Source organism: Amblyomma mixtum, chromosome 8 (genome assembly GCF_055824585.1).
Source record: "Amblyomma mixtum isolate Tamu chromosome 8, ASM5582458v1, whole genome shotgun sequence".
NCBI classification, from domain to species: Eukaryota; Metazoa; Arthropoda; class Arachnida; order Ixodida; family Ixodidae; genus Amblyomma; species Amblyomma mixtum.
In genome coordinates, this window is record NC_143019.1 from 111,392,726 (window position 1) to 111,464,814 (window position 72,089).

Below are 72,089 nucleotides of genomic sequence, written 5' to 3' on the forward strand. Positions count from 1 at the left end.
ATTATTTTTTTTTATTTTCTCTCTCCCTTTTTATCCAAACTCATATCCTTCTCATCCCATGCCCTCCTTGAGCTAGAAAGGTATTATGCGCCGGTGTTGATCTCCCACGTGCTTTTTTGCCTTTATTATGTACACGTGAATAGCAACCTCTGCCTCTATAGATTCTTGGCTCGTCCTCCGCTGTGTGTATGTGGGTGTACGTGCCCTCTTTTGAAAGGGTAATGATGTGATCGGTGATCGGGACCAGGGTCTTCATCGCATTGGGACGAAGCAGCCAGACTACGGAGGGAAGCCTTCGGGAGGAATAGCAAGCTTGAAGGTTTATTTTACATTTTGTACGGTAGCAAGGAGACCAAAGTCAGAAAATGGGGAAGATCCTCTGGCACCCCACAGATTGCTGCTTATATGCAGATCACATTCCCCAGGAAACCAGCTAGGGAATCTGCTCTCTGGTTGAGCGTCCAATGGGCTGCTAGCGTCTTCTTAGGCTCCGCCCTCCCCACGTGGCCGCGCACACCGCACAGACACACACACACACGGGCAAGGAGGAACTTGGCGTCTCTCAGTCGCGAACTGTTTGACCAGGCCCAAAAGGTCGTTCGCTGCTGAGTGACGATCCTGATCGATGGGAACGCGAGCGCTGACCGCTCACACCGGTGACCTCTTCAGTTCGGTGGAAGGGACAAATCAGCCGTGTCGCCCCTCCGCCTTGTCTGCTGCCCAGTGCGCACGCGGGTAATGAGTTAGCGGCGCCATGCCCCGCCGTCGTCGCCACTGGGTCTCGTCCGTCGGTTCATGGGCAGTCCGGGAGAAACACCGCGCTCAGCCTTCCCGGCGAAGGGGATTAGACGCCTTTGTGTACGCCGACGCCGTCGCCAGTAGCTGCCCCACGCAGTGTCTCTTTTGTCTCCCCCGAACAGCAGCGCTTTCCGTCGCAGTAGCCTGATGACGCCGGACTGGCTCGCCTGTTTCCGCTGCCAGTCCCCAGGAGCGCAGTTCGGCACCAGAGCTGCAGTCAGCATCGCCGGCGAAGGGGATTACAGCCTCTGTCCGCCGACGCCGTCGCCAGAAGCCGCCCCCAGGCACCCTTTTCCTTGCGTCTTCTCCGAAAAACAGCAGCGCTTTTGGCCGCATACCTGATGGCGCCTGACTGTCTCGCCGTTCTCCGCTGGCTGGGCCTCCGATCATTACAGTCCGTCCGCCGCTAAGAAGACGTCACGAAGTGGTTGCAGCTGATCGGTGCACCACGAATGTACGTCAGCGTCCGAGTCCTTCTGCTCGACAGGTCGGCCAGGAAGCCCTGCACATCTTGCAGTGGTCCTCGAAGCGGAGCATTAGTGATCAGGCCTACGCTAAGCCCATACCTCCAGCAGGGCAGCACACGGCCAACCTCAGAGAACTGCCAGGTTTTCGGATAAGGTTAAACAAAGGCTGTAAATTTGGATACACACCACAGCCCTCGCTCGAAAGCGCATGCCTGGAAAGCTGGCCTACCAGACCTAGTTGAGCAAATTTTGTTTTCTTTTGTAATGGAAGCCACTCGCTTCCGAATTTTGATCAAAGAAAACCGCCCCAACTAGACGACAAAAGGAACAAAACGGTGACGCTTCCGAGATGCAAATGCGGAGAAAACAATCCAAACTGTTTTTCTCGGGAACTTTAAGCACTTCCAATAGGGCCACGGAGAAAACAGGTGCTGAGGCCTTCGCGTTTCAGTTTTCTCGCCCTCTTTGTAATGGAGTTCAACTCGTAATTACCACTGGAATTACGAACGTGCTTACTTCCCCTCATTTGCATGACCGCATAGTGCCGTCACCTTTGCTCAGCCTGGCAAAGCTTTCCTCAATATTGGAGCCCAAGTCATTAATCTCTTTAATGCCTTAAAACAAAGTTGCTCCCGGCGCTTATGCCAGTGTCCTACAATGGCCCGTCTTTCCAGCATTTCCGCGTGACAGCGGACGCTGCTATACATAAGCACTACATGTGCATTGTCAAGCAATTAGCATTAAAAGAAATGCAAGACCACTGCTGCAAAAGTTAACGACGAGCATCCAAAAACTACATGTGCTCAAAACTTTTTCGGCAGCAGCAAAAAAAAAAGAAAAAGCAAACAGCAGAGACTCTTGGAATCTGCCAACTACCCCCATTGCGACACGAAGGGTCCTATTCTTCAGCCGCGCTCGGCGCGGTCGCAGACTAGCAGTAGCTTTGGCCGCCGAGACCCGACAAAAGCCGAAGGGCTTAAGTGCGCGTTCGCTTCTTCAGGCTCCAGACGCCACGCGACATTGATTTGTTCCGCACCGCTATCGCGCGTCTCCACCACCTGAGCAGGACTTGAAAAGAATGCGGGAGGGGGACGATCTAAGAAAGCAATGCCTACGAGCATTCCCCCCTCGATTCAAGAATGGCCTTAGACTGAAACGCATTCTGCTGCGCTCTTTCGGGTGGTAGCTATGCTTGCTTCTCTGTGGCCTGCTACAAGCTTCATTCGTCCCGCAAGAACTACCGCAGCGTCGCCACAATGGGTCAGGTGGCTTTCGCTGTGTCTGAACTCGCCGCGTCATTCTGGCCCTCGTGCGGTGCCTGTCGCATCTGGCGTGCCGCGGTGAACGTCTCGGCTGGTTGCACTGTTCGCTGGCCTTTAGCTTTCCAGTGTCTTCGGCCCGTACTGTGTCTGTTCTCAGGAGAGCACGCTTTCGCTTGGTTGTCCCTGCGCGCGGCCGCCTTCTGAAAACTGCCTTAGCAGATCGGCCCTGCGCGCCTCCCTTTCTCGCGGTGTACTCGCTCTACGCATCTTCTCTCTGATGCAACACTGAGCCGCATTTCCCACTTGATTTTGAACAATGGCCTCGTGCTTTTGGCGAGTCACTGCATGTCGTAGTATCTGACTGACTCATCGGCACTTTACTCTCTCCTGAGCATAGCTTGCTCTCCCGAGGTTTGCTGTTCGAGCCTACGACACTAACGCTCTGGCCTGCAACTTGACCTGAACCACGCTGTTCGCCTAAAGTAGCGTTTTTGTTCTGTGTGCTACCCTCTCGATCGCAGCAATCAACCTCACTTCTCAACAGAGCATCTGCCTCAGGGTTAGAGACGGCCACCTTCTTCCCGGAAAGTGCACGCTCCTCTGGGCTCAAAACCGCCGCGCTGCACCTTTCCTTACTGCTAGCATTAGTGCCCACATTATCCCCTGAGCCCTCACGGCTTGCGGATATGCACTTTTCGCCAGCCTTAGTGCTTACACAATCCCCCGAGCCCTCACGGCTTGCGGATCTGCACTGTTCTCTAGTTTCTTGACCGAAATCATCGGTCACTGCTACTGAAGTAGCCTTTCTTTCTAGGACAAAACATGCCCTATCCCGACCCTTCTGAGCAGCTGTCGTGTCTTCTGGCGACTGAGCGGAGCTCCTAAGTCGCTTTCTGACACTCTCGTGGTGTAGCTTACCACAGTCACTCTCGCTTTTGAGATCGGCCTCTGCGGGAATTCGAAAGTATCGGATGAGCGCACTTTTAGCTTTAGCGTAGCTTTTCGCATCCTCGTCCGACAGGCGCGCTAATATGTTGGCGACTTCACACGGGAGGAAAGCCAGCAGCATTATTGACCAATAACCCTGGTCCAGCTGCTCCTCCGTACAAATTCCTTCAAACTTTTCAAGGAAAGTCCCGATATTACCGCCTGTTCTGAAAACTCTTAACCTAGGTCGAATTCTTTTCATTCTTACGAGGTTAAGTTGACGTGTGATTTCCCGCAGCTCTCTTTCCCGCTCCTGTCGAGCTACTTCATCCCACTCTCGCATCTTTTGATTGAGCCGTTTTTTCTCGATCTCCATTTGCTCTTCGCGCTTCCTTTGTTCTTCATCCTCTCGCTTCTTTTGTTCCCGTGCCTTCTCTAATTCCTCCCGAATGTACTCCCAACATCCGACTATCTCCTCCGCGTCTGCACCGCTTGCCTCAATTGCCTCAATTAAGAGCGGTTTCCTACGGATAGACCCACAATCGATGCCCAATTTCCCGCATATCAAAACCAGGTCCGGGTTGCGCAGCTTTTTCCAGTCCATGTCTGCTCCCCAAGCGACGGCTAGTCTCTACTAGTGGTCAGAGAAGATTCCCAGGCAATCTCTGGAGCCACATTACGTTACCTAGGTTTACAAATTCCAAAGATGTACAACCTGGCAAAACTCAAAAAGAGACAAGACCGTGCACTTACCCATACCGGAGCCAGGACGCCGCGCAGACCATCTCACAGCTGCCATCCAGTTGATGTGCTCGGGGATCGGGACCAGGGTCTTCACCGCATTAGGGCGAAGCAGGCGCACTACGGAGGGAAGCCTTCGGGAGGAATAGCAAGCTTGAAGGTTTATTTTACATTTTGTACAGTAGCAAGGAGACCAAAGTCAGAAAATGGGGGAAGATCCTCTGGCACCCCACAGATTGCTGCTTATATGCAGATCACATTCCCCAGGAAACCAGCTAGGGAATCTGCTCTCTGGTTGAGCGTCCAATGGGCTGCTAGCGTCTTCTTAGGCTCCGCCCTCCCCACGTGGCCGCGCACACCGCACAGACACACACACACACGGGCAAGGAGGAACTTGGCGTCTCTCAGTCGCGAACTGTTTGACCAGGCCCAAAAGGTCGTTCGCTGCTGAGTGACGATCCTGATCGATGGGAACGCGAGCGCTGACCGCTCACACCGGTGACCTCTTCAGTTCGGTGGAAGGGACAAATCAGCCGTGTCGCCCCTCCGCCTTGTCTGCTGCCCAGTGCGCACGCGGGTAATGAGTTAGCGGCGCCATGCCCCGCCGTCGTCGCCACTGGGTCTCGTCCGTCGGTCCACGGGCAGTCCGGGAGAAACACCGCGCTCAGCCTTCCCGGCGAAGGGGATTAGACGCCTTTGTGTACGCCGACGCCGTCGCCAGTAGCTGCCCCACGCAGTGTCTCTTTTGTCTCCCCCGAACAGCAGCGCTTTCCGTCGCAGTAGCCTGATGACGCCGGACTGGCTCGCCTGTTTCCGCTGCCAGTCCCCAGGAGCGCAGTTCGGCACCAGAGCTGCAGTCAGCATCGCCGGCGAAGGGGATTACAGCCTCTGTCCGCCGACGCCGTCGCCAGAAGCCGCCCCCAGGCACCCTTTTCCTTGCGTCTTCTCCGAAAAACAGCAGCGCTTTTGGCCGCATACCTGATGGCGCCTGACTGTCTCGCCGTTCTCCGCTGGCTGGGCCTCCGATCATTACAGTCCGTCCGCCGCTAAGAAGACGTCACGAAGTGGTTGCAGCTGATCGGTGCACCACGAATGTACGTCAGCGTCCGAGTCCTTCTGCTCGACAGGTCGGCCAGGAAGCCCTGCACATCTTGCAGTGGTCCTCGAAGCGGAGCATTAGTGATCAGGCCTACGCTAAGCCCATACCTCCAGCAGGGCAGCACACGGCCAACCTCAGAGAACTGCCAGGTTTTCGGATAAGGTTAAACAAAGGCTGTAAATTTGGATACACACCACAGCCCTCGCTCGAAAGCGCATGCCTGGAAAGCTGGCCTACCAGACCTAGTTGAGCAAATTTTGTTTTCTTTTGTAATGGAAGCCACTCGCTTCCGAATTTTGATCAAAGAAAACCGCCCCAACTAGACGACAAAAGGAACAAAACGGTGACGCTTCCGAGATGCAAATGCGGAGAAAACAATCCAAACTGTTTTTCTCGGGAACTTTAAGCACTTCCAATAGGGCCACGGAGAAAACAGGTGCTGAGGCCTTCGCGTTTCAGTTTTCTCGCCCTCTTTGTAATGGAGTTCAACTCGTAATTACCACTGGAATTACGAACGTGCTTACTTCCCCTCATTTGCATGACCGCATAGTGCCGTCACCTTTGCTCAGCCTGGCAAAGCTTTCCTCAATATTGGAGCCCAAGTCATTAATCTCTTTAATGCCTTAAAACAAAGTTGCTCCCGGCGCTTATGCCAGTGTCCTACAATGGCCCGTCTTTCCAGCATTTCCGCGTGACAGCGGACGCTGCTATACATAAGCACTACATGTGCATTGTCAAACAATTAGCATTAAAAGAAATGCAAGACCACTGCTGCAAAAGTTAACGACGAGCATCCAAAAACTACATGTGCTCAAAACTTTTTCGGCAGCAGCAAAAAAAAAAGAAAAAGCAAACAGCAGAGACTCTTGGAATCTGCCAACTACCCCCATTGCGACACGAAGGGTCCTATTCTTCAGCCGCGCTCGGCGCGGTCGCAGACTAGCAGTAGCTTTGGCCGCCGAGACCCGACAAAAGCCGAAGGGCTTAAGTGCGCGTTCGCTTCTTCAGGCTCCAGACGCCACGCGACATTGATTTGTTCCGCACCGCTGTCGCGCGTCTCCACCACCTGAGCAGGACTTGAAAAGAATGCGGGAGGGGGACGATCTAAGAAAGCAATGCCTACGAGCATTCCCCCCTCGATTCAAGAATGGCCTTAGACTGAAACGCATTCTGCTGCGCTCTTTCGGGTGGTAGCTATGCTTGCTTCTCTGTGGCCTGCTACAAGCTTCATTCGTCCCGCAAGAACTACCGCAGCGTCGCCACAATGGGTCAGGTGGCTTTCGCTGTGTCTGAACTCGCCGCGTCATTCTGGCCCTCGTGCGGTGCCTGTCGCATCTGGCGTGCCGCGGTGAACGTCTCGGCTGGTTGCACTGTTCGCTGGCCTTTAGCTTTCCAGTGTCTTCGGCCCGTACTGTGTCTGTTCTCAGGAGAGCACGCTTTCGCTTGGTTGTCCCTGCGCGCGGCCGCCTTCTGAAAACTGCCTTAGCAGATCGGCCCTGCGCGCCTCCCTTTCTCGCGGTGTACTCGCTCTACGCATCTTCTCTCTGATGCAACACTGAGCCGCATTTCCCACTTGATTTTGAACAATGGCCTCGTGCTTTTGGCGAGTCACTGCATGTCGTAGTATCTGACTGACTCATCGGCACTTTACTCTCTCCTGAGCATAGCTTGCTCTCCCGAGGTTTGCTGTTCGAACCTACGACACTAACGCTCTGGCCTGCAACTTGACCTGAACCACGCTGTTCGCCTAAAGTAGCGTTTTTGTTCTGTGTGCTACCCTCTCGATCGCAGCAATCAACCTCACTTCTCAACAGAGCATCTGCCTCAGGGTTAGAGACGGCCACCTTCTTCCCGGAAAGTGCACGCTCCTCTGGGCTCAAAACCGCCGCGCTGCACCTTTCCTTACTGCTAGCATTAGTGCCCACATTATCCCCTGAGCCCTCACGGCTTGCGGATATGCACTTTTCGCCAGCCTTAGTGCTTACACAATCCCCCGAGCCCTCACGGCTTGCGGATCTGCACTGTTCTCTAGTTTCTTGACCGAAATCATCGGTCACTGCTACTGAAGTAGCCTTTCTTTCTAGGACAAAACATGCCCTATCCCGACCCTTCTGAGCAGCTGTCGTGTCTTCTGGCGACTGAGCGGAGCTCCTAAGTCGCTTTCTGACACTCTCGTGGTGTAGCTTACCACAGTCACTCTCGCTTTTGAGATCGGCCTCTGCGGGAATTCGAAAGTATCGGATGAGCGCACTTTTAGCTTTAGCGTAGCTTTTCGCATCCTCGTCCGACAGGCGCGCTAATATGTTGGCGACTTCACACGGGAGGAAAGCCAGCAGCATTATTGACCAATAACCCTGGTCCAGCTGCTCCTCCGTACAAATTCCTTCAAACTTTTCAAGGAAAGTCCCGATATTACCGCCTGTTCTGAAAACTCTTAACCTAGGTCGAATTCTTTTCATTCTTACGAGGTTAAGTTGACGTGTGATTTCCCGCAGCTCTCTTTCCCGCTCCTGTCGAGCTACTTCATCCCACTCTCGCATCTTTTGATTGAGCCGTTTTTTCTCGATCTCCATTTGCTCTTCGCGCTTCCTTTGTTCTTCATCCTCTCGCTTCTTTTGTTCCCGTGCCTTCTCTAATTCCTCCCGAATGTACTCCCAACATCCGACTATCTCCTCCGCGTCTGCACCGCTTGCCTCAATTGCCTCAATTAAGAGCGGTTTCCTACGGATAGACCCACAATCGATGCCCAATTTCCCGCATATCAAAACCAGGTCCGGGTTGCGCAGCTTTTTCCAGTCTATGTCTGCTCCCCAAGCGACGGCTAGTCTCTACTAGTGGTCAGAGAAGATTCCCAGGCAATCTCTGGAGCCACATTACGTTACCTAGGTTTACAAATTCCAAAGATGTACAACCTGGCAAAACTCAAAAAGAGACAAGACCGTGCACTTACCCATACCGGAGCCAGGACGCCGCGCAGACCATCTCACAGCTGCCATCCAGTTGATGTGCTCGGGGATCGGGACCAGGGTCTTCACCGCATTAGGGCGAAGCAGGCGCACTACGGAGGGAAGCCTTCGGGAGGAATAGCAAGCTTGAAGGTTTATTTTACATTTTGTACAGTAGCAAGGAGACCAAAGTCAGAAAATGGGGGAAGATCCTCTGGCACCCCACAGATTGCTGCTTATATGCAGATCACATTCCCCAGGAAACCAGCTAGGGAATCTGCTCTCTGGTTGAGCGTCCAATGGGCTGCTAGCGTCTTCTTAGGCTCCGCCCTCCCCACGTGGCCGCGCACACCGCACAGACACACACACACACGGGCAAGGAGGAACTTGGCGTCTCTCAGTCGCGAACTGTTTGACCAGGCCCAAAAGGTCGTTCGCTGCTGAGTGACGATCCTGATCGATGGGAACGCGAGCGCTGACCGCTCACACCGGTGACCTCTTCAGTTCGGTGGAAGGGACAAATCAGCCGTGTCGCCCCTCCGCCTTGTCTGCTGCCCAGTGCGCACGCGGGTAATGAGTTAGCGGCGCCATGCCCCGCCGTCGTCGCCACTGGGTCTCGTCCGTCGGTCCACGGGCAGTCCGGGAGAAACACCGCGCTCAGCCTTCCCGGCGAAGGGGATTAGACGCCTTTGTGTACGCCGACGCCGTCGCCAGTAGCTGCCCCACGCAGTGTCTCTTTTGTCTCCCCCGAACAGCAGCGCTTTCCGTCGCAGTAGCCTGATGACGCCGGACTGGCTCGCCTGTTTCCGCTGCCAGTCCCCAGGAGCGCAGTTCGGCACCAGAGCTGCAGTCAGCATCGCCGGCGAAGGGGATTACAGCCTCTGTCCGCCGACGCCGTCGCCAGAAGCCGCCCCCAGGCACCCTTTTCCTTGCGTCTTCTCCGAAAAACAGCAGCGCTTTTGGCCGCATACCTGATGGCGCCTGACTGTCTCGCCGTTCTCCGCTGGCTGGGCCTCCGATCATTACAGTAACGATAACAACAGCATCTCGAAGACTTGCCGGATTAGGTATCAACGACCTGCAGATGACCAATGCCAGTCGCTGCAACGTACAAAGACGTAATGCGGAATACAAGCCAGGAGATCGAGTTGGGTTTGGACGCACATTCGCCGCCGTGGTTTTAGTGAAAAACATTGACGCCGTTATTTCGGCCAGTACAATGTTCTTCGTACTGGACTATGAAGTCGTCCCTGAGGAAATGAATACACCCCAGCGACGCCGCTTATGACCAGATGTTGCCCATGTCGTCCGTCTAAAGCAGTATTATGCCCGCTAACGGATGCTGTGTTTCCACTCTCGGAGTTAATTGTGCGCAGCCCGTTTTATTTGTTTGTAATTACCTTATTCGTTTTCAAGCCTCGGGTCGATGCTTCTTTGAGAAGGGAGTAATGCCGAGAACCTTTGTAGTGTTTGTTCATTCGTCAAAGCTTCCGGCAAGCCGCTTTATCGCTTTGTTTGTGATACAGTACCGACCAGATTTAACTCGGTCGATCGCATTCAGGCGGGGCCAATTCCACGTTGTTCCAGAATGTTGTACTAACTTTGCACACCGTATGTGGAAAGTTCACTATAAGCATTGAGCTGAGCACGGCGGACAGCAGTGAACATCGATTCGACGGCCGCCGAGCAGACTTGTTTCTACGCCGCTGCCGAGTGATTCAGTTCTTTATGGGCGCAAGTCAGCCTAATAAAGAGTTTCGTTGGAAAGCCCTATACGCTCTCTTCCTGCACGCCGGATTGCCGTCACCACTACGTTACACTGTTGGATTACACTAACAAAAACCAATCGTACACCACATTCTACCGTCTATTCCTCGGTAATACAATTTAATCCACCCACTAATCCTCACTAAACGACCTTAATTCACCCACTAAGCCTTCTTGATCAATTTTCTGGGGCAGGCCAACCTGAAAAAAATGTGAGGTCCTTTGGAATTTTTGGAGGTGGGCAAACTTCCGAATATTAAAGTTGCCGCATTGTAGCAGCATTTTTATTGAGTAGTGAAATACATACTACGCAGCCGCAGGCGTGTACAAAGTTTTCCTTGTATTTGTTATTTGACGGGGTCATCGATACATGTTTCGCTTGTGTATTCTGGAACGTCGACGTCACAGATGTCTTCATATTCTTCAACGCATTCCTGAGCGACCACGTCCGCTACTTCTTTCTTGACCCACAACATGCACACTGAAATTGGAGAATAAAATCTGTGAAAAATTCTGTCCCATAAAAGAAATATTCGAAACAACTACTCTTAACGTTAATAATCGCGCAGCACGAAGTACCAACAGTGCGCTCTTAAGATGCGTTGTACATGAGGGGTCATATGTCTCTGATCCACACTCCAAGTTTCAACTGTGCGGCGCTCCATGATAGCACCGGCTGACGATACGCTCCTGGCGTCGAGACCGGGCGCACCACACCTACCTCGGAGCCAGGAGGGTGTGGTCAGGTGGCGCTCGCATGCAGCCCCTACGGTACGCCAAATCGACGAGGTCGCAGAGTTTTCTTTTTTTTTTGCCTCAACTGTACTCTTTTGAATAGTGTACAAGGGGATAAAGCTAACTCGAGCCAAACCCAGGCTTTAGTCTAGTTAAAATAGACTTTAGAATAAACAGCATCAATTGTCATTACTCGACAAAACAATGACCAGAATTTTTTTCATCGTTCACACTGAGACATAAGTGAAAACACTTCCTAAAAGCCTCTGCGTGCCCGTTTTTTTGTGCACTCCACCGCCTGCACTAACTTGCCATTAAGCCAGGGTATATTCCAGTTACCATTCTTTTCTTTCTCTGCCAAAACACACGTCAGCATATTGTGATTTAATTCCCTTACATTTTCACAGACATAATACCAAGAAAATACTTTCGTTACACAGCACAAGAAATACGAGAAAATCGCAGATTATAAAAATCGTCAAAGAACCGTTTTTTATACGAATGGAATAACCTTTGGTTGGCTTTCCTAGCAGAAGTATAACAAATAAACCAGCCGGCAATGCATTTCATAATCAGCCAGGAGGAACCACATACTAACAAACACCACGGTTTATACGAGAATGAATACAAATTTGAATGCTCTGAAAATAAAAGTAAGAGTCTCACGTTCTTCACCGACGTACGGAATGATAGACACCACGCAGTTTTCGTAGTTGCTGTAAACGTAGTAGGCCGTGTACCAATCAAGATCGTCTGTAAAAGATTACCCTCAATAGCAGAGCGCGCACAAACTACAAAGCAACATCACAAGATGTAATAATATTGTTACGGGGTAGTTCCGCTTGGGATTGCAGAGAGCGGACACGGAAAACAGGGCTTTAAAACCACAGGCGTTTACTGCAGGCACCAGCCGACACTGCTCGACCGTCGTCTTCTTCACCAAAACTCTAGAGCTTCTTCTTCTTCCTTCCTTATGCATGCACCGCCTAATGTAACAATATCTACGAAGTTTGTAATAAAGGGGGCTATCTGGAGAAACCTGAATGCATTTGTGAAGGTCAACGCGCTTATATAATAACGACTGTATTCCTGTCAGTGGTAAATTGACATATCAAGTGGACAATTACAGGACTCATATCCTGCCACACTAAAAATGACATAATTCAACATTTTCGCCTAATAAACAAAAGTATCCTCTAGAATACCATCTGTAAAACTGTGGTCACTGCAACCGCTACATAATGAGCAATAATAAATTATACCTTGCATAATAGAAGATTGCCCAAGCTTTGTGGGTTGCAAAAATCACATCGAAAGTTTTCACGCACATACCTGCCTTGTGGTCAGAAGAATTCCGAAAACTTGAAGCGCAGAAGCAGACAGTACATAGAAAGAAGACGTTACACGTTCGAGCGCTAACTTGTTGCAAGTTAGCGCTCGAACGTGTAACGTCTTCTTTCTACGTCCTGTCTGTTTGTGCGCTTCAAGTTTTTGGAATGTCTCACCAACAAGCCCAAACAATCACTTTTAGAGATTTTGGCCATAAGATTGAAAATGAAAGTGTGAAGACTGAGGTTCTTAGTGATGCTTATAAACAGAGCGGTTGAGTGGACGCTATTGCAGGTATGGAGTCAGGTAAGTTTATTTTATGCATTTGCGGCTTTCATTAAATGCCCGGATATGCACCACTATGGAAAAACGTTGGTACAAAATCACCTGCAACAGTTTTGTCATCTAAGCTAAATAAAAACGCTTGGGCCTAAATTAATCCTTCAAATGCCACATAATTACTATTCTACTTAAAAGCATTAGGAGCATTTTTTAAAATTAACACTCTGATGTGATCCGTGGCCGGAAGCACAATTGCATTCGTGCCACGCATTTCTGGTCAACTATCCCTTTGCGCAAGTTACATGAAGCACTCTGGCGATCACGGCTTTTTCTGCCTGTTGACAATCCACCACACAAATATCAATTTTTCATAAGAAATAAACCATTTTGAGCTAACTTAAACGTGATACGAATTACTATTCGCTATTAAGGTCAGGGCTAATGTAATGCACTCCAGTTTCGCCTGCAAAAGAATTACGATGTGCAAACGACCTCCTACTCACCGTTGTCCAATGTAAAGATTACACTCCCACTTTCATTTCCAGGTCTTATGTTGAACGCTGACTCCTTTCTGCAAAAGTGATATCACATGTTAACGTAATGCTTTATACTAAGATTATACTAAGTGTTATTCTTCCAGAAAGGGTTCTGTGAGTCGGCAAAGGTCGCATTATGTTTAAAAGTAATCTCAGCGATATTGTAGTGATCGCTAAAATTAGTAATAAATATTTTCTTATAACAAAGCCCTGTTTTCCTGCCCCGGTGTAAGACTTCTAACCACTTTAAAGGGGCAGTAAATTTAAAAGAACGTGAACTAAAGTCATTTCGAAGGTTCAATAGAAATGTATTTGCGATGTCGTCTTCCTATATTAAATATACACTACAATATTCCCTCTGACAAAAACTATGCGCAGCACAGACCGTATGACCCATGTGCATGAAACCTCATAGGGATCGTGCTGACAGTGCGAATAACCTCTCCAGGGTTTTCTTTGAACATGCCAAGTTCCGAGGCTCAATTTTTCGGAACGGAAGGAATTCGTTTACTTGTTCTTACCCCAATTTTCTATTAGGCTTCAAATGTGCAGAGTAAATACACCAAATTTTCATTACCCATTTATGTTTGACCCTACTTTTAACAAGGATAGGAATCAAAAAGACACATGAAATCAAAAATAAAATGCATATATCAGGTGTTTTAGGGAACCCGCAACTAGTGCTTAAAACAGGCTTTTTCAGGTTAAGGGATGTTTATTGCGGCATGACAAAACCAATACTGCCGGGCATCAGGAAACAGGCTGATCATGTTAACTAAAAGTGGTTAACTAAATTCTGCTAATTAACTTTAAACTATTAGAGCTAGAGGTTTAATTGCAATTAGAAATTCGGAGCCAGCCATTAGTATTTGCCGTATCAATTTTTTAAATTTCGAAAACGCATTTACCTTTTCAACTGTGCCCCATCTAACTGGGCCATTGCCGCGCCATTCGAAGACCACGCGCCGGCGGATATTGCGCAGCGACGACCATCAATTAACGTCATTTCGCCGTCAACCCGCCAGGAAACAATCTTCGCCCCGGCCACACTGCGGTGCTCTCCGCTACGTCCCATTTCGCTGCTCCAGCGTGGGCGGGGCAGAGATTATCATGTAGCGGGTGGACGGCGAAATGACGTTAATTGATGGTCGTCGCTGTACAATATCCGAAAGCTCACGGTCTTCGAAGAAGTGGTCCACATTATGTGAGCCAAAGCAGCAAGAGAAATTGTGTTTTCGAAATTTTATAAAGTGATATGGCTATAACTAATTGTCGCCAACAGATCTTAATTGCACTCAGGTGCACATGGGCAAGAGTTCAAAAGTTACCTTATAGAATTTAAGTAATTACTTTAAAATTTAATATGATCCGCGTGTTTTCTGACGTCCGATAGCGCTTGTCATACTACGCCGCAAGAAGATTTTGTTCACTTCAAAGTCCGCATTTTTCATAATTCCTAGCCAGCTTCGACCAAACACCTGGTATATACTAGCATAAGTCCAGTCTGCAGATAAGGCTTCCTGACCCCTGTCTTCATATTTTATTTTCTGATTCTCGATTCTACGTTTCCATTCTCTCGAATTAAATCCTGCTTTAATTAGTGGGCCCCTATCACTTTTTTTCTGTTCTCTTCCTGCTGTACTTTTTATATCTTAATGGTACTATCCTGCCTATTTCCCTTCTTCATTCGCTTTGTATTCAGTCTTGTTTTTCCAGTGTAGTACACACACCAGCTGTCGATGGCACCGCATGGAGTATCGCAACGCTCCTGATGCCAATGGTCACTGTCAGAGCTTAGGTGCTTTGTCGCCGTTCAATGGAATTCTCAGTGCCATTTGGCATGTGTATGCACCTCCGCTCCGACGGATGCGCTGATGTCAAGCAGGTGATGGTGGATCACAGCTTATGGGGTTTAACTTCCCGCAGTAATTCAGGCTATGAGGGACGCCGTAGTAAAGGGCTCCAGGTGATTTCGACCCCCAGGGGTCCTTTACCGTGCACTGGCATTGCACTACTCACGTGCCTCTATTATTTCGCCTACGTAAAAATCCGGTTGGCGCGGCCGGGAGCGAACCTACGTCTTTCGGGTCAGCAGCCAAGCACCACCGCAGCCGTGACGTCGTGGGTTTGGCGCCCGTCTCGGCTTCGGCAGGTGAGAGGTTCGACACCTACCACCAGTCACTTGCCGGCCACAAAATGAGTACAAGTGTTTTCTCTGCCCAGAGGCCAGCTCAAACTCTTTGATTGTGCTTTGGAAAGCTCGGCTAACCCCGTTGCGTCGATGTTTGACGCACCTTCAAGGCGGTGGGACTTTGTACGCATCGGGGGAGTCGACACGGAAGGCTCGGTTGCAAACTTTTCATAACGGCCAGAGGCTAAATCAAACAGCCGAGCACTATAACCACTGAGGCACCACCGCGGCTAATAGCAGCTCAAAATTAACGATGGCCTATCAAGGAAATATTCTGTGTGGATGCCTCTTAATCGCGCAAAGGCGCGGCATTCCGTAACGCACTTTCCAAACTTTCTATATCCCTGGAGACGGAATTTAGAACCATTGAGTGAAGAGAAGTGTTCGTTATGGGCTGCTTGGTTCAACGCAGCCAACTACCGAAGCCTAACGACGGCCCGTATAGAGAGAACCCCAGGTGGCGTAAATTTATCTGGGGCCCTTCACTACGGCACCTTTCATAGCGCATGTGTAACTTCTAGATGTTAAACCCCCCGATTAACTTTTAATTCCTCGTGCAGCTGCCCTTGTCTTCAAAAATTGCAGCTAATTTCCTGAGCCCTGTGGTGTTTCAGCTAAAACAGTTTGCGAAAGAAATGCGTTCTACATTTGTAGCCCAATGAGGCTTAGGCACGTTCGTTACACTGGGAACACTAAATAACAAAAGGGCCTTCGTAGGTGGCTCGCCTGTGTTCCTTTCATGTCGATTAGGAGCGTACACCACAGCATGCATCTAAAGGACACACACTTTCACTTGCTCATGCGGCATGCTTGAACGCAAGCCTAAACGAGTAACAGTAGGAACTCACTTCTTTGAACCTTCGAGACCTTTCAGATGCCACACGTATGTCGCCATCTTCTTTTCCCTGTCATAGCTAGTTCTCGATGCACTAAGACATTTGAAGGCAGTGTTGTTGCTGGCCGTGTAGATAGCTACGACTTCCGGGAATGTGTCTATCAGCTGTAAAGAAAATGAACAGGTTACACAGGTTGTTCCTTGGTGAATAAATCAGACGCACAACAAAAAGAAGAGGGCAAAAGCGATGATCAACTATCTACAATTTATATGTATCGTGTGGTTTCCCCACACAGTAGTGTGATTTGTGTCTAGAACTTTGGTTTGATTTTTTTCTTTTTCCTTCCCTTCTGGAGATTTCGTTTGTGGTCAGTGGTCAGATGAGATGACCGTCACTAAGACTGATAAGGCTCCGATATAGTTTTGGCCACCTAGGGATCTCTAACGTGCACAGAAATCGCACAGCTCTGGGCCGCCTTTATTAAAACTTCCTGTTGGGCGAGTTGGTAGTTCATCTTGAAGTACGTATACTTCAAGATGGGCCGCCTTTGCGCTCCGCCTCTATGGAAACGCGGCCGCCTGGGCCGAGTTCGAACCCGCGAACTCCGGCTCAGTAGCCGAGCGCTCTAAGCTCTGAGCCTCCGCTGCGCGCGCTGGTGCTGTCACCTTTTTCTTCTTAGACACTGTGAGAGTTTTTCTTATCGGAAGCCGCTACGGATGATGAGAAAACTAATTATTCTGGCATTGATTTCTATTATATATTTCATTTCATTTATTGTACCCCCCAGGGCCAGAGGCATTACAGAATGGCAGTGGCAAAACACAAGAAAAGGTTAGAAAATTCAACAAAGACACAAATTTAAAATCACCTGAGTATACAATGGTAGCTATAGCTTCGCGGAACATGTCATAATTATTGATGTCGGCAATACCTATGGAAAGGTGACTCCAGTCACGCGAGGTACGCAGCAAAATTGACTGGAAAAATATTTGAAAGAAGAAAAGTGAAAGAATACGGTGTACCGAATTCTTACATTTTTTTTTAGCTATTAATGTTTTTTTTCCGTCAACTATGTGGTTATAAATGCAGACAAATCAATTTTCACATTTATCTGCATAATATAACATACTGCGTGCTCGAAATGGATATGTACAGACTAGCCTACAGCGCCACCACACGGGCAGTCCGCTGCTCATATTAGCAGCTGCGGATTGTGTCAGCTCAGGAGCTTTGCCAGTCGCTCGCCGTGCCAGCTGCGGTGAAAAACTGCACTTCGTGTCGGTTGGTTGCACAACGTTCATTCGGCGGAACAGCTCACAGCAGCTACTCGCCGCTAAATTGAAAACGCTTTCTCTAGCTTCCGCTGCGGTACGCCATGAACGCAAGAACCGTAGACGTAATTGAAATGCATTCGACCTGTTTTATGAAGGCGACAGGACTGTTTTATCGGGTCTCGCTTGACCAAACTGACGCTTCACTGAATGAGATGGCTCGCTATGCTGGCCATCCACGGAGCGAAAGGGCATATTTTACTGCTACTATAGCTACTTTGCTAAAGAATACTTTGCTACCTCTCTGCATGAGACATCTAGAAATGTCGAACACTTGTGGAAACGCCTAAATAGCATCATTAAACCAAGCAGTCATTCCATCATTAACAGCATAAAAATCAACAATGAAGATATAAGCGGCACTGATCTATGCGTTCAATACGCATTTCGTCTCCGTTGGGGTAACTGACCGCGCAGGTACCACTCACTCTCCCACTACGGATTGCATCCCTAATATCTCCGGAAGTATGGAATTCTTTCGCACTAGTGAAAGTGGAGTCATTTATGTATATAATAACCTCAAAAATTCCAGATGTCGTGGCGCAGATGACATGTAAATTGTCCCTATTAAGTACATTATTGATAATATCGCTCCAGTGGTGACTAGTACGTATAATTTAGCCTTTGAACAAAATACATTTCCAGAACTAATGCAAATAGCCAAGGTAATTGTAATACATAAAGACGGTGACAAAAATAATATAAATCATTTTAGGCCAACCTCAATTCTCCCAGCCCTTTCTAAAGGATTAGAAAAAAATCATGCACATTCGTCTTTATTCATTTTTAGAAATGCATTCACTCATTTCGCCTTGCCAGTACGGTTTTCTGAAACGAAAATCTACAGAATTAGCGATGTTAACGCAAAACGAAGCCATTATTGGCGCCCTAGAGAACAAGCAACTAGTTTGGGGCATATATCTAGATTTTTGAAAGGCATTTTATGCGTACATCACAGTACGTTAATAAAGAAACTTCAGCATTACGGCATACGGGGAAATTCTAATGCTCTCTTTTCATCATACCTTGAATACCGACCTCAGTTGTTAGTCACAGTAAAAAAAAAATACCAGCGTCAAAAAACTCGATTCCGGTGTCCCTCAAGGCAGTATTCTCGGTCCCCTCCTATTTGTTCTGTACATAAATGACATCTTTTCCACTATTAGCGAGGTGCAATGGATTGTATATGCAGATGATACCGCGCTTTTCACTACAGGATATAACCCGAATAATTTGACACCCACAGAAAATATAGCATTACAGTTTGTTAAGCATTGGTCTGACAATAACCTCCTGAGAATTAATGCAAAAAAAAGACGCAAGCAATACTCTTTCGCGCAAGAAACACCACTGTCACTCCAGTAGAAAAGCTATTCCTAGCAAATAATGAAATTGAAATACGAACGCACGTTAAACCATTTAGAGTCTTTTTCTCAGAAAACCTGACCTGGGATAAGCACGTTGAACATATTTGCTGTAAACGAAATAGAGTGGCGGGAATATTAAGCAGGCACCGGCATATCTTACCTACAAAAGCAAAAAGAACGGTATACAACGCCTTATTTTTATCCACACTTAATTACTGTCATCATTTATGGGCCACTCCATCTAAAGAAAACGTTCATAAACTAAGAACATGATAAAAACACACAATGAGAGCCATTGCGAATATTTCATACCGGGTTCACACGTCCGCATACTTCGCATCCTGTCGTACACTTCCAACTGAAGCCATGTTTTCATTCCGCCTTATTTGCCAACACAAGACTGCTGTTAGCGCTCAGAATGACTCTTTTCTTCAACTATTCAACCTTGTCACCCGCAGTCACAGCCACAACACCAGACAAAATAATTCATGTCTCGAACGTTTCTGCCGCACAACATATGGCAATCAATCTTTATCATTCCACATAGCCGTCCTCCTGAGCGCTCTTAGACGCGTTGGTGTGAATGCAAACACAGAATCTACACGCCCGCTTTTCACAAAATTGTATCGTAATGCATCCCTTTCCACACTATTGTATCTGCTTTCAATTCTTATCTACGATGCGCCATGCTTTTCACAAAATTGTATCGTAATGCATCCCTTTCCACACTATTGTATCTGCTTTCAATTCTTATCTACGATGCGCCATGCCCAACTGTCTGGTTTGGTTTGGTTTGGTTTTATGGGTTTAACGTCCCAAAGCGACTAAGGCTATGAGAGACGCCCAACCGTCTGATCCATATCTCTTTCCTCTTTCTTTATATAGTACAGCTAACGTCATTTCTTGCTGAAATATTATTGTGACTACGCTCTGTACCGCATGCATTGTATCTTGTTAGCCACTCGCTTTTTGCATCTCTTGTATAATACCCTGATACTGCCATCTATACGTATATATCCTGTAGAATACTTGTTGCCCCATTAAATGTTTTTTCCATATTTTTTTAATGCTGCTGAACTGTATTCAAGGGGGCCGGGCTTCGTCACGCTGCCCATGTTCAGCTTTTTTCCGTCGCCCCCTTTCTTCATCTAGGAAAGAAAATAAATTTGAGCTTACTTGACTCCAGCCAAAGCCTACCTGCATTCCGGATAAATGTCAATTTTACTTGGGGCCATGTAAATTTGACGGGAGAAGCTGTAACGCGAAACGTGAAAATTAGCGAATAGGAAGCGGATAATACCACATGTAGCCGTTGTCTATTCATATACGATTGCACTACGCATGCGCCGTAGGAATAACGCATTTGTATGCTCTGTCAGTAGCGTTACTTTCAAAGTTCGTGATGGAGCATTGCCGTAGGTTTTAAACTTGCTGCGAATAAGACTGTCGCGGGATTTAGCGCCAAAATTTATAACAATGTTTCCCCGCTGTCCGAAAAAATTCGTAAAAGCAAGCCAACAAGGCTACACCTGTTGTCGGTGCTCCGATATTCAATCCCAAAAGCGGTGATATCTGGGCACTGAAACCAGGGTAAAAGTAAACTGGATAAAGCAAGAAGCGGATCGGACAGCGCAGGACCTATTATCAACTTTATTATTTACAATTTTCTCAAGCATAAGCACACGCATGCACTGAAATCAAAACAGCTCTTGAGATGTTATACCATATAGGGGGAACATACTGACATATTAAAAACACCAGTTCTTTATCACTGATTAGAAAGGATGGCACACTGACACAGATAACACTTTGTTTCCTAGTCTCGCAGACCTCCAGCAGGTCACGATAAAAGTCGCTTTCTCAGTGGGTAACAAACACAAAGCAAAAATTTGCGCCTTGCGGTCATGAGTTTCTCAGTCATTTTAATGACGAAGCGTCCATGCATTCCCACTTTACATGCACATGCGATGGTAGAGAATCTGATAATCGTGCGATTAAGAAGCACCAAATATATACATCAGCTGTATATTCACGAAGAAAATAGGCAATGACTGTGATTATGATTTTTTCAGGTGTGCATGTGTCAGGGATGTTCTATGTGCATTTCGCTGCGGGAGTAATGACTGTGGAACGTGTGTGTGTGATGCTAGTCACCGAGGAATTTCGGCACATCGTACAGTCATTTAAAGGGAAAGTCAAGTTAAAAACTCCTGCGCTCTTTTTCCAGCTTCTCCTCTAGAGTTTTGTCCTGTTCTCCTTGTTCCCGCCAACTCAATATTAGCACTGCACTCATTACTGGTGCGTATCTGCCAAGTTCTCAAAACTTATGCGGTGGGCAGAGTCGTCAGAATCCCTCAGTCACAAAAAAGTCTTGCAATGAAGGCGACTTTTGAAAGTAAAGATATTATAATACGCTTATTTTCCGTACGTTTTTAGGTTTGTGAAGGGATCTTTGATGGGATTTGAAGCAGTCGAATAAGAATAATGCTTTAGTAGTCATTTGAGAAGTCGAGCTCCCTTACCTTGAAGCTATCTACTGGTTTTCGGGGATGCCTTGAGCGCTTAGCTGCAATCTTGCCCACGAGCAGAATCAGGACGATGAAGCATAGCCGCACTTTCAGCCCCGTCATACTGGCACTCAAAGACGGGGAATGCAATTTTAGGTGGCGCTCTCCCTTTTACGCTATTTCTCTCGAGCTGCTTCACGTTCAGAACGCCACACTTCAAAAATTAGCTACATTTGAACTGTTCGCTTGCACTGCGGCAGCATTTATTTCACACCGGAATTTCATTTATTTTAAGTAACCTCATCAAAGTAGGGTGACATGTACGGAGTAATCGCAGTAAAGATTTCTCGGAACCGCACGAACTGACGGGGCCATCAGTTGCTTGCGGACACCGAGTAACATTTGTGTGCATGCGACATGTAATGCAATTACAGTGACGCAACATATGAAACTGGTTGGCTATATTTCTGCCTTCCTTGCTTGCGTGCAATGAATAGTGCTGCACTGGAGTTCATTTTCTCCGACATGCTGCTGAAGAGGATTGCGCGATAGATGGTGCGCGCTGCTTTTTGAACTTTCTTTTTCCGCTATTTTTTGCTATTTTTTTTTCCTCATAAAATATTACTTGCTAGTCTGCGATTCTCTGTGTCCACTTTCTGTACGTCTTGCGTCTCTTTCGCATTGTACTTTCCAATATGAACCGTTACCAACTTGCCCAACTGTCCGTCCTTCTTTAATCATTCAGGGTGGTATGATGACATCGCATAGTTCACGAGAATAATTATTTGCTTGCACGCGCACCCACGCACAGAAAACAAAGCCATACAGAAAAGCATAACTCTGTTGTTATGTTGTTATGGAGCGCAATCGGATAGCGCTGGCAGCAACAACTGAATCGAGAATACTCAATAGTGCGCTTCTTACCGCGGCTGTAGAACCTCTCCAAAGTTGCACTAGCTCAATACCACATAACCACGAACACGCAAGTGGTCGAGTAATAATCGGTACACTTCACACACCCAGTAGGAAGAGGCAATGCTGAACCATTCGTTTCCACAGAAGCACACACGACGTTGTTTACTTTCCTTGATTATCACAGGCTTCAGCGATTTCACGTCGGACGTTTTTCAGTCCGGGCAATTCTCGGAATTCTTTTTACGCATTCCTAGAGATGGCCGACTGCAGGCCCTGCAGTCGGCGTAATCACGCTGATGATGATGACGATCATGAGGCCAAAGTAACCGCTCTATGTGCCAAAGCATAGTTACACACAAAAGTTGCCTTTTAAATTGCATGATTAGGTTTAATGTTCGGGCCCTGGTTTTATTTTTCGTTTTTCGCCACAGTCAAACACCAGTAGTTTTTATTCCTTCGTATATGAAGATGTATTCCCACCTGATGATTGCCGCGGTTTAAAGTGGGCATCGTCTTCTACAGGACCTTTCTAGGCGGGGCGCGCATCATTTGTCACTACATTAAAATTATAGAGGGACCTTAGGTTAAGTAAGTCTATAAGCTGGTTATTGTCGTAGTACCTCCGTGCAATCAAGAAGAAAAGGTTCCCAGTGACTTAGGGTTAGCGTGCCTGACTGAGGGGTTCGATCAATTCCTGAGGGGTTCAGTTTCCGACTGATTACCCCAATTTTCTTCATAGCGCGATTTATTTGCTTCATATGTGGGTGGGCGCGGCGAAAGCCTTGGGCGCACATCGCTGACTATGTTTCTTGTACAGGCTTTGTTCCTGCCAACTACCAGCCTCCTTATTGCGCCTTCATCCAAGCCGTTTACAACAGTGACATTAAGCCATATCGACCATGCAGTTTTGTGCCTCTTTCCGAAAACGGATGATGCAGTGTTTTCAGGTCACTGGTTCCTGACATCACCAGATTGAACTGCTATAAATACAGCACCGCACGATGGACTTGCCAGTGGGCGCGGCGAAATCCTTGGGCGCACATCGCAGACCATACGTCTGATTCTTCTTGTACAGGTTAGTTACAACAGCACAATACGCAGTGATGATCGCTTTCTTCTACTGCCGTGCCCACATCTGTGCTTAAATATTGCCTTTCAGTGTTTAAATTCTTGTAAGCTCTTCGTTTGTGGGGGCATTGAAGAAAATCCGGGACCGGCTGTTGATGAAATGTTCGTCTATATTGAGTGGCCAGCAAGCAATTGGACCTGACAACGCTTCATTGAAAGAACGCCTTGAATCCACGGAGACAGCAATACACTGTTTAGAAAAGCGTTTAAACAGCTTGGAATGCAATACAACCGAGGTTCGAGCAAAGACCGATGAAAACGAAGAAACAAATGCAGTTGCAACCGCAGGGCACGACCTACTGAAACTTCACAATGAAAAACTGGTTGATTTGAAAAACCGCAGCCGCCGTTCAAACATGATTGTTTTTGGGATTACCGAAAATCCTAATGAAACAGAAATAGCGCTACGGGGGAAGGTTATTCAAGACGTCTTTAAGGATAAGGGGGGGGGGGGGGGTAAATTGTGTTTCAGACGCGGGTTCGATTCCGGCCGCGGTGGTTGAACTTCTTTGGAGAAGAAATTCTAGAGGCCCGTATACTGTGCGATGTCAGTGCACATTAAAGAACCCCAGGTGGTCGAAATTTCCGGAGCCCTTCACTACGGCGTCTCAACTTCAAACCCCATAAACCAGCCAACTAACCAACCAGTAGCGAGAATTCACAGACTCGAGAAAAGACCCACAGGAAGGCCAGTCATTACGTTTTTCCAGGATTACACTGGAGAACAAACCCTCGTGAAGAATGTTCACGTACTGAAAGGATCAGGAATATCCTTGCAAAATTATTACTGCGCAGACATGCTGTGCAAGCGCCGTCTACTTTGGAATAGCGCGAAAGAAGAAAAAGATAGCGGCAAAAAGGTCTGGCTTCTTCACGATAAGATTCGCGTTAGGGATGACTTCTACATTTGGGACGACGTACACAACACACGAAAACTACTTCCAAAAAGGGATGACACACAGAAATGAGATTAGAGCAGGCAGAACAACAATCACGGTCTTTCCGGTTTCGGCTGCTTTCACTCAATTCCCAAAGCATTGTCAACAAAATAGAAAGACAGCAAGATCTGTTATTAGCATATGATCCTCATATATGCATTTCTGAAACCTGGTTGCATGACGTAGTGCAGAATTACGAAATAATTCCGCCAGGATACCCTATGTTTAGAAGAGATAGATTCTCCCGAGGTGGTGGCGTCGCAGTTATAGCAAAAAATAGTGTTGATATAAGGGAACCAGATCAAATTGATAACCACAAAACCTTGTTTTTGAATGTCTGTCTGGGATTTTTCATTCATACTATGTTCTGTGTACCGCGTACCAAATGCTGATGATCCCTTTATGCATAAATCATACGAATACCTTTTCAAATTCACAGGAAAAAACTTAATAATTACTGGTGATTTCAATCTTCCTCAAAGAAAATGGAACTGGAGATATGGGCACAGTCCTTTCTGTGATATACTCATTGATATTGTTACATTAGGCGGTGCATGCACTGATATGCGCATCAGGAAAGACGAAGACGAAGCTCGTGAGTTTTGAAGAAGACGACGGTCGAGCAGTGTCGGCTGGTGCTAGAATTTGAATTCACAACTTTTCTTTCTCCGTATTTTTTGTATTGTACAAATTCTAGCTCTGCGTCCCAAATTTTTAGATTTAATTATACTCCATTCCCTGTACATGAGTGCGTTTGTATCCGCTATGCACCCTGGCCAATCCCCCGCCGTGGGTATGTGCCATTCAGCCCGAGGACATCATCATCATCATCATCGTCGGCTGGTGCCTGCAGTAAACGCCTGTCGTTTGAAAGCCCTGTCTTCCGTGTCCGTTCTCTGCAATCCCACGCGGAACTACCACGTTACAATATGATGCTAACTTTTAGTCTTGAACAGATTATTACTGCATCTACCAGACGAGGCAATATTTCTAGACCTCTTATTTCTCAGTGAAATTTTTCATAAAGGAACTGCTGAAATTGATCCAGGCATTTGAGACCACAAATTAATTTCTTTTTCATCAACAATCAATGTCAATATAAGAAAACAACAACGAATTTAGGCTACGGGCTATGCTAAAGCAAATGATACATCAATTATCGATTACTTAGATCTACACCTAAATATTGTCCATGATGATGTCGAGCTTTCATGGCAAAAGTTCAGGGACATAGCCTCCTATTAGATTAATAGATTCATTCCACTGAGAAGTGTCAAGAAACCTCCATCAAACCCATGGATAAAAAAGATGATATCCAAACTAAGCGAAAGGCAAAGCGAATGAAGAATCGTCTTTTCTTGGGCTAGTTGGTTTTTCATGCTGTACGTGTTTGCAGCGCACACGAAACACGGACGGACAGAAATGGAACGAAACACACCGCTGTGTTTCGTTCCCTTTTCTGTCCGTCCGTGTTTCGTGTGCGCTGCAAACACCTACGAATGAAGAAGAAACATGGTAGGCAGAGTTCGTCTTATAAAAAATAGAAAATTGAATTACTAACAAAAGTTAAAGCAGTCCGAGAAAAGTTCTTGAGCCATGGCCTTGCTGATTTTATTTCACATGCTCCACACAAGTTTTGGCGTTTTTTTGGTCAATCTGAACAGGCAATTCATAAAATTAAGGTTAATGGTGAAATTATTCTAGACGATTCCAGTGTCTTCTGTGTTTTCTGATCTGGATGAATTTGAACATTATAACACTGATAGGTCTTTTGTACACGACATTGCGATTTCCGGGCAAGGTGCTCTGGATATGCTCTTAAAAGTTGATGTCAGGAAATCTGCAGGGCCGGATAATATGCCAAATGCCTTTTTACGTAGGTATGCGGAACAGATATGATTTTTTTAACTGAGTTTTTAATTATCATTACAGTTAGGAGAAATACCATCTGACTGGCGTACCGCAAGAGTTGTTTCAATTCATAAAAAGGGTGACCATCATACAATATACAATTATCGTCCCATTTCAATAACGAGCACTTGGAGTAAATTACTAGAGCACATTGTCGCAGGCTTTATTCGTCAGTTTTTGACAGACCATAATGACCTCTCTCCATTACAATATGGGTTTCGAACAATAACCCAACTTGTGTCAGTTCATGAAATCTCTCAGGTGCTTGACGTGTCCGGGCAAGTCGATATGTTCTTTTGTGATTTTACTGAAGCGCTCAATAAGCTTCCCCATACAAAATTACTTCACAAACTGGAGCGCATTGGTCTTCCTACAAATATTATAACAAGGATCAAGGCCTATCTCCGTCACAGACAGCAACTCGTAGAAATAAACAAATGTTCTTCCAATATCTGTCAGGTAACTTCTGATGTACCGAAAGGCAGCGTATTAGGACCACTTTTGTTTTTGATCTATATTAATGATATAGTCGACGTAATTCCTGATGATGTCCATGTTAATTTATCTGCGGATGACAGTGTCATTTTTAGAAAAATTGCTTCCAGGAACGACAGAAATTGCTTACAGAAACCAGTTAATGCTATCCGTGATTGCGATGAACATTGGAGCATGGAAATCAATGTAAAGAAAACAGTATTGCTGCCAGTCACACGGAAAAAAGAACCTGTGTATTTTCTTATGTACTTAACAACACAATAATATCTGAGGTTGAAAAATACAAGTATTTGGATTTCAAATTAAATAATAAACTCTCTTGGTCAAACCATATTTCCATTACATATTCAGCAGATTGCGCAAGTTGTGGTTCTTGAAAAGGAAACTTAGAAACGCACCTGTAAATACCAAAATGTTAGCTTACAACACATTTGTCCTTTCGAAATTGGAGTAGGCCGCAGTTGTATGGGATCCTCATACTAAAAAGAATGTAATGAATTTAGAGCGTGTTCCAAGGAAGGCTATCAGACTCATCTTTGGTAAATATAAAAGAGAGGATTCCCCGTCTTTAATAATGCTTACCAATAAAATCAGTACGCTGGATAACAGGCGTAAAGTAAATCGTCTCCAATTTTTACATAACACTATAAATAAAAAAAGCTCACTTCAGCGGCCTCATTGCGTAAAACCTTTAAGTTCACGCCAGACAAGATACAGACATTACCTTTCACTTACGCCAATATTTTTTAAAACAAAATTCCATATTGTCACCGACAAACGGTTGAAGAAACAGACCAGGTTCTAATTAGACGAGGTGGGCGTGCCAGCCAGCAGGCAGCTCGAGCGAGGAAGAAGACGATCTTCGAGCACCTCGAGTGCCCAAGGCTTGGCAAGTCCCAGCTTAAACAGTCCGGCCGCGGTACGGCGCCACTGAATGGTTCGTACGGTGGCATTGCTCCCCTCACTGAAGGGCACCGACTCGGTGCCGCAGCAGTGGGAAGCACGAAGAGAAGGGGCGCCGCATGTGTCCGGCGGCAGGTGTAGACACGCGTGCAGCGCTAGCGGGCGTGGTACGGCTTCATCCGGGCGACATGGATGACTTCGGAGGTCGGCCGTCTGGAGGAACGAACTGTTCCTCGGGGAAGAACTTCGCCGTTCACCTCACTGACTTGGCGGAGTACCTCGGAGGGGCCGAAATATCTGCGCAGAAGCTTTTCGGAGCGTCCACGCATGCGGATTGGACTCCAAACCCAGACTTGTTCGCCGGGCTGGTAACTAACAGCTCTATGGCGGAGGTTATAGTGGCGAGCGTCGTAGGTTTGCTGGTGCCGGATGCGCTGTCGGGCTAGTTGGCGGGCGGCCTCGGCGTGACGAAGTGGTCAGCACCCACAACAGTTGAGGGAGTACTGCTCGGAAGCAACATTGCGTCCAGCATCGTGGTGGCTTCGCGACCATGCATTAAAAGAAATGGAGTGAAGCGGGTCGTTTCTTGCATACCAGTATTATAGGCGAATGTTACGTAAGGAAGTCTGGCGTCCCAGTTCCGCTGGTCTGCGTCAACATACATGGAGATCATGTCGGCGATCGTCTTATTGAGCCGTTCGGTGAGTCCGTTCGTTTGAGGGTGGTAAGCGGTTGTTTTGCGGTGACTGGTACCGCTAAGGCGCATAACCTCCTGCGTAAGGGCCGAGGTGAACGCCGTTCCCCTGTCAGTTACAACGATGGTCGGTGCACCGTCACGAAGCACAATGTTTTGAACGAAAAAGTTCGCAATTTCGTCAGCGGTACCACGAGGAAGAGCTTTAGTTTCACAGTACCGGGTGAGGTAGCCGGTGGCTACCACAATGTAGCGGTTACCCAGCGAGAACTGTATAAATGAGCCGAGTAAGTCCATGCCAACTTGGTAGAAGGAGGCTTGTGGCGGACCAATAGGCTGCAGTAGTCCCGCTGGCTTATTCGGTGGCGTCTTGCGACGTTGGCACTCGCGACAAGTTCTGACGTAACGCTTTACAACCGCAGCAACCCTGGGCCAGTAGTACTTCTGGCGTATCCGCGCCAAAGTGCGGGAAAAACCCAGGTGACCAGAAGATGGGTCATCATGGCACACCTGCAGGACTTCGTCGCGCAAGGCTGCAGGTACGACGAGCAGATAGACAGCTTCTGTCGGATGGTAGTTTTTCTTATACTGAACGCCATCGCGCAAACAGAACGACGACAGTCCACGTGAGAAGATTCGCGGTGGAGACTCAGTGCTTCCTTCAAGATACTCAATGAGAGGCCGTAGTTCACTGTCGACTCTTTGGTGTTGAGCGAGGACGGACGTCGAGATGGCGCCGAGAAAAGCAAAATCGGTGTCGGGATCAGCTCCGTTGTCCTCAACAGGAGCACGAGACAGACAGTCGGCATCACTGTGCTTCCTGCCGGACTTATAGACGATGGTGACGTCGAATTCTTGAAGGCGAAGGCTCCAGCGTGCAAGCCGCCCCGAGGGATCTTTCAGGTTGGCCATCCAGCACAGCGAATGGTGATCACTGACGACTCTAAAAGGGCGGCCGTATAAGTACGGGCGAAATTTGGTCACTGCCCACACAATTACCAGGCATTCCTATTCAGTGGTGGAATAGTTCGCCTCCGAGCGCGACAAGGTGCGGCTTGCGTATGCGATTACGCGTTCGAGACCATCCTGCCACTGCATAAGGACCGCACCGAGGCCGATGTTGCTGGCGTCTGTGTGCAGTTCAGTGTCGGCTGACTCGTCGAAGTGGCCAAGGATGGGCGTACTTTGCAGACGAGTGCGGAGGTCTTCGAAGGCCTGTTGTTGCTCCTGGCCCCAGAAGAACGGTTCGGCATCTTTCGTGAGGCGGATGAGGGGCTCAGCAATCTGGGAGAAGTTCCGCACAAAACGTCGATAATAGGCGCAGAGGCCCAGAAAGCGGCGCACACTTCGCTTATCGGTTGGCATGGGAAAAGCAGCGACGGCGGCTATCGGGATCAGGGCTTACTCCCTTAGCGCTCACGATGTGGCCCAGAAGCTTCAACTCCTGGAAAGCGAAGTGACACTTTTCGGGCTTGAGGGAAAGACTGTCCGAACAAATTGCGGCGAACACGGCGCACAGGCGCCTCAGGTGCTCTTCGAACGTTGCGGAGAAGATGACATCGTTGTCCAGGTACACGAGGCAGGACTGCCATTTTAGGTCGGCAAGCACGGTGTCCATCATTCTCTGGAAGGTGGCAGGAGCCGAGCACAGCTCGAAAGGGAGCACCCTGAATTCGTACAGACCACCCGGTGTAATAAAAGCGGTCTTTTCCCGGTCGCGCTCGTCCACCTCGATCTACCAATAGCCACTACGTAAATCTAGTGACTAGAAATACGTGGCGTGGCGTAGCCGGTCCAGGGAGTCATCAATCCGCGGCAGCGGATAAACGTCTTTTTTGGTGACTTTGTTTAGACGCCTGTAATCAACACAGAACCGTAGGGTGCCATCCTTCTTCGCCACAAGAACGACAGGCGATGCCCACGGGCTCGTCCACGGCTGTATCACATCGTCCAGGAGCATTTTTTGAACTTGTCGGTGAATAGTGTCACGTTCCTTTGAAGAGATCCGATAAGGCGGCTGGTATAACGGTCGCTGGTTTGCGTCAACAATAACGCGATGCTTTGTGAGCGGAGTCTGTCTAACTTTAGAGGTCGAGGCAAAACAGTCGCGGAAAGATTCGATAATGCTCTCCAGGCAGCGTTTCTGATGAGAAGGGAGGTTCGGGTTGACAAACACTGAGGTTCAGAACCAGAATTGGTCACCAGAAGTTCGGTTCGCCCACTGTTCAATTCAATAATTCCGCGAGCTACACAGACTTGCCGACCAAGGAGCAGCGAGATGTTGGTTTCAGCGATGCCACGAGTGCTGGGGCACTCTACGGTAACAAACATGCTGGCTCTTGACGGGATTACTACCTGGTCGGCATAGACGCATAGCTTAGCCCTGCGTGGCTCGGCATCATCATCGACAGGGCCTTGGGTGGAAAACGACACAATTAGCTCCTGCAGATTGATAACGGCACCGTACTCCTGAAGAAAATCCAAACTGAGTATGAGGTCTTTGGAGCACTCGGGTAACACAGCAAAGCAATCAGGGAAAGTAACTCCGCGGATCTGGATTCGCGAAGTGCAGACACCGATCGGAGTTACGAGGTGGCCACCAGCTGTCCGGATCAGCGGCCCAGACCAAGGGGTCAGAACCTTCCTCAGGGCCGTGGCTAACCGACTGCTCATTACAGAAAAATCGTCGCCGGTATCCACTAGTGCGGTAACGTCGTGGTTGTCGGCGGATACCGGGATTTCGGCAGAAACCACTCGGTCGCAGCGCGTCGTTGAGGTCGTCGAGTCAGGTCGTCGTTGGTCGGAGCGTCGCGGCGAATCTTCGGATGGAGGCTCTTGACACGGTTCAGTAGCGGCGGCCCTACCCCCGGAGGACGCCGTCTTCAGTTTTCCCGACGTGGGGACGCACCTCTGAACTGGCCAGAGGACGACGGGCGGCCGGGCGAAGAGAACCACCTTGGGGATGGCGATCGGGACTGACGCCGCTGCGGGGTCGAGGACTGCACGTTATCAGCCAGGTACAGCTCGAGATCCCGTGGTCTTTCACCGTAGCGCGGTCGAGGTGCGTCAGGTGAAAACCCCCTTAAACCCATTCTCCGGTCGCGGCAGTGACGGAGGATGTGGCCGGACTCCCCGCAGTGGTAACAGAGCGCCCGATTGTTTGGCGTTCGCCACACGTGGGCTTTGCTCATGGGAGGCCTGTACTCCTGAGGCATAGATGGTACTGCTGCGCTTGGGTACTGCAGAGATGGCACTGGCGTGGGAACGACGGGAGAAAAGGCTTGCCTCACTGGCCCAGGACTTCGTAGTGCCTCGCTGTACGTCATAACAGAGGGCGCTGGATGTGGAGCTGGGGGCGGCTGCACAGCTCGTCAGATTTCGTCACGGACCACGTCCGTTACGGCAGCGACACTAGCCTGTGGAGCTTCAAAACGAAGTTTCGCCAATTCCTCACGCACAACGCTTCTTACAAGCTCCCGAAGCTCCTCAGCGGGCAGCGATGTAGGCGTGTACTGGGAAGCGGCTGCTACAGTAGCCTGACGTCCGTAGTGCGCGCCCCGTTCTTGCAGAGAGCGCTCGATACTCGTTGCCTCCCTTGTGAAGTCGGCCACTGTTCTTGGTGGGTCACGGACAAGCCCGGCAAACAGCTGCTGCTTTACGCCGCGCATTAAGTGGCACACCTTCTTAAGTGGCACACCCTCTGGCATAGCAGGGTCAGCCCGATTGAACAGTCGCGTCATGTCCTCGACGAACATCGCGACGCTCTCGTTGGACTTCTGGGACCTCGAGTGCAGAGCGATTTAAGCCTTTTCTTTTCTTTCGCTGGGGGTAAACGTCGCTAGGAGTTCTCGACGAAAAGCCTCCCAGGTGGTAAAGGAAGCTTCGTGGTTCTCGAACCATGTTTTGGTCGAGTCCTGCAGCGCAAAGTATACGTTGCGCAATTTGCGCTCGCCGTCCCATTCATTCAAACCCCCCACTCGGTCAAAGCTAGCCAACCAGTCTTCTACGTCCTCGAACCTGTCCCCGTGGAACGGTGGCGGGGACCGAGGTTCGTGAGGGACGAATGGCGGGGAATTTCCGGAATGCTGAGTTGTCTGGCTAGCCACGGTTGATGTCATTGCTCTTACCGCTCTTACCGGCGCTCCCAGTTGGCCGAACTCTGGTTGTAGGCCTCGCAGGCGGCGGCTCGCCTTGTGGACGGGTGTTGACTCCACGCGCGGATAACAGGCGTCAAGAGAGTCCTCGCAGTCAGAGTACATGGGACGCTACCCAGCACCTCCTCCAAATATGTCACCGACAAACGGTTGAAGAAACAGACCAGGGTCTAATTAGACGAGGTGGGCGTGCCAGCCAGCAGGCAGCTCGAGCGAGGAAGAAGACGATCTTCGAGCACCTCGAGTGCCCAAGGCTTGCCAAGTCCCAGCTTAAACAGTTCGGCCGCGGTACGGCGCCACTAAATGGTTCGTACGGTGGCAATATCAATAGCTTCTTTCCGCGTACTAAACATGAATGGAATTCTATACCTGTCGAGGTATTGCAGTCACAGAACTTTGCAGAAGAGCTGGAAAAACATCCTTCTTCTATAAACTAACTTAAATAAAAGCAGTGTTTGCAATCTACTGTGTTTTCCTAACTTCTTCACTCTGTGATGCCTTTTTCCCCCAAAACAGTTGTGTTGTTTCGAGTAAAAATTGGCCGCCTGTTTGTTATTTCACATGTGCGGCTCTTCATGTTTTGTTAGTTATTGTGCTGGTGCCAGAATGCACTTGGTTGAGTAACACTGCTACACCTAGCATTATTTTTCGTTAGTGTTTATTGTTGTTTTGCATTGCCACACCTTTTACTGTATTGCCTTCCTGCTAGAGCCAGTTTTTTCGCCTGCAGTATCAATAAATAAATAAATAAATATGATTGCATGTTCTATTGACGTTTTAGTCATGTTGTAGCCTTGTAGTTAAAATTTTTCTGATGTTCTAACCACTTTTCATTTCACAGTTCCATGTGTCACTTCAACACCCTTGCGAAAAATGCGGAGTGTCTCTACATAACTCCGACGGACCCCGCCTGGTTTTCTGCTTAACCGGACTCTTAACGTAATCGAGTAGTGACGTACCGGCCGGACATACCAGTACTGAGCTCGATCTCCTTCTAAAACATATACGGACGACGCCGTTCCTCGACACACATTATTTTGCACTTTCTTGCCGTTCTGCGTGCGATTTTGCGTCTCTAGGCTGTGCTTTTGCGCTCTGCAACCAGTGCGAGTAATGACAGCGGCGTTGCTGCTCCTACACACAAAGCCTAGGCGAGTGGCGGTTCCCGCTTCTTCCTCGCTTGGGGGCATGTGCGACGAATTCGCGGCAGCGGCCGATTAAGGTGTTCTGTTGACAGAATTTCTCTCTGGATGTCCGCCTCTGGAGGTTGGCCTCTATTCTCTGTGAGCATGTTCGAAGGCAGGACAGTTTCGATGAAGCACTCCTCTCCCCCTCTCCCCTCTCCCCCACCGCCCCCCGCCTTCCATCCGCCTGGTTTTTTGCTCGCTTCATTTAAGGCACGCTATTTTCTCTTACCAGGAAGTCCGTCTCATCCGAAAGAACCCTTATACTGACGGAGAGGAGATATGGCTTTGTTAGTACCAATCCGCGAGAGATATACTTGCACCAAAGCAAAGAAACGAACATACACTATGAACCACTGCTACGGCACCCTGGAACTGCCAGCTGCCTGAATGCATGTCGCAGTCACCCAATGGGATTGCGGAAACGACGGGGCGCATTAGCACTTCTGCGTAATGCCGTTTATTAAGCGCGGGACGCAGACAGATTCGGCTAAAAATGCAATGCGGAACGACCTTTAGCCAGCTAAGGGATAACGCGGCGCCAGCGATCGCAGCAGGTGCACGCGACAGGCATCGGAAACAGAACGCCAGCCATTCTGGGCAGCCCTCAACGTTCATACGACAGAAAACTTTCTAAATAACCTGGCAAAGCATCGGCAATTTGGAACATCCCATAAACTGCCCCGAATAATGATACCAATTACAGAGAACTCTGGTCTTGTCTCTAGATGCAAACAATGCGACGTGCTCTCATGCAGGAGGCAGTAAAGAAAGGAGATAAAAAATTTACGAACTTAATGAAGTTTCCGCAGAGTATGTCAGAATGCAATCTCATTTAAGTGTCATTTAGTGCCACAAAAGATAATCATTGCCCTTGTTGAATTTAAGGGAAACATACGGATGTTTAGGAAAGCCATATGGAATGTGGAAACCTCATGTAATGCCGGTTTGGAGAAAAAAGAATTTAAGTTACATGCATTAGCCTACATTCATTTCAGGTAGGAAATAATATAGCTTAAAAACCACGTGAATAATTTGGTCGCACAAATGTATCTCAGTGTCCTTCTCTCCTCAACTGACAACCAAGTGAAGCACACTGTAAGATAGCTTGCAGCAATTGACGACACACCAGCAGTTCTACGCAGGTTCCTGTGCAACGCTTACTAAAAGCATTCTTTCAGGCCACTTAGTGTATGCTAACTAAGGAAGCGCTCTCTCCTGCCCTCCGTATTTACTTTGTCGTCGGCGTCTCCTTTGAGCACTAGCCGTCCAGCAATCAGTTGGTACTCTTGGCACACAGGCATTTCGGTCCATATATAAAGGGCTACTTCTATTGCGCTTTCGGAGATTTTGTTTCAATTTATCCTATTCAATTTCTCACTAACCTCCAAAAGTGGGTCATGGTGGTGATGACTGGAAGGGTACATCACTCATATAACTTCTTGCCAATGCTTAGGGAGTAATTACTACATTACTGCGTACAAAATACAGCTACACACGCACCTGTGTAGCCTCTTCGCACTCGCATCCGTGCATGCCTCTTCCCCACAGTCTATACCACTTCTCACTATTTGGCCTGAGAACGCTGCCATAGCCCTTACCTGAATCGCTGCAGCTTATATCACTTTTTTTTTCTTCGAATCCTCAGCATTCCGTGAGTTTAACTTCATATTATACAAAGCAAAACGATTTAGTATCTCATGGTTTCCAGGAAAAACAGAGGCAGATGCTATTGCTACAATCTGGGACTCCAGAGCAAAAACTTATCAAGCTAGAATTTGGAACCGCCTTCAGTACTGTGCTACTGAAACAAGTGCAGATCGCACCTACAGACTTCCAGCATTAGTGGCGTGTGCCGGATACTGGACACTATAGTTTTTGTCACTCACTCAGTCACCAGCCGATCGAAGGTTTTAGAGGGATTCCAGTTAAGCCTTAGCAATAAAACCAGTAAATGTGCACTGTAAACAGGCGAAGAACACGAACGTGAAATTATTGACTACCTCCACAATAGTCCTAGGCACCGCTGTTTTCTCACTCTTTTTATAGCGACCTTCGCTATGCACTCCCTGCAGTAAGGAATTTGCTGGCTTCCTTCAACAGACTCTATCTAAAACCCTCAAATTCGCTACTGCTCTTCCCCCGTAATGAGGCGCTACCTCTCAGACCGAAGAAAAACTACGGAAAAAAGGGCAGCCCACCGCAATTGTTAGTGTCAGAATGACGTCTTCCTTTTAGGACGAGGTGGTAGCCTCTACGCGAAAACACATCATCTCCTTGCAATGCCTGTCCATCATCATCAGCAGCAGCGGCCTGACTACGCCCACTGAAGGGCAAAGGCCTCTCCCATGTACCTCCATTAACCCTGTTCTTCGTCATTTAAGGCCACACTATCCCGCAAACTTCTTAATCTCATCAGCGGACTTTACTTTTTTCCGCCCCCTGATACGCTTACCTTCTCATGGAATACACTCTGTTACCCTTAAGGACCATCGGTAATCTTGCCTTCGCATTACAGGCCCTGCCCAATCCCACGTGTTCCTCTTGATTTCGACTAGGATGTCCTTAACCCGCGTTTGCTCCCTCACCCATTACGAATTTTTTGTGCCGTGCTCTCGTTGGGTCATTTTAACTGCAGAAACGATGTAGACCTTGAAATTGCGCTCGTTTTATAAATAAATCGCTATATCTAACTATACCCAGGCTTATCTGATCTCTAAGCGTACTTTCCAAAAAAAATAAACGGTTTAAACTGCAGTTACGATGCAAAAAGAAATGAATCGTTGCCTTATAATATCTCGGCTTGTACAAGCACAGCGGATACAGTTACACGATGAGGCGTTTCTTTTTCGAGGTTAAATGTTTTTGTAGCTTACTACGTGACCCAGACGGAGTTTCAGAAGCGAAATAAAGAGATTGGTGAACAACTCAGACTCAATCAGTTCACGTTCTGGGACTCTAGTAGCTCTAATTAGTGGTTTCGGAGGAGTGCTACCAAGTAGAAAACAGAAGGTTGGCCTTGTTGCTGAATCGAATGCCAATAGCGTAGTCCAAAGTTGTGTCGAACAACAATTGAAAATTGAAATGACCGAATCGAAAACGGGTTAAATATCTGGGATGATTCGCTTCTTGAGCGGTTATTGATACAAAAGGACTACACTAAGGACCACTTAATGGTCCCCAAATATAACGAACGCCTGGTTATTACGATCAAGGGCTGTGGTTAAGAGTCACTGAGTACTTATTATTTACCTAGTTTGCAAATGACCATTTCTCTCTTTTTGCTGCCACTTCAAGCACTGCTGATGATATTCTTGTAGAGCGCTAGATACCTATGATTACGCCATTTTGTCAGGATGTGTGCGCGGCAATAAGTGGTCCCTTACTTAGCCTTTCGTGAATTGAAAAATGCAATTGATCGATTGCCACTTTCGTAAACCTGAGGGCCTGAAGGCCTCTGAGGCGAACTTCACAAGACATTTAAAGCTGTTTTACCTCCCATCCCAGTTCAATTTTTTTTTACTGGTATTGATATCGGACTTTTAACATCGTTATTTACCAAAAGTCATAAAGCTGATGATAAAAGGAAATCTGATTTGTATATGGCTTCAGACTAAAGCGCCTTATAATATTGACGTAAGATTTTCGCTAGAATACTCTCAAACCGGCTTCTGACTGGAATGTCTAATATGATTGGGCCCCATCGATCATGTGGCTTGGGGGGACGGTCTGTACAGTCTAATCGGCATGTTACGCGTTTGGGGTCGCAGTATTCTAATGACACATATTACAGACAACTCTGCTGCAAGTTGACCGGGCAAAGGCGTTCAGTTATGCGTGCCATACTATTTTCCTCTATCAAATCACATTAATCTTGCTTCAGTTCTTTTTAAGGGGTACACTTTTGTTATAAATGGCTGTCACTCACAACCAAACTGCATTCAGTCGTCTGGGAAGCAAGGTTGTCCACTGACCCCCTCCGTTTACACTATCCTTGGAGCCCGTTTCGTTAAGTGCCATAAACAGTAAAGCCTTCAGTGTTTTCCGCATTACGTGTCACGAACTGAAACAGGCACGTATCAAAGAGAAAGTCCGAGGAAGCCCTGCCCCCTTCCCCCCAGACTTCTTGAAGTTTCTCGTTAAGCATGCACCCCTCACCCCTTCTGTGGTAACATAAATTGCCACCCCGCCACGGTGCCTCAGTGATTACGGCGCTCGGCTGCTGATCCAAAAGACGCGGGTTCAGTCCCGGTCGCGGTCGTCGAATTTCGATGCACGCGAAATTCTAGAGGCCCGTGTACTGTGCGATGTCAGTGCACGTTAAAGAACCCCACATGGTCGAAATTTCCGGAGCCCTTAACTGCAGCGTCCCTCATAGCCTGAGTCGCTTTGAGAAGTCAGTCCCCAAGAAAGCATAAACGATAATAAATTGCCTAGGACCACTTCCGAAAAAAAATTTCTTGCTACGTGCCTCGCGTTTTCCTGGGCTGACAAACCAAGCACCGGTGTTGTTATTTGGAACGGAGGACTAAACCTCAGTGTCAGGAATTCGGATTAGTCAGTGGCGTTCTATTGTTTTGTCTGAGGGGGATGGAGACCTGCTGAATATACTGGTATGCAATGGACACGTAGGCGACCCAAGTATATCAGCGTCCCTTTGAGTGCCTATAATCATGGTGCACTTTTAGTGGAAAGACCACTTGCCAACTCTTCAGCGGCAAAGCTTAGACATTTTTGAATGAGACACTGCTTGTTAAAACACGGTTCGATAAAAAGAGCATTTTTGTGTCTACAGTAAATTACCTGAACAGGGTGAGCTCACGGGCTAGTTGGTTATTCATAATAATTTTTTCAACAGCGCATGCTACACAAGGACACAACCCAAGCAGCACATGACAGTGGTCCAATGTAGGAATTGAGTTGGCAAACAACGGTCCTATGAAGGCCCCGCGTTGCCAATGTTCTCCCCGCCTTGGCTCAGCCATTTTCAAAAGTTTGCAGTATTGGACCAGTTTCTCGGGCGTTTTCCCCGCCTTGGCTCAGCCATTTTCAGAAGTTGGCAGTATTGGACCAGTTTCTCGGGCGTTTTCCCTCTCTTGGCTCAGCCATTTTTATAAGTTGGCAGTATTGGACCAGTTTCTCGGGCGTTTTCCCCGCCTTGGCTAAGCCATTTCTAGAAGTTGGCAGTATTGGACTAGTTTCTCGGACGTTTTCCCTGCGTTGGCTCAGCCATATTTCGAAGCTGGCAGTATCTCACCAGTTCTACAATCGCTTCCTGCATTAGGCAGCTCGACCTCGTGTCGTAGGCAGCGCGACGCTGCCTACGACATTGAGAGCAGTCTAGGAGCGGAAAAAAAGGGTGGGTTAGATAAACAAAAATGAAAAGTCTTGATCCCCGTTCCCAAGTCGCGAAGCTATGTTGGAAAGCTTTTTCTGAAATATGGAGATTAATCGGGCATTATCCCTCCTGTAGCTTGAAGAAGAATTAGTTGGGCGAGAACGAAGGGTCTCTAAGAAGAGCTCCGCGTTTACATAAATACCGCAGCAGCGCATCGTAATTCCCAGTGGCGGGGCTAGTTGGTGATTTTCTTTTCCCAAAATTTCCTCGCGGAGGGGAGACGCCATGCTCGCATGTAAGAATACGCCACGCGGAAGTAGGGGGGGGGCAGCAGGTCACAACTTGAGCGTGGTCTGCTTTGTTTTCCTTCCGAGAGGGTATTGTGTAGGCGCCCAGGGCGGAAGAGGGGGCCCCGAAACTAGAATGTCTCGATGTGTGGGAGGGGAGAGTGGAGAGAAGCGCACGCACATCTAGGCGCCCTACGAGCACCTGTTTCTATTCACCCCAGCACAGGACTTGCACTTGCCGATCTGCGCCCTGCCTGTGGGATTAATGCATTTTCCTGGCGCATTTTCCCTGTTTACATGAGTGGGATGCACGAGAAAGTTGACATGATGCGCTGCTCTCGCGTTTATGTAAACGGAGCTTATCAGCCGTCCTAGTGTTATGCGCTTTTCTTACAGTTGCACTGTAAAAACTAGTGTCACTTTGACGGTCACCCTTTGGTCAATTTCGACGGGTCCTCGGTGTATTCCGAAAAGACTGTTCCTTCGGCGTGAATCAGGGGGACAGGGCAGAGCAACGAGGAGCACAAAAAAATAAACAAAATTTTCGCCCTACTGATTAGCTCTTCTTCGTAAACGTCATACGACCGATGACCTATCGCGATGCGGTCGCGTTTGGCGCCGCACGGACTGCGCGTGCGATTTTCCAGTCTCCCCGGAGCCTTCGAACGGAGTGGACCTGCGTCACTCGCTTCTCTGTTCCTTGCTGCCTCGTTTTCGCTGCCAGTCTCGCCCTAGCAGTCAACGCGGTCGGTCGCGCGCGGCGCTCGCTCCGTCGAGTTCGTGCGCGCCTCGAGGCCGCGGCGTGTGCCGCTGGCCCTTGCGGCCCTCCGCCATCCTGTGCCTACCGTGATCGTGTGTGCCCTGTGCGCTGGAGCCCTGTGTTTTGGATTACCGCTCCTAACCAAGTGTTCCTCGGCCCTTCCACCATACCAACTACCTGGTGTGGTTATCCTCGTGTTTGTTCAGGAGCCTGGACCGACGGCCGCATAAGTAAGTTTTTGCCACTTTTCTTAGGCCTTTCGCCGCCCGCCCACGTGGTTCGCGTCTCCTGATTTCGCCTTTTTCCGATCTCACTCACTTTAAATCTAGTCTTCCCTCACTATTTTCTCTTTTCCTTCCAAATCTTCCTACTCTTCGCGTGCTCACTGTGTTTTCTAGCGCTTGCATTTCTTCTCATCGTTCTTCTCTTTTCCACTATCCCTTTGTCCGACCAGTAGCCCTATTCCTTCCACCCTCGTGTCCTAAGCCTTTTTTTCCTTGCCGTTCCGCGTGGGACTCACCACGTCACCTAAACTTTCTTAAGTCATTTACTTCAACACCAGTCTTTTCTATTTATTTCTACTCTTCCTTCCAAGTCTTTCTACTCTTCTTCTCGTGTTCACTTGTTTTTTACTCGTGTTCCCTGACCACCTCCCTCGTGTCCTAAGCCTTTTCTCGCCCACCCAAGTGGGACTCACCTGTCCCTTGAGCTTTCCTAACTCACTTACTTCAACACTAGTCCTTTTATCCTTATTTTCTCTTTTCCTTCCAAATCTTTCTACTCTTTCTCGCGTATTTGGTCGTGTCTTTTACACCCGAGGGCAAACATTTCCTCGTTCTTCTGCCTATCCTTGACCCTCCCTTTGTCCCACCCCTAGCCCTATTTCTTCCACAAGCCTGATGCAATAAGGGAACAAGACAGTACACCTTTTGAACTAAAGTGTAAAATTTTTCCGCAAGGTGCGATATATCACAGCGGTGGACTGTCGTCGCAACTTGAAAAAGCCCATGCCTTGCAAGCGACATTAAAGAGTTAGTCAGGTCAAAATTAATTGTTGTGCATGACAGTTGAAGCGCAACACAGTTCATAAATGGAAGTTGGACAGATGCGTTATCTCCCTTTTATAGAAAAGAGAACTATGTTTTGATTTCATTTACAAGTATTTAATGATGGCAACAAATTCTAGCTTTAGTAAATAGTTTTTCATGTTCCCTTTATTCAACATGCTTTCACAGTTTTATTTTAATTGTTTGGAAAGCTTATTGGAGCTGAAAATGCCCTTCGAACCTGCGGTGTGTAATAGAAGCTGCAGTCACTTGCCTTCTATTTATGGGCATCTATGATGCCACTTAGCAGGTGCAAGGTGGTCAATCGCAACAAGTCAGTGTCAATGGATTGAGGCCCCTCTAGTGATTCTTTTCTTCATTGTTTAGTTGTGTCCACGTTTTGTATGTTGCCTTGATTATGAGGCACGTAATAATATATCTGTTTACTATATTTTTTACCTGATGTCCTTCCTGACTCAGGTGCTCAGCTACTGATTCCAAGTGAGGGATCAAACACCATCCATAGTAGCTGCATTGCTCTGGAGGCTAAATGCAAAGAAGCACGTGTGCTAAGCGATGTCGGTGCATCTTAAATTAAGAACTCTAGGTGGCCAAAATTAATCAGGAGCCCTTCAGTACAGCCTTTCTCATTGGCCATATCCTGGAATTTATTTTCTTACAATTTTCTAAAATGATGGCCATGATTTTTGTGTGCTTGGAAATAATGTCTATTTTCTTTGTTCACTTTTCCTGTGCAGATGCCATTTGCGACAAACTGCATTTGACGCATCAGAGGCACAAGGTTTTATTTGCAGCTGGCTGCCCGGTTCATGTGATGGAAGGAAGAGACGCCTTGCCGAAGTCTTCTCCCCCCTCCAACCAAGCACGCCACCTGCGATTGCGGGGACAGCCCCCTGCACTGTGCTCGCATGTGTGCCTCCCAATCCCCTGGCATCTTCCACTTCCTGAGGGCCCTCCCTCCCTACAGCCCCTGCCACCACCCATCCCACAGCCCCTGGCACCACCCTTCCCGGCCCCTAACGATTAATTCTATTTGGACTTTTTCATAAAATAAATGTTTTCATGAATACTTTGGTTGTCTCATTTTATGAATATTTGCATGGTTGCTTACGAGTGAACATTTGCATTAATGTTGGCCACTGAAGATAAAAATTAACATAGGCTTTACTGGCGAGTCATAAATAGAAAAGGGCAGTGGCATGCCAATCTTTAAGCCACTGATGTGACAGGTTGTATGCACTGTCATGAATGGAAAAGCCTGTGCTTAGTCTGCATTGACAGTGCCAAATGGCTGAACATAACAATCTTGGCATCAACAGTGGGTTATTTCAGTACATATTGGTAGGGCCAGAATGGCTATCCATGGGACTAATATTGGCATCAACAATGGGACATCAATGGAATAGCTGATGTTCAGTACATAGTGGTAGTACCAGCATGGTTGAACATTGGACTGATACTTGCAGGACCAATGAAGTTTGAGTGGAAAGGCCAGTGATATGCCCATGCTGGCAGTGCCACAATGGCTGAACAATGGGACAATCTTGGTATGAAGTATGGGCCAAGGTTGGAAAATGTAGTAATGTGCTCCTATGCCAATGCCAGCCCAATATTGATGCCACTGTATTCCAACAATGAGCCATTGTTGGTACAATCTTGGCGTGGTGCCTGGGAAGACGAGGAAACACACACACGAGCGCTGATGGTTATTCATAATAATTTTTTCAACAGCGCATGCTACACAAGGACACAAGAGGAGGAAACACACACACGAGCGCTGATGGTTATTCATAATAATTTTTTCAACAGCGCATGCTACACAAGGACAAAAGACGAGGAAACACACACACGAGCGCTGATGGTTATTCATAATAATTTTTTCAACAGCGCATGCTACACAAGGACACAAGAGGAGGAAACACACACACGAGCGCTGATGGTTATTCATAATAATTTTTTCAACAGCGCATGCTACACAAGGACACAAGAGGAGGAAACACACACACGAGCGCTGATGGTTATTCATAATAATTTTTTCAACAGCGCATGCTACACAAGGACACAAGAGGAGGAAACACACACACGAGCGCTGATGGTTATTCATAATAATTTTTTCCACAGCGCATGCTGCACAAGGACACAAGACGAGGAAACACACACACGAGAGCTGATGGTTATTCATAATAATTTTTTCAACAGCGCATGCTACACAAGGACACAAGAGGAGGAAACACACACACGAGCGCTGATGGTTATTCATAATAATTTTTTCAACAGCGCATGCTACACAAGGACACAAGACGAGGAAACACACACACGAGCGCTGGTGGTTATTCATAATAATTTTTTCAACAGCGCATGCTACACAAGGACACAAGAGGAGGAAACACACACACGAGCGCTGATGGTTATTCATAATAATTTTTTCAACAGCGCATGCTACACAAGGACACAAGAGGAGGAAACACACACACGAGCGCTGATGGTTATTCATAATAATTTTTTCAACAGCGCATGCTACACAAGGACACAAGAGGAGGAAACACACACACAAGCGCTGATGGTTATTCATAATAATTTTTTCAACAGCGCATGCTACACAAGGACACAAGACGAGGAAACACACACACGAGCGCTGATGGTTATTCATAATAATTTTTTCAACAGCGCATGCTACACAAGGACACAAGAGGAGGAAACACACACACGAGCGCTGATGGTTATTCATAATAATTTTTTCAACAGCGCATGCTACACAAGGACACAAGAGGAGGAAACACACACACGAGCGCTGATGGTTATTCATAATAATTTTTTCAACAGCGCATGCTACACAAGGACACAAGAGGAGGAAACACACACACGAGCGCTGATGGTTATTCATAATAATTTTTTCAACAGCGCATGCTACACAAGGACACAAGAGGAGGAAACACACACACGAGCGCTGATGGTTATTCATAATAATTTTTTCAACAGCGCATGCTACACAAGGACACAAGAGGAGGAAACACACACACGAGCGCTGATGGTTATTCATAATAATTTTTTTCAACAGCGCATGCTACACAAGGACACAAGAGGAGGAAACACACACACGAGCGCTGATGGTTATTCATAATAATTTTTTCAACAGCGCATGCTACACAAGGACACAAGACGAGGAAACACACACACACGAGCGCTGAACTGCAACTTTACTTGAGAAAAGGCGCCAACCTCTACATATATACCCTCAAGGAACCGCCCACTAGGGTAAACCCTAAAATCACTGCACGTGTCAAGGCATAAGCAAGAAAAAATATTCAAGAGTTAAGCATACAATACAAGGGTGACCAAGACCGCAAAAAAGAAGAAAGATTACAAGAAGCAGCGAGAAGAAATTATTTCACTTGCCCTTTTTTGCGTAACAAACAGTGGGCAGAAATCGTTTTTAAATGTGGTAAAAGCACAAATCGCGGTAACTAAGCATGATGATGACCGAGGCGAAAAAACATCTGAAGTGCATGAGGGCCAACAACTAACACGGCTAAAAAAGTGGTGACAAATGAGATGTAAAAAGTGCTAAACGAAGACTAAAAAAGATAAAACAGAGGTAGAAAAAGGAGGGTAAAAGCAAAAGTAAAAACGAAGGAAGAACTCCCGGAAAAAAACCAGGTCAAAATCACATAAAACCAGGCAGGAACGCTATCTCTTTGTTTGGCAGAGAAACAGAAGGCGTACTAACGCATTCACTCTTGAGGTTACAAATCTTGGCTGCTTCTATTATTTCGCGAGTAAGCTGGTAGGGGCATTTCTTCAGAATGGTTGTTCTTTTGAACATAGGGGTGCATTGTTCATTACAACCTAGTTTAAGTTTGCAATTCTTACAGTGCACTGGCAAGTTCCTGAGTGATGAACCAGTCTGATCCCTACGATGCTCCATTAATCTTTCATTAATACATCGGCCTGTTTGGCCGATGTACGCCTTCCCACAAGAAAGAGGGATCGAGCAGACTACACCCTCAGCGCACGTGACCAAGGGATCTCTGTGCCGCGTGGTACAACCGGAGTTAATTTTTGTCTTTGCATTGATTCTCCGGCACAGTCTGGAAAGGCGCTGGGGGGCCGTGAAAACGACGTCAACACCTGCGTTTTTTCCTATTTTTTTATTTTTTTTCCTATTTTTTTAAGTACTCACTTCTGTGGCGAAAAAGATGTTCCGAAGCATTCAGCGCACGAATACTAACGCTTCAGCCGACGTTCGGCAGCGAAATAAAAAGGTCGCCGTTGTTCCATATATGCACACAATATCGCATAACCTTAAAAAAATAGGAAAAAAGGCAGGTGTTGATGTCGTTTTCACGGCCCCCCAGCGCCTTTCCAGACTGTGCCGGAGAATCAATGCAAAGACAAAAATTAACTCCGGTTGTACCACGCGGCACTGAGATCCCTTGGTCACGTGCGCTGAGGGTGTAGTCTACTCGATCCCTCTTTCTTGTGGGAAGGCGTACATCGGCCAAACAGGCCGATGTATTAATGAAAGATTAATGGAGCATCGTAGGGATCTATCTGGTTCATCACTCAGGAACTTGCCAGTGCACTGTAAGAATTGCAAACTTAAACTAGGTTCCAATGAACAATGCACCCCTATGTTCAAAAGAACAACCATTCTGAAGAAATGCCCCTACCAGCTGACTCGCGAAATAATAGAAGCAGCCAAGATTTGTAACCGCAAGAGTGAATGCGTTAGTACGCCTTCTGTTTCTCTGTCAAACAAAGAGATAGCGTTCCTGTCTGGTTTTATGTGATTTTGACCTGGTTTTTTCCGGTAGTTCTTCCTTCGTTTTTACTTTTGCTTTTACCCTCCTTTTTGTACCTCTGTTTTATCTCTTTTAGTCTTCGTGTTAGCACTTTTTACATCTCATTTGTCACCACTTTTTAGCCGTGTTAGTTGTTGGCCCTCATGCACTTCAGATGTTTTTTCGCCTCGGTCATCATCATGCTTAGTTACCGCGATTTGTGCTTTTACCACTTTTAAAAACGATTTCTGCCCACTGTTTGTTACGCAAAAAAAGGGCAAGTGAAATAATTTCTTCTCGCTGCTTCTTGTAATCTTTCTTCTTTTTTGCGGTCTTGGTCACCCTTGTATTGTATGCTTAACTCTTGAATATTTTTTCTTGCTTATGGCTTGACACGTGCAGTGATTTTAGGTTTTACCCTAGTGGGCGGTTCCTTGAGGGTATATATGTAGAGGTTGGCACCTTTTCTCAAATAAAGTTGCAGTTCAGCGCTCGTGTGTGAGTTTCCTCGTCTTGTGTCCTTGTGTAGCATGCGCTGTTGAAAAAATTATTAGTAAATTGCCGCCTTTTTGATTATTCAGAAACGATTGAGCATTGTTTCATCAACTGCAAAGATGCAACACCCTTCTGCGGTATTTTGGAACTGACATCAACAGAAAACCCCATTTGGCACCGCTTTCCATACAATACCTCATTGCACTGCCATTTGTTGTTGCACTGTTAAAAATGTTCTCTCCAGTGTTACACATCCTCTAACAGTCATGATGAACGAGGATTGCGAATTGGTTGTTTCTTCAAAAGACCACTTCACATGAATAATTGTTTATCTAAACGAAGTGTATGCGCAGACCGAGTTCGAACCGGAACAGCACTCACTCTAAGTGCTGTGGTTTTCATTGCCTTTTTTCAAGCGTTGGGTTGCTTAGATATGTCTTACTATGCGTAGTGTGGATTTTCTAATGCTTTTTGTACACAGTTCATGTACATAGAACATTGCATCACTGTATTGAATTACATATTTGAACATATTGCCTCTGACTTTAGGCGCAGCGTGTTTAACTCGCAAACCAAGCGTCAGGGGATCGTTTCCCGACTCATTACCCCTATTTTCATCAGAGAGCAATTTATTTACTTCACATAGCTACATGTTCTAATGACGTTTGAGTCATGTCGTTGCCTTGTTGTTACCACTTTTTTGCCGTTTTAATTACTTTTCATTTCAAATCTCCACGTGTGACCTTATGACCCCCTCAACAAATCCAGAGTGTCTCGACATAACGCCAACGGACCCCGCTTGGTTTTCCGCTTGACCGGACACCTTAACAGTACCCAGTTAAGACGCATCGGTAGGACATGCCATTAACGCGCTCTGTCTGCTTTTAAAATGAGCGAAACAAAAGTGCGCGAAGACGACGGGACAAAAGAAAGGCACGAATACACACACACAAAGCGCTTTGTGTGTGCGCTTTGTATGTGTGTATTCGTGACTTTCTTTTGTCCCGTCGTCTTCGCTCAGTTTTTTTTTCGCTCTAACCATGAACCGACTAGCCCAACATCATGTCTTACTTCGATGCTTTTAAAGCATTCACGGAGCGATGCTGGTGCACGCTAAACCATATTTTTGGACTTCCTTGTCGCCCTGCAGCCAGTGCGAGCAAAGACAGCGATATTACGACTGCTACACACAACGCCTAGGCGAGTGGCGGTTCATGATTCTTACTCGCTTGGAGGAATGTGCGACGAATTCGCGGCTGCCGCCGCCTAAGCTCTTATGTCGACAGAATTTCTCACTTAATGGACGTCCCAGGTAGTTGTTTAGGCGCTGTAGGCATGTTCGAAGGCAGGCAAGTTTGAATGAAGCGTTCCTTTCCCCCAATCCAGCCTTGTTGTTTTTTTTCTCTTATATAAGACTTACAATTTTCTCTCTAGAGAAAGTCTAAATTAGCTGAAAGCAACCCTTACGCTCACGGAGCGAACAAAGTACTGCTTTGTTAGCAGCACTGCGGAAGAGATGTACTGCCATCGAAACGAAAGCAATGTTGTTAAGTGGGCTATTTGGTCGTTCGTTGCGCTTGGTGTCCCGCGGTGTTTTCGTTGCAAGTGGTCTTTCCACTAAAAGTGCACCATGCTTATAGGCACTCAAAGGGACGCTGATGTACATGTGCGTCAGAAGTAAATGGAAGGTAATATAAACAAAAAATTTAATCATTGCCCCCCCCCCGCCCAAGAAAAAAATTTAATGCATCCTTGGATACATATCTGCAGCCTAATTGTGACTGAGCGAATTGCACTGAGCATCAACAAACATGGAGCATTATGCTTTAGATTTAAAGAAATTGAAGTTTTTCGGCAAAGGCGCCTTCCATTTACTTACTTTTTGAACAGCGCGATAAAGAGGACGGCGTTTGCACACAGAACAACACGAGCGCTGTTTTACTTTTAACTGAAGATTTACTAACACAAACGACATTTATACATATTGCCGCCAAAACACGCACAAAAACCTACTTAACCTACCTTAATCTTCAGGCAACGACTTCCCAAGAAAGGCAAATTCACGATTAATCAATGACAACAATGGTTTTGCAACACACGCGGAACCACCCTTATCAATATGATGCACTTCTACTAATTTTTTTACCGTCTGATCTTTGTGTTTGAAAATTACAGACGTAATTAGTGCACACGTAATTAGACATAATTAGAAATTAGTAATTACAGACGTAAAGTAGTGCAGGCGTGTTCAGGCTTTCAGCAATGCAGAGCTAAATTTGATCCGCCTGCTTTGTCCAATGTATTAAATTGTTCCCTCAGGCGGTCGTTTAAGCAACGTCCTCTCTCTCCAACATATCATGCCCCGCAAGACAGGGACAATCTGTATACAACCCTTTTTGCGCAAACGACCCTCCTTTCAGGATGGTTAATAGTGCATTCACCTTCGGCCCTCCTAGCAAGTAGGGATTCACGCCTTCTTTGTACAGCCGGGCAAAGATTACTCAATTTTCTTCGAGACGAAAATGAAACATCTACTTCAATTTTACAGTCCACTTTCATCAGACGGTGAGATATTGAGCGGATTTAAGGAGTAACCGCGACTTCTGGCGCTTGGCTGCTTCACGCATGTGGTTAGATTGCATTTTTGACACCATTCTTTCACACAGCCTTGCAATCGTGACTTCTGGGAAACATGCTTCCTAAGCCTGGCATTTTGGCTTTTCACAGATCCTCAATCAAATGGAAGCACGACTTATTTATAGCGGCGCGAATACATTAAGTGGCAATTCCATATTTCACCAATTTGGAATGCCTCGACTGGAAGCTTAGTAGCCCCTTGGCTGAGCGTGGCGAATACAGCCAGCAAACATGCCCAGGTTCAAGCCTTAGTTCTAGATCCGGAATATGAATCCTGCTATGTAGAATGGACTCTGTGGTAAAGGTAAGCCCATGGTCATTCCAGACAACAGTGTCAAGCACAGGCTGCGTAAAGTATCGTTCCTTACAAACGCGGGGTGATCGTTCACATATCTAAATATCTTATGTACAACGGCCCGCACCTGTCCTTCAATCGCTCTGTCAACCCTGCTGAGGAACAAATCGCTTAGCATCAGTGCCACACGAGAACCAATACAAATCCCAGAGCCATGTACAACCACACCATCATTCCAAGCAACAATGGTTGATCTAAAGTACAGGCGCGGCCATAAGTAAACGGAGCACGCTATTGCGCTCGAAGTGCAATCACGCTTTCTCCATTGGTAATGAAGAAACGTTGTTTGTCTACAAGAAAGCCCATCAACCTCCTCTAGCAGCGTGCGCGTGCCACTGCTGGAAATTTTAATTATGTGACGCATGAAAAATATTCGAAGACAGTTGCGTGCTCCGTTTACTTTTGCCCGCGCCTCTACATGCACAGTACTTCACGAAAGGCATCCACCGACACACCACAAACGTTGCGGCACCGCACCTCGTTATTTTCTTCCGTAATGCAGTCCCTCATAAAGCGCAGCTAACAATCGTGAGAAATCCAGTTGTATAATAAGTCCTCTACGTCCACACTGAACACATGATAGTCACCGGGATTACTGTCTTGAAGGTATTCCCGAACGACTTCAGAGTTACTTGTGCGAAAATGGTGCTTAAAGGCAAGGGATGCGAGAGACTTCTGTAAGTAGCTCGACACAGTGCTCGTGTTTTTGTGTGTTTAAACGTCGTCGTCTTTTTCGAGCTGTTAAAAAATGGATAACAACCAACTCGCCAAGCTTTCTGTTCTTCATTATTCTATTTACTTTTTACAGCGAGTGTACTTCAGTAACCTACGTGTCGATTGCATACCAGTATATTCAGCAGGTGCGTGTTTCTTGATATGAGTAATAACCGCATGCCGGCATAAACCAGCCCGCGTTCACACACAATGTTTTATTAACATTCGTGTCTTTTTTTTTGCCAGATAGGTTGCCTAAGGCATCCTACAGTGATGGACAAAAGTTTTCAGATGCGGGTTTGGCGAAAAGAAATCTTTTGTATGCTGAGAGCTAAAGGAGAGTTTTGCAAAGCAAATGAGGATGAGAGGTTATGCGTGCTTCATGCACCAGAACAAATAGCTACTGCCTAGCGAAGAAGGAGTTTTTAATTGCGAAAGCAATACTGCTAGCACTTTTCTGCCGTCGGTGGAGGGCGTTCCTTCGCTCCGGCGCAGCTGTGGCGCACGACCACGTGACAGCGTGACGTCACGACCACAGGAGAGAAGGGGCCCCAATTCGTCTCTTCGGCCGTAGTCGTCAATTCGCTGGGCGCGGCGGCTACCACGTGACAGCCTCCTCGGCCAACACCCTCTAGAGAAAAAAAAATTCTTTAGAGGGTGTGCCTCGCCCCGCCGCGTCAGGCCGCTCGCTAGGAGAGGATAAACGGGGCTCCGCAGTCGCGCTCCGCTTAGTCATGTCTGAGGAGGAATACAAGGCGTCGCTGGAGCGACGTGCTGCGTGCAAACGCCGGCGCCGTGCCGAGGAGACAGATGAAGAAAGGCAAGAGCGGTGGGCTAAGCAACGCGCCCATGCCGCAGAATGGCGAGCCCGGCGGCGTTCTACAAGTTCAGTGAGCGAGAGTAGTTTCATGGACTCTGAATGCCGAAGAATCGTCTATGAGTAGTGGAGAGCGATATAATTACCACAGAAGAAAGCTCAGAGCGGCGGTAGACACGGCGGATGCGGGATGAAGAAACGGATGAAGTTGCTTTCGCCATTTCCGGGCTTAACCAAGCTGAGCCTCAGCCAATTTTTTTTCCCGCAAATCAGCATCCCGAAAACTCTTCGGCTTCTTGGGCTGTCGGTGTTATAATGCATATGGCACCGAAAACGTGTTTGTTCGTGCGTGGAATATAGCATCACAGCCACAGCTCTACGAAAAGAGAACAGAGGGATCCTGACGAGAAGAGTGTCAGCGAAGCACTAGTTTTTCGACATCGATGTTCCAAAGCGGTAGTGATGCGCCAATGAAGCAGTGGATACCACCACCAACAAAAACAAAAACAGTACGCCGTCTAAAGGTGGCTGCGGGTTGGATTCCAGGTCTCATTTGCTACTTGCCTGAATTCCGGATCGAACAGTCACACCCCTCCTCCATACTTCCTGTGGCAAGATTGACCAAAACCAAAAAATTTTACATGCATTTTTCTCTTTTCGGAAAGTATTTTTAGAGTTGTCTTTGACCTCTGAAACGACAGTACTGATAAGGCGTTTATTTCCAACAATTATGAAAATTCTTAGCCTGCCTTCACCGTGCATCAGTAGTCCAGTGAACACTAACGACATCCCTTTGTTTCACTGTGGCAGAAATTATCAGGGTTGCCTTGCAGGCCTGGTACATTTAGAAAGCTTTCCATTTGATACCTCCTTTCTACGATGTACAATTTTCCTACAGAATACAATGAACATCTAATAAACCTGACTGATAATTTCGTGCTATATCAATTCTTCAATTGTGTATTGTGCTCTGTAATAGCAAAGTAGTGTTTGAGTAGTGCCGCAGTGAAGGACTCGAATTAGTAAGACTGCCTGGTGTTAATTAACTTGCGTTGACATATTTCACAGCAAGGAGACGTTTTTATATTTCGTCTTTATCGAAATACGGTCACCGCAGCCGGTAACAAACCCGCAAGCTTGGGATCAGCAACCGAATGCAAAAGCCGCTGTCTCGCCGCGGCGGCTCTGAAGTCGCCTGGCGAAGTCTGAATCGCTCAGTCGGTCTATCGCTGAGTGCCTCCGTCCTATATACCGTGTGTCCCAGAACTGACTGATTGATTTTGAAAATCAATAAAAAAAGACGGAATGAGATAGAATTGTATTGTTTGCGGAAATCAGTAAATTTTGTCTCTTCAAAATTCAAACTTACTTTATATTTCCCGCAACAGGTGGCGCTGATAGCTATAAAAAAATAAAACACCTCTGTGAAAATTTTGCAGGGACTGTTGCAAAAAACTAAAGGATGACATTTTCAATGTAACCACCAGATGCTGCGACGACGTGGCGCAGTCTGAGGCAAAAGTTCCCAGACATTCGTTGTAACATATCACTTGGAATTGTCCCACAGGCCGTACAGATGTGCTGCTTCAGCCCCGCAATTGTTTGTGGAGTTTGGTGGTAAACGAAATCTTTCAGGTAGCCCCAAAGAAAAAAGTCGCAGGGCGTCAAGTCTGGCGAATAAGGAGCCCATGCCATACCGCTTCCTGTATGCTAGTCGTAATCCAAGGCAATCACACGCTCACTGAAATGTTCGTTTAAGAAATCAAATACTGCACGCGTTCGGTGTGGACGAGCGCAATCTTGCATGAACCAGGAGGCATTGGACAGTCCTCCAAAGCGGTATGAATCGCCACAAATTCTTCCAGTATCCCAAGATATCGTACAGCATTTACCGGTTGCTCTCGAAAAAATGGCCCTATTATTCCTTTTGAGGAAACCGCAGCCTATACCAATAATTTTCGAACTGGTGAACAGCTCAAAAAGGCGGGACAACGACAAGACAAGCGCTTGTCTTGTCGTTGCCGCGCCTTTTTCCGCTGTTCACCAGTACGAATGCATACCAACTCGCCCAGATCTCAGCTTTGCCAATAATTTTGTGAATGCAGGGATGATGGTTCAACAATATGAGGATTTTCACTTCCCCAAAATCGCGAGTTGTGCTTGCTGACATAACCATCGAGGTGAAAATACGCTTCGACTGAGAACCATACGGATATAATTCCCTGACTTCGAAGCGTAAGACCGCAAACAATATAATTCTATCTCATTCCATCTTTTTTTCTATTGATTTTCAAAATCCATCAGTTAATTTTGGGACACACGGTATATGACACCACGTTGTAATCTGAGCTTCCAGTAGGGCTGAGTCACGCCACCCACCAAGTCTCATTCCCAGGAACGGCAGTTCATCGCGGTTATTACAGCTCCTTTTCGCAACCTCGATCCCCGTGGTCGGTTCTGCTACGTCTTTTAGGCTCACAAGCGCATCACATCAAATGAGATTGTTGGTGTGAGCCTTTCAAAAGATGGCAAATACCCACACTGGGGGATCGGCCAAGAACAGGCAGGCAGAGGTTGATATGCACCTGTGCATAATAAAGGCAAAAGACAAGCACGCGTCTGATCAACGCCGGTGGCGGCCCCAAATGATAGCAAGAGCGGGCTACTCAAACCAAGGCCAAGATGCTGCAAAGCCTCCTCCCACAATTTTCTTCTCAAAGAGATGAAACGGTGACAATGGAGCCAAATATGATCGATATATTGAGGCTCACAGCAAAATGCACCGCGGGGAGATTGCGCCATATCAGACCTTTGTAGGTAAAAATTTAGAGGACGGATACGGCAGCGCAACCTCGTTAGAGATACTTCAAGCTGTAGAGGTCGACAAACTTTCCTGCTCCTGGAATATTACAGATGTTGATATTCCACCGATACTGTGACTTGCGCGCTTAATAACACGTCGCAAAAACCTAGATGCTATGTATACGCTGTAACCGGGATGGTAGGCAACATGGGGCCACACTACTGTGGCCGGGTAGCCACATAAAATGAACAACGCTCAAATGCGAAGGAAACGGGGACAACAACATGCTTAAAGTGAAACAGCGAACATGTCATGTGAGGGACGAATACAAAGAGAAACAATCGGTAATGACTGCCACTGCAGAAAAAGAGGGGCCTAGCTTGCGTAGAGGAAGAAGTACTGCCAGACACTCTGCTACAACGATACGCTACCCGCCTGGCAGCAGAAGCTGCGCGACTATACCGTTGCTAGTCTTCCAGCTGCGACGCTGCCCCTCCCCGGACGCCTGCGTGCGGACCCGGAGGGGCACGGGTCTTCTTCTGGCGGAAATAAAGTTTCTTCACTCACTCACTCTGCTAGAAAAATAAGAGTGAAATCCGGACGGTAAAAAGGACCATTCTAAACGCGGGCAGAAAATTCCCACACCTGCCTTTTCCTGTATGGCGAGGCGTCAGTTCCTATTGGAATATTTGCAGTTAGGGACCTTAAATGATCTTCTAACAGTCCATTTAAAATACGGGGTGGTAAAAGTTTCGCATATTGAGGGAAAGTTTTGCTGAAAACAAAGTGAACAGAGGCTCTAGTAGTCTTTGCACAAACTCAACCTGTGAGGTACGAAAACAAGGCCAATGGACACCAAAAAAGGGGGTTGGGTGGCCACAGGAAATGCTTTCTGAATAAATACTCTACACAGATATCACCGCAAGAAATGGGCTTAGTTCGTTGTACATCATACAAGCGACGCGATTTGCACTTCACTGACGACCATGTGCTTTTCGTGCTTTGCGTGTCGTGTCATTTGTTTCGCTGTCTTTAGTAAATTGTATATCACGTTGCATGCATGATGGATATCAGAGCTAAAAGTGTTGTAAACGTATGTAAGGTCAAGAAAGCAGCTAGCTTGTCTTTGTGTGCGCGTTAGGTGTTTAAAGGAATATAGTCCTTTAAACACCTAACCCGTACACACGCGTACACAAGACGCCTAATTTTATAGCGTGCTTTCTTCTTAAAATGATCCGTTACACATTAGAATACATGAATCACCGCGTGGTATTCCCCTCCGACCGCTAAAAAATCTGTAGTTGAATTTCTCCTCTAATCCTGTTTCTTTTTCGTGTTCATCAACTGAACAGAGGCTGTGGCGTGCAGTTGAATTTTAGAACATGAGACACGGAAAAACTGCAATATAAAAGTTGATATATAGTTTCAACCTACTACAGCAGTTAAATCAATCTGCTTGAAGAGCTCACGTGACCTAAAGTTCATCCACACGTCGCAGCCATCGTTCAGTTGATGAAATCTAAATCGCAGCTGCGCCAAGACGAAGTTCAATTAAAACTTATTGCAGCGGCCGTACGCGAATACCACGGCGTGCTCCATGTATAAGCGCTGTCTAACGAACCGTTTTAAAGAAGAAAACACAACATCAAAAATTTCCTGTCTATAGTCCTTTAACAAGCTTCGCTGTAAAAAAAACTGAGCATAAAGTTGAAAACCATCCCGACAAATGGGGAGCTCATAATGGCCTTTGCCAGGTTTGCGCAGGTAACGCATGCTAAAGTATCCAACCAGCTAAGCATGATACGTTCGTTCACGTTCCCATGCAGAAAATCTTGTAGCTGAGCAGGACTGTCGGATGGCTCATCCGGTCGTCGTTATATCGTTATCCCCCTCCTCTAGGTCTTATAGGTTTCACGCTCACAAACATCGTAAAATGACAACGAAAAACAATTTCTATTAACCAGAAGGCGGCCATCATCAAAGCCTTTGGTCCGGTGGGCGCATTCTAGACAAGACATTCACGCCATGTGAAGCAGTGCTGTAGCCCGCGTGCTCGAGAGCTGTGAGGCCATGCCAGTCAAAGGAGGTCAAAACTACGAAATTCCAGCGCTCTTTTAAAAAGCCTCATATCGCCTGCAGGAACTTGATTATTACGTGGATATTTTAACAGCAAAAAATATCGTCAAGTAATCCAGAACACCTAGTGGTGAACAAATTTTACGTCAGCGACAAACGCGAAAAAATTGTTGGGAAGTGAACTATATTCCGTAAACATGATAGTATAGCCTTTCAGTATAGATGTTTAGGTTCATTTCTTTCACAAACGGTAACAAATACCACGAAAATTAGACGACAAATTTTATTACAGCCTGGTTGTCTAATACTAAATTTATTCTTCATTTTAAGTTATTTCTTCTGGATACTTGCTGCTGATAATAATAATTTGAGAAAGTCATATGTAGTTGAACCTTTCAAAATTTCTTGTTTTCGTGTCTATTTCACCCCATCCTCGTGCAGGTGAGCTGAAGGGCATCTAGAGTGCGTTGGGCGATTTTCTGGGCGTCTGGCGGGAGCTGGATATTTATTAGGCACGGGAGTATTATATCAAGCATGCTCCGGAATGGCGTGATGTGCCTAGCTTCCTGAATGGCCGTGCCCTACGCATAACGTCATAGACAATGAACGGGGAGAGGAGCTTACAACTCAAAGTCTTCGCTCGGCGATTTTGCGCCCACAAATAACTGAACAACTTGGCAGCCGCGTCAGCAACAAGCGTCCTCAGCTCTGGTCGAACAGAATCCATGCTGCCATTAAGGATGCCAAGGAAAGGAGGATAAGGAACCAAAAGCGACTACAACTGTCTGGAACATGGAGCATCTGGCGTCAAAACCAGAATGATAAAGACGAGTGCGTCGGCTTCGAGTCTGAACAAATAGTACAAAGCTTCGCGGCATTCCTCACCTCTCAGAGCAGCGTCGACGCGATGCTTTCAAGGTAAGAGAAGGGTGCCATAAAATTAACAAAGAGCAAAAATAAACACTGAGATCAGAAACATAATGCTGCCCTTAAAGCGCATATTAAGGCTTTAGTCTCGAAATGAAAAATTTGTTGTCGTGCGCGGCGTCGCTGGGATGCTCTCATTAGGTGCACTGGGTTACGAAGTCGTCCCTGATTTCCTGTAGGGACGACTTCGTAACTCCATTCACCTAAGTGACGAAGAGCCTTGGATGGCCCGAAATAGCGGAGCAAAACGTTTTTCACTCAGTACGAAGCGGCGAATGGCGACTAATCTGTGAGGATTCGCGCTGTCTGAAGGGCGGCAGCCTGTGCCGTTCTTTCGTAGCGTGAGCTACAGTGGCCATGGATGAGCACTTTCGCTTGAGAGGGGATGAGTCAAGCTGCGCATGCGCCACGAACGAGTGACGTCACAGCTGCGCAGCTGGTGTGCCGGAGTCGCCACCGCTATTGCGCGGGGGCGACCTGCCAGCTGCGCATTTCAAAACTGTGACGTCCTAGACCTTGCAGACACGCCGGCGCGCGTTCCAGAGGGTGGCAGACGGCCTATGCCTTCAGCGCCGCGTTTCTGGCACAACGTTGGCAATGCCAACGCATGCAGTGCACACCTGTCACTACCGCCACTTAGCTTAAAGCATGGTTGAGGCGTCCACTGTTCCAAGAGGGCAGTTATGCGATTTCCCTCTGGTTCAAGTGTCCACCGAGATGTGGACACCTCGCCCTCCCCTCACGCTACCTATATCCTGGCATAGGAGAGCTAAGTCACCGCACATTTTTTTCGAATCACGTTAAACCCCGTCATCAAAATGACGCGCTCTGTAGCTCTGGCCTCTGTGTTCCCCCCGCTGAGTTCTGCGGACTTGCTGCATAGTTGTGCTTGTCCGGAGGCCGGTGGCTCATGCACGGGGAGCTGACAGGCATCGACGAGTGTGGGAGACGGGGACGGAAGCATGTGGTGAGGTACGTTAGTGACCGTTATTTCTTGTCTCCGAGGCCTTCGCGAAAGTGCATTTGAGGGCCTTGCTGTTTGGTTCATATCATCACGAGCCAAGAGCCTTACGCCCCGCCCTTGCTGAACCTGCGATAGCCCGGCAAAAGCCGGCGAGCAACTACCGCTGCTGAACCGTGTCAGCAGTGGTTCGGGCGAAAGTTTTCCCGCCGCATCGACCTGCGCGCGTCAACCCTTGTCCGTACGCGCATCTGCTGGCGACCGCTGCCGGGTTGCTGTAAATGCCATGTGCGCATTGGCTAAGACAGAGTAATATTGTATTCGACAACCAGGTGAAGAAATAGCCCAGGTTCTAATTAGACGAGGTGGGCGTGCCAGCCAGCAGGCAGCTCGAGCGAGGAAGAAGACGATCTTCGACCACCTCGAATGCCCAAGGCTTGGCAAGTCCCAGCTTAAACAGTTCGGCCGCGGTACGGCGCCACTGGTTGGTTCGGACGGTGGCGGTGTCCACCACAATGTAGCGGTTACTCAGCGAGGACTGCGGAAAGGGGCCCAGTAAGTCCATGCCGACTTGGTGGAAGGGGTCTTGTGGCGGATCAATGGGCTGTAGTAGTCCGGCTGGCTTAGTCGGTGGCGTCTTGCGACGTTGGGTCTCGCGGCGTTCGGACGTAACGCTGTACAACTGCAGCAACCCTGGGCCAGTAGTACTTTTGGCGTATCCGCGCCAAAGTGCGAGAAAAACCCAGGTGACCAGAAGATGGGTTATCATGGCACGCCTGCAGGACTTCTTCGCGCAAAGCCGCAGGTACGACGAGCAGATAGACAGCTTCCGTCGGGCGTTAGTTTTTCTTATACAGAACGCCATCGCGCAAACAGAATGACGACATACCACGTGATAAGAGTGATAAGAGGGGCGACTCTGCGCTTCCTTCAAGATACTCAATGAGAGTACGTAGTTCACTGTCGTCTCTTTGTGTTTAGTGAGAACGGACGTGGAGATGGCGCCGAGAAACACAGAATCGCCGTCGGGATCAGCTCGGTTGTCCTCGACAGGGGCACGAGAAAGACAGTCGGCATCACTGTGCTTCCTACCGGACTTATAAACGATGGTGACGTCGAACTCTTGAAGACGAAGGCACCAGCGTGCAAGCCGCCCCGAGGGATCTTTCAGGTTCGCTAGCCAACACAGCGAATGGTGATCACTGACAACTCTAAACGGGCGGCCGTATAAATATGGGCGGAATTTGGCCACTGCCCACACAATTGCCAGGCATTCTTTTCAGTAGTGGAATAGTTAGCCTCCGAGCGTGACAAGGTGCGGCTTGCGTATGCCATTATGCGTTCGAGACCATTCTGCCACTGCACAAGGACCGCACCGAGGCCGATGTTGCTGGCGTCTGTGTGTAGTTCAGTGTCGGCTGACTCGTCGAAGTGGCCAAGGATGGGCGACCTTTGGAGACAAGTGCGGAGGTCTTCGAAGGCCTGTTGTTGCTCTTGGCGCCAGAAGAACGGTTCAGCATCTTTCGTGAGGCGGATGAGGGGCTCAGCGATCTGGGAGAAGTTCTGCACAAAACGCCGATAATAGGCGCAAAGACCCAGAAAGCGGCGCACACTGCGCTTGTCGGTTGGCACGGGAAAAGCAGTGACAGCGGCCGTCTTATCGGGGTCAGGGCTAACTCCCTTAGCGCTCACGATGTCACCCAGAAACTTCAGCTCCTGGAAGGCGAAGTGACACTTTTCGGGCTTGAGAGAAAGACCGGCTGAACGAATGGCGGCAAACACAGCCCGCAGGCGCCTGAGGTGCTCTTCGAACGTGGCGTAGAAGATAACAACGTCATCTAGGTAGACGAGGCAGGGCTGCCATTTTAGATCGGCAAGCACGGTGTCCATCATCCGCTGGAAGGTTGCAGGAGCCGAGCAAGGCCGAAAGGGAGCAAGCGGAATTCATACAGACCATCCGGTGTAATAAATGCGGTCTTTTCCTGGTCGCGTTCGTCCACCTCGATGGATTGCGTCATGGAAGAAACCAGAGTTAATGAACGCCCAGTCTAAATCAAGCAGAAGAAATGGGCATGCACAGCTCAAGTAATTCAAAGGTAAGATGACCGCTTGTCACTTAGGGTAACGGGCTCGATTCCAAGAGAAGGCAAGTGGAGCCGAAGGCGGCAGACATTTAGATGGACGTACCACATGAGGAAACTTCTGGCAATATGAATGAAAGAAAAAAGTTTTGCGATGGTAAGGTGGCAGTAGCTGGCACAAGACTTGGTTAATTGGAGAGAGATGAGAGAAACTTGTCCCTGCAGTGGACGCAGTCAGGTGAATGATGATGATGAGTGCCTCGAAGCCAAATCGTGTGTTTTTTCATGTTGCATAATCAAAATCCTACCGCGCACGTATTCTCATTTTTGTTCACGACGCCAGCGATGTATGAAATTATCGTAGGTGTAGACATCTTATCGGTGAGGTACTTCCTCAGATTCCATATCAACGAGGCCCAAAGCTGCGGTTTTGTACGGCCTTTGTTCACCCTGAATACTGCTTGTTGCTAACATCGCCGTCGAGCTATAATACAGCTGTGTAGCCACTGGGTGGCCTTTTAGATTGCCGTCAAGCTTGATGAGCAAGTGTTCCCGTTTACCTTACACTCTGCTGCCTACCGTCACCACCAGTTAACGCTTGGCTGAAGGTTGTTACTACAAGCGGAATTCAAAGTCGGTATATGAATTACACGGTCTATCTATGAAAATATAAAATTGTTCTCAAATCGAATACAAGAGCAATGCATCAATGTAAATTGCATCACAGTTTCACCACTTGTAATTTGAATGCAGAAAACGTGAGTTCAGATATCGCAGTTTACTGTCAAAGCGTTTGCAAACGCCCGAGATAACGCAGCTGCCGTTTCTGTCTAAAATAAAATGCTCTCATAAAACTCCTTCAAGACTTATAAACAGTTCTAAACTTGCAAGAAACGCTGATACTGCTAACAGGTGGCTTGCCGGTCAAAGGAAATGTTACCCACTTTAGACGCCTAAATCTCAGTTCTAACCTCGGTACATTGCCTTTTGAGCCGTCATTGGGGCACTATCCGGTCTGAGCAATTTAGAGTTGTTCACAGGAAACAGCAGTGCAGTAAACCACGCCGGCTTTGCGGGTGATATTCAACACAGGGCAGAATTCATGGATGTAAAAGCTCTATAATGAGCTCCACCGACCTACAACATTTTGCGAATACCTTTTGAGGAGCCTGAAAATTTATTGCGAATGCGAAATATAAGCAATGAAAGCGCGTTGTTTCTCCGACATGGATCTCTCGAGGGATATACTTTGTGATGCAAACTTCCTACAACTGACACTGGAAATTCTTTTTGGAAAAGGAGCTTTCTCGGAATCCATGCCTTTTGAATATGGAGAAATGGTGAAAAACTTTTAAAACAAGGAAGTATTGAAGCTCTAAATTTAATAGCTGATTGATTATTAAGAACGGCGTTTGTCAGCCTTGACCTCCACAATAGAACATGTGTCCTTTCTCAGATTAAGCAAGATACCAATGCATTGAGAATGTCACGAGCGCACTGGTAGTGCACGCATCCAGATGCCCTTAGAACCTATGGTTGCACCTTATAAGCTCATAGGACATGCTCTCCACTTACGTGACAAGCTCAGCTGGAAACCGAATATACCGTCACAAGGAGACGGTGGTTGTTTGGGGCCCAGCTCTCGCTAGTCGCAAGCCAGAGACTGGGCCCGAGTCACATGTTGTCAAAATCATCATCATTTATTTACCCTTAAGGGCCCCAGGGGGCAGTACATAAGGGGGGGGGGGGGGGGCGAACAGTAATCAAGTCACAAAGAACAAAGTTGGAACATAAACTTAGACACATGTAGATACAGCTGTGAACACTTCAAAAGAAATCAATCTTTCAAATCGAAAATATATGAAACAGAGGATTTACATAAAAGTCAAAGAACACTAGCACACTACTCAACAAAACGATGAAACTCAATACGTAACAGAGGCTATGTAACAAAGAAAGATCTTACAACGGACGTAAAGCCAACGAACATAATTCGTTCACAGCGCAATGCGTTACGTCGGCGACCTGAGAATAAAGATGTAGCCGTCCAGACTACTGGACCACGCTCTCTCGCTGGTCCGCAGCTGGGCGTCAGTGTGCGGGAGCACTTCTTCGAAATTAAAACTACGGCAGAACTTGACCAATGGCGCTAAACATCTTTCATTTCTAGGTCGTGCCTCGTCCGCCAGTTCGAGCCAGCCAAGTAAGGGGCGCACGTAATTGTCGCATGCGCACTGGCAATGTACACGCCAAGACGTTTCTTAAGCATGCAGGCGTAGCTGTTCTGGTCTCTGAGGATATGTCTCCGACTCAGCATGCCCAACTCAGCCGGAAACCAGCTCCGAACTGCATAGGTGAGTGATCTTTCGATGCCCAGCTTTCGCGGGCCGCAAGCTACAGAATGGGTCAGAGAAAAAGGGTTACTAAACAAAAACATGCTTTATAGAGCAAACAGATCATACAGAAAAAAATTATTTAGCACTCCAAAACTCACGCACAGTGTTCTTCATGCCAATGCAACCGAACATCTAACAGAAGCTATAATAACACAAAAATTCTGCAATAAAAGTGCACTAATAGATGAGATAAGCAAACAAAAAAAAGACTATTCGTTCACCGGGCACTTCACCAGTACGGCGGCTGTAGGATGATGTTGCTTCTGTCCCGAAAGTAGGTACGGGCTCCTTCGCTACTCCGTGTCTGGGCGGCAGCGGCCTTGACCCGGGAGTCAGGTTGGAGCAGTTTTTTAATGAAAAATTTGAATGACGGGCTGACCAACGGCGCTGACTGGCCTTCATTCATAGGCTCTTCCCCCTTTCTTGGACACTTCACGACAAGACAAGCGCGCAAATAGAGTACTGTCGGAAGTACAAACTTCCACCGGGCGCACGTCGCCATTGGTCAGAAGAGGAGACATATTTCTTAATGTTGCAGTCGCTTCTTCCCCCACCGTGCGCCGCTGCTGTCGAGCGAAGAAGGCTTCACTTAACATGCAAAAAGTTACGCGCTTCCTGTGGGTCACCAGAGGAGTGCTCTCGATCGTTCTCGATGCTTCCACGGCATGCGCGAGCGCGTTACTTCTCGCGCCGCATCAGCCTTCCTAAAGTGCTCCGAACTTTCCAACACTCTTCCTTCTTCCTATAAGAATCGTCGTCATCATCATCAGCCGGACTACCCTCAGTGCAGGCAAAGGCCTCTCCCATGCCTCTCCAATTAAGCCGGTCCTTTGCCAGCTGCGGTCACTATATCCCCGAAAACTTCTTAAATCGCATCCACCCACCTAGTTTTCTGCCGCCCCTGCTCCTCTTGCCTTCTCTTGGAACACACTCCATTACTCTTAAGGACCAGCGGTTATCTTGCCTTCGCATTACACGCCCTGCCCAAGCCCAGTTCTTGCTCTTAATTTGGATTCGGATGTCATTAACCCGCGTTTGTTCCCTCACCCCCTCTGCCCGCTTACGGTCTGTTAACGTTACAGCTATAATTTTTCTTTCCTTACCTCACTGCACTAACCCTAGCTTAAGCAGAGCCCTTTTTGTTTGCCTCCACTTTAATGGTGCATAAGTTAGCACCGGCAAGATACAGCTGTTTATGCTTTTCTGTTGAGGGATACTGGTAAACTACAATTCATAATCTGAAAGAGCCTGCCGTATGTGCTCCACCCTATTTTTATTTCAGTTATTTCTCGCTCACAATCGGAATCAGCGGTGTCTACCTGCCCTAAGTTGACGTATTCACTTACCACTTCTAGCACCTCGCTACCAGTTGGGAACAGCTGTTCCCCTGCGAGATTGTTGACGATTTTTTGGTTTTCACATGTTAATTTTTAGACCTACCTTTCTGCTCTGCCTGCCTAACTCACTGATTATGCTTTGCAGTTCATCTCCGGGCTGACTTAGGAAGACAATGTCATCAGCGAAGCGCAGATTACTTAGGTAATCTCCTTTAAATCTTGTCGCCAACTGTGCTCAGTCCAGGCCTCAGAATACCTACTGTAAACAGGCGGTGAATAGCATCGGCAAGATCGTTGCTCTCTCCTGGCACCCTTGCTTATTGAAATTTCATTGCTTACTTCATGAAGGACTGTGGTAGCTGTGCAGTCGTTATAGATTTCTTCCAGTATTTTCACATCAGTCTACTCTACGCCCTGACTCCGCAGTGCCTGCGTGACTGCTGGTGTTTCCACTGAGCCAAATCCGTTTTCTTAATCAATGAAGGCTACATATAAGGGTTCATCATATTCTGCGCATATCTCTATCACCTGATTCATAGCGTGAATAGGGTCTATTGTGGAATAGCCTGTCTGAACAGTTAGTTGACTGAAGTCTAAGGTTGCTGTAACTGTATTAGTGATTACCGTAAACAATTAACCTTCTAACATCCCTTTGTTTAAATAATTTCTTTTCTTGACATGGGGCTCTGATTGACCAACCCATGGCACGTTGTTGACACAGATGAGCGATGAATGACTACTGGCTTGAGCGCAGGATATCATGCAGCTACAAATACCTTATCCCAGTCACTCGACAAGAGAAGAAAGAATCTGGGTACACCCATTTTTTTTTGGTTACTGGTTACCATAACGAACTCCGCAAAACGAATTGACTAAGTGTAACTGTGCAGCATACGACTCTAGCTGTAGCAACGGCAACAGAAAATCCAGATCGAAAGTTACTGAAAGCTCTACTAAAAAACCTACAAAAATACCTAGTGCCTTCAGCACTTCTCGCCACACCAGCTGTCACAAAAATTTCAATTGTTCTCTTCTTCGGTATCAACATTCCTCTGGATTTCTCCGCTTTGCAGGCGGCTGTGTTGCCTTTTCGCCTTAATTTTCTGGCTCCAGTAAGGAGTGTACTCCTACTTTGTGGTAACAGCCAACTACAAAGCAACCGGTTTATATCCGATAGCATGGCTGAGAGAAGTGTGCGCGAAGTTCCAATTTTGCTTTGTTTGTCGCTTTGCGTTTAACTCACAATGGCTGCCTGCTGAATATATATATATATATATATATATATATATATATATATATCAACTTTTCTGCAAATCAGGAAGAGAAATTGACTGTGAAAAGTTATAAGATTTAGAACTGTCCCAACTCAGGTTATCCAATTGAGGTGCGCAGTGGATATGCAGGCAGAGCTTTAATCTTCCAAACGCTTCATCTTGACCACATTTTTCAGCCATGACTCATAAGAGAACCACAACAAGCATAAATTTTGCATATCATGCACGTTGAGTCAGTGGGTAAAAGCAGGCGTGACATCCTTCGCCCTGCAGATTGCCGCGTAAATAACGGCTACCGAGGTCCCATGTATTGAATGAGGGCTTGACTTAGCAATATTTAGCTCAGTGGGGAGATTATAAGGGGGCGTACTTAGCGTTAAAAATGAGACAACGGATGAGAGGAGGCCCGAATGCTTTGTTTCAAATAACATGTTCTTTTCTTTTGACACAGGAATTCGCAAACAAGAAATCAAGCTGCGCGACACAATACGTGAATAGCTAAAACTGGTTGAGGGTTACGAAGTAGTACTCAAAACGGCCATTCGACACTCAAAACTGCCATTCGACGCCCAGTGTTTTCGACATGGCTTGCTTAAACTACATCGTTGCAACTTCAGACCGCCTTTGAGAAAGTAGACTCGTTCTTGGATTTTTTCGAATAAACTTCATTTCCCATCGAGTACCCAAGCAGCACACCAAAAACAGATGAACGCTTTTGTAACGTTGGCAAAGTTGACACGAAAATCGGGCCGACATTACCATTTGGGCCAAAAAGGGACTTGTTCCACTTTGGCATGACGTTCATGCCATGAGTGTACCGTTCTTCTGCCACTCTAATTACCAACACTTACCTGACCTTCACTACCAGCCTAACCCACTACATTTCCCGGCCTAAACTATTGGCATTTCCTGCATACACCACTGGCGTTGCCGGTATACCCCACTGACGCCACCGGCCTAATATACTGGCTCTGCAAGCATTAAAAAGCTGTATTTCCGGCCTAACGCACTGGAGTTTCCGACCTAACCCACTTACGTTTCCAACGTAATCCAGTTCCAGCCGATCAATTATCTCGGATGGCCAAGCTCCTGGCTTTTCTATTGAGAGATAAGCAGTCTTTCGCTACACAAAGTATCGCATGCAATTAGAGGTCCTGTTGGTGGCTGTTATTACCATGGGAGCTTTTGCTGTATAATGTTTAATGTGTTTTAACACTCATGAAACTTTCAAATAAAATTGGTAGCAGCCTCTTGATCCCATTAAATTTTTCTTGGCGACAACTGAATGAAAGAAACAATTCTACAGGATATATTTTACTGAAGTGCTATTAAAGATCAAGTTTGCTGCCGTTCTGATAATTCACGTTGGGCAACGCAGCTTGTCAAGCTGATGTGGCACGGCTTAGGCATCCATAAAGCGCTTCGAGGAGCTGCCCTCTAGTGATCTGATTAGTCTTAGCGGAACACCTCATGGTCATATTGCAAGAGCACTGTTGCACTGCTTTGAAATAAAGTACTCGCCAAACTTTTGACGCGATGACCTCACAATACGCTGAAGCAGCAAGGAGATGCATGATGTGATTACCAGCATAAGTACGAGCATCGCCGAAAAAAATAAGAAATTGCAAAATAACGCATTAAATTTTGCAGAGCACAGTGTGCGAGAAGATCCTCGCAAAGCATCTCCAGAATAATTTGTAAATGATGCGTAAAAACTACCGCCATCCTATTTGCAAAACGTGGAATGGAATTTATCAAATTTGGCTTGCACAGCATGACCGATTTCTTATCTTAATGCGTCGGGTCACATTGCGAAATACACGCATTAAAGGCCACAAAAGAATATAAAGCTGGTATTTAACACAAACGAACGTATTTTTAGTTTAATATGACATTTAGGTATCTTTAAATTACGAGCTGGTTTTTCCGCCTTTTTATTCAAGAAAAATTATGATACAGGCGGTAACGCCTCCTCACGGGCGTTAAAACAACGACTTTGAACAAAGTGTATTCTGAATGGAACAAAATATTCTATGCAAAGACGGCTTGCACAGTTTTGCCAAATGCGCTGAACGCCGGAGACTGAGCACACTTTTTTCAGAGAGAGTAAAAAATTTCTCCACGTCGTTTCGGTTGTATATAGCATGGGAAAGGAAAGTCCTCTCCTAAGCTCCGTCTAAACCGACCTGAGCGCAAAGTAATCAGATAACACTTATTTCGTTTGGCTGAACTTTAAACGGACTCTTTAAGCACTCCAGAAGACGATTTAAGGCCACATTCTTTAATTTCTTTGAAGCTGAGAGAATTACAAGCCACGGCGAACCTGGCATTGAGCAATAGAAAGTATGGAATAGAAATACGTCCTACCAAAGCTCGGTTAGGGACGGTAGCTTCAAAGTGACATTTTCTTTATTGCGTGCAGTTTGTCGTTGTCTCTGTGTTTGCGTGTTTCTGCTACAATGTCAGCGGCTTTAGGTCGCCTGTTTGTTTCCCCTGTCATGTGTAAATTTGCTAGGTATGGTACCTACGGCGATTAATAAGCGGAAATGGCTCTCGAAGAATGGCCATCACTTTATGCTTTCTTTTGTTGAGTTCCTTTTGACACTAATGCCGAATTTCATAATTGCAAAAAGTACAAGCTACAGACGGGCTGTTCGTTTTCTCGCGTCGGTGTAAGTTTGCGGCGTGAATGCCAATTGTTAGATTTCCGCCGGGCCCATCGCTAAACAACGCGCAATCGGCGCAGAACCAATGTCACCGGAAGTATGAGCTGTTTGCTGCAAATACACTCGTCAGAATGATGGGTTACAAGAACGCCAGGTCCCTAAGCACTGAGTTCAGCGTCGCAAATACACGTCTGTTCTGTTAGCAACACCTACACAGGGTGGAGACTTGAACTGGAAATGAGTTTGCTTAGGGATATCATATGGTTGCTGATCATCGTGGCGGCCAGCTGTCACTTCGGACCAGAACCAGAAATGAAACAGTCTCCGTTAGATGCTTTCAAGGTGAGCAAATATGGGTCCATAGGTATTTCGTTTCTTTTCTGTTGCTAAAGTTAGACTTCACTACACGTTTGACACAGCAATGAACAGCGAAATGATTTCCAGGATTATCTGGAAAAACGCACTGCTAAGAACGGAAAAACATGTAAATACGAAGGAAAGCGGATAATAATATTAAGAAATATTGTTAGTTACACTGAAGGTTAGTTACGGACTAGGAACTTTCGTTTACAGTTTCCAATAACTACGATGTGTACCTCGGCAAAGCATACTCATATTGCTGTTTGGTACTGACCCACCTCCTTGGTGGCACGAATGTTTCAGCGTCATTTGCGAGGCGTGGAACTTTGCGCTCTACATGTTAGCCGGTCGCGCCCAGGTGCACTGCTGTATGTTTTCATAATCAGGGACCAGCGCACGTACTGCAAATCATGGACAACAACTAATGCACTGTTGACGCCTTTATTACATTTCGCCACTTTCGTAATGCAAGGTGACTACGCAGCGCATCAGATAAGTGACTACCAATCACTCAATTCAAATTTTTTACCCAATACTTTTTTCAGTTGAGACATACCCATTTAAGTTGAGAAGCTATCACATTACCCCGTATTGGGGAAAGTCTGACCTTCGTGGGCAAATCCGATGATTAGGGCAAATATTCGTGGCGTCGCAGTGCGCGAATTCCCAACTGTGCAATTTGTACTTTGGCTACTAAGCAAGCAACCAATTAAAGGGATCGTATAGTGATGCTCCAAGTAAGCGGGTCTGAGTTAGGTTAATTGTTTAAATAACCAATTAACCTAACTAACCTTTCTAGTCAGACCAGAGAAATAAATAAAATGGAGTAGGAAACCGGTCTAGTTTGGGAATAAAACCAGGGTGTCCGGAGTGCGAGACGTGCACGCTAACCACTACGCCATGCCAGCTCGATGGTTTGGAATGAACAAAGGCGCGTCTAGTGAATACGGTGTCTTCGTTCACTCCCATCTTCCTCCCTTCCCGTTATGACGAGGTCGAGGTGTCCAAAAAGATATGCGAGACGTATACATTTCCTTTCCTCAAAAACCAATTTACCGACGATCAAGGGGTAGAGCCGAACGGGCAATGGCGTTCTGTGGAGTCCCTGGCAGTGTTGAAAGACGCTGCCGTGTTCCACTCTTAGAGGCGATTAGTGACACAAGCAGCAACACGGCTCTTTAGGCTTTCGCCTCACCGCACTTTAGGTCAACAAAGTGCCCCCCTGAATTTTTCCGCAGCAACAAGAGCGAAACGAAAGGAACTTGTGGGACGGTGCCGCTTTTAGCAAGAAGAACGGTCAGAAACTAAAGCTCATATACTATAAGCTTAAGATAGACAACGACATTTTCGAATGGAACGAGGAACGAAAGATCCGGGTTCCAGTTAGCCAGAAGGACACACAGGATAACCGTAGCCCTCGAGGACAGGTCTTTTGTGCGTATTCAGCTAAATGCGGGAAGCATGGTTAATGGAACAGTTCATCTAGAAAGTATTGTGGTCACGCACAGGACACAAGTCGTATTTATAACAGCAACCTCATTGCACAGAGATATCGAGAGCGCCAGTTCCCCTGAACATCGGGTATCTACATCATTTACCTATTGCCGCAGGCCACTGCATAACATTTCAGCGGGTACCTGCTCACTGCGGCATTCAGGCTAATGAAAAAGCAGATGAAGCAGCCCGTAAGGGCCATCAACATCGGAGATACATTCGAACTTTTTTCACGAAATCTGATGCGTCCCAAATGGCTAAAAGTTTTACTTCCGAAGAAACGTATCGGCTTTGGAGTTTGCCGACACATCAGTACCAAATTCTTCACTCAATCGACCCACATCTTAGATTAATACTCTCACCCAGAATTCCTCGACATCTGGAACCACTTTATCATCGACTTCGTCTGAATGCTGCATATACAAACGGCTTGCGATGCCGTTTTGTACAAATGAACAGTCCGCATTGTGACAACTGTGCCTCAATAGAAACTGTGGAACATATCCTGCTTGAGTGTCCTGCGTATGCGAACGAGCGTGCGCGCTACGAACATTGCATGCAGAAGCTCTGCTCAGTGCCCCTAACAATGGACAAAGTTTTAGGTCCCTTAGCCTGCCTTAAGCAACAGAGGCTTGCAATGAACTTTCTATTTACATATTTAAAACACATTGGACATCTCGATAAGCTTTAAATTCACTTGCACGTTACTTTCATGCATTCTGCATGCAGTGAACTTCGTCAGCCCATTTGTCGGACTAAGCACTCCATCATTCCATAGGTTACATCAATACTCGCCATTGCATCCTTAGTACCCATTTCATGGCCGCGTTTTATCTTCTTTTTTTTACCTCTTCCACACTGCTCTCCTTCTCTCTTAAAGGTGCACTGAAGGGGCATCTGAACTTGACTTTTTACCGCTGGAACTCGATCTACACGTTCCGAGCTTTCTTAGAAACTTCGATTTATGGCCCTGTGTGGCCGATTTCCGTAATTAAATCGAATTAACCTCCGGCACCCGCCTTTTTTTTTTCAATTCTCCCGCGTACGGTGGGCGGAGTCGACCAACGCGTGGAGCGCCTTCCACCCAGTCTCGTGGCGGCTTGCCGCTCTGCCATCGGCAAAGTAATACGTAGTAGTCTGTAGTAGCAAATAGTCCGCGCGTATTTTTATTTCTGCGGGCTTATTTTGCCGCTATATTATCTGCGAATGAAAATATTTTTTCATGGAAACCTAAAAAACAAAATAAAGCGAAAGCAAAGCCTCCACGGAGCTGGCTGAAAGGCACTTCACGCTTTGGTCGGCTCTGCCCACCGTACGCGGCGATTTAAAAAAATACAGGCGGGAGCAGGACGTTAATTCGATTTAATTAAAGAAATCGGCCGCAGAGGCCAATAAGTCGTAGTTTCTAAGAATTCCAGTTCCCGCGGCAAGAAGACAAGTTCAGAATCCTCTTCAGTGCACCTTTAATCTCCCAAATTCCCCTCCCTGGGCAGAGTAGCATGCCAGCGATTTTTTAACGCCGGCTAAATTCTCTGTATTTGATTAAAGAGTCTTTCTCTCCCTCTCTGAAACAGTACCCCGTACGCTACAGAATGCTTTGCAAAGATGAGAATTCTCGGGGTGGTGTTGTAGCAATTATTTTCTGAGAGATCGCGAATTTCAGCTAGCTGCGAGGCGAGAGGGGCCATAGCGAGATTGAAAAGGGTAGGAGAGAGAACAGCACCTTGAGGAGTGCCACGGGTGAGGTGGTGTGGGTGAGACAAGTGGGTGTGTACTCGAAAGCGAGCCACACGTTTAGAGATGAATGAGCGGATATCAGAGTACATGCGGGAGCCATAGTCCAAAGAGGCGAGTTGAGAAAGGATGTGGTCGTGGCAACACCGTCAAAGGCCTTGCAAACACCGACGGTCACAAGTGCGTGAATTGGAGTGGCTATAGGTGACAGGAAGGTTTGCTGGAGAATCAGAAACATGTCCTGTGCACAGACGCGCATCATATAGTTTACGCCGATGACATCACTCTCTGGTATTCATCTGGCTCTCCCCGTCACGTACAGGACATCCTGCCACGTGGCATAGATCTCATCGACTCCTTTCTCACCACCGCTGGCCTCTCTCCTGCTCCTGAGAAATCCGAGCGTCTCCTTCTCAACCATTCCTCCTACCAGCGCTCACACAACCACTTCGCCTCTCTCCACCTTTCTGGCTCTCCCATTCCTGTCGTCACACAGTGCAAAGTTCTTGGCTTCCGTTTGCATGCGGCTAAGAATGTGCAAGCCCTCCACCGCGCTGTCACCACCTGCCACTCTGTAACTCCCCTCCTGCGGCGCGTGGTCACTCGACGCTCAGGTCTCCACGAGGCTCACGCGTGCCGAGTTGCCCACGCGCTGGCCCTCAACAAGATCTTGTACTTTGCACCCTACGCTTCCTCCACTCAGACTCAACTTAACGCTCTCGAGACTGCCCTTGTGGGCCTCTACAAGGCAGCTCTCAACCTCCCTATCACTACCTCTACCGCTAAGCTCTTTGCCACAGGCCTCTTCCATCCACTTCGTTCTCTTCTCAGTCCCCATTGTGACTCGCAGCTTGCCCGGCTTTCCCTTACCCGTCAGGGTCAGTGGTTATTGACTCAAGCGAGTATCTCGCCCATTCCAATCTCCCCGTTTACCTCTCCTATTTCCACCCCCACTCCCAATCTTCGTATCCTTCCCCTCCCGACCAACATGTCCCCCGTCCTGCTCGCCGGCCGTCGTCTTGCTGCCACGCAGCACCATTCCCCTCTCTTTGATATCCAGGCTATAGCCTACACGGATGCCTCCTTTGTGGCTCCTCGAGGTTCCTGCGGCTACGCCCTGTACCATCCACACCTCCCTGCTCCTGAAACCCCCACCAGCGGGCCGTATCTACAGCCTCCAGACGCATTGTCCCTCGACGTCCTCGCCATTGCTCATGCCCTCCAGTCATTTGTCCTCTTTCCCTCTCTCCAAGAGTACACAGTCTATTCAGACTCACAAGCCGCTAT

The 72,089-nt window shown here is 47.2% G+C and overlaps 1 protein-coding gene and 1 pseudogene across 1 annotated transcript; one reads left to right on the forward strand and one right to left on the reverse strand.

Moving 5' to 3' along the window:
* Positions 1 to 10,353: 10,353 nt before the first annotated feature.
* Positions 10,354 to 21,243, reverse strand: LOC149333908 (uncharacterized). Its single transcript, XM_089556139.1, has 5 exons — positions 21,136 to 21,243; positions 15,928 to 16,079; positions 12,856 to 12,923; positions 11,408 to 11,494; positions 10,354 to 10,487 (listed from the first exon to the last, which is right to left on the reverse strand). Exons 1-5 carry the CDS (start codon positions 21,241 to 21,243, stop codon positions 10,354 to 10,356), a joined length of 549 nt encoding a protein of 182 aa, XP_089412265.1.
* Positions 21,244 to 22,291: 1,048 nt separating this feature from the next.
* Positions 22,292 to 34,210, forward strand: LOC149333909 (uncharacterized; annotated as a pseudogene).
* Positions 34,211 to 72,089: the final 37,879 nt, after the last annotated feature.

Excerpts from the sequence above, each read along its gene's own strand:
- LOC149333908 (XM_089556139.1), bottom strand. The coding sequence starts at position 21,243 with ATGACGGGGCTGAAAGTGCGGCTATGCTTCATCGTCCTGATTCTGCTC. Across the intron at positions 16,080-21,135 it reads AACCAGTAGATAGCTTCAAG|CTGATAGACACATTCCCGGA; the intron begins GTAAGGGAGCTC and ends TTTTCTTTACAG. Across the intron at positions 11,495-12,855 it reads AATCTTTACATTGGACAACG|ACGATCTTGATTGGTACACG; the intron begins GTGAGTAGGAGG and ends AATCTTTTACAG.